Source organism: Triticum aestivum, chromosome 2B (genome assembly GCF_018294505.1).
Source record: "Triticum aestivum cultivar Chinese Spring chromosome 2B, IWGSC CS RefSeq v2.1, whole genome shotgun sequence".
NCBI lineage: Eukaryota > Viridiplantae > Streptophyta > Magnoliopsida > Poales > Poaceae > Triticum > Triticum aestivum.
This window is the reverse complement of record NC_057798.1, coordinates 193,093,909-193,165,997: the sequence shown is the minus strand read 5'-3', so window position 1 is coordinate 193,165,997 and position 72,089 is coordinate 193,093,909. Positions and strand designations below refer to the sequence as shown.

The 72,089-nt window shown below is 44.9% G+C and overlaps 2 protein-coding genes across 2 annotated transcripts; one reads left to right on the top strand and one right to left on the bottom strand.

Moving 5' to 3' along the window:
* Positions 1 to 41,074: 41,074 nt before the first annotated feature.
* On the top strand, positions 41,075 to 46,513 carry LOC123041042 (tRNA nucleotidyltransferase cca2). Its single transcript, XM_044463742.1, has 15 exons — positions 41,075 to 41,469; positions 41,826 to 41,959; positions 42,267 to 42,393; positions 42,492 to 42,544; positions 42,663 to 42,712; positions 42,811 to 42,909; positions 43,287 to 43,396; positions 43,514 to 43,641; positions 43,825 to 43,915; positions 44,690 to 44,764; positions 45,145 to 45,204; positions 45,303 to 45,447; positions 45,683 to 45,847; positions 45,999 to 46,099; positions 46,192 to 46,513. The coding sequence occupies exons 1-15, from the start codon at positions 41,332 to 41,334 to the stop codon at positions 46,291 to 46,293; spliced, it is 1,578 nt and encodes a 525-aa protein (XP_044319677.1). The 5' UTR covers positions 41,075 to 41,331; the 3' UTR covers positions 46,294 to 46,513.
* Positions 46,514 to 47,175: 662 nt separating this feature from the next.
* LOC123039162 (protein PELPK1-like) lies at positions 47,176 to 71,586 on the bottom strand. Its single transcript, XM_044462435.1, has 3 exons — positions 70,978 to 71,586; positions 47,948 to 48,089; positions 47,176 to 47,279 (listed from the first exon to the last, which is right to left on the bottom strand). The coding sequence occupies exons 1-3, from the start codon at positions 71,569 to 71,571 to the stop codon at positions 47,176 to 47,178; spliced, it is 840 nt and encodes a 279-aa protein (XP_044318370.1). The 5' UTR covers positions 71,572 to 71,586.
* Positions 71,587 to 72,089: the final 503 nt, after the last annotated feature.

The following is a 72,089-nucleotide window of genomic DNA, read 5'->3' as shown; positions in this document are numbered from 1 at the left end:
TGCACCAACGGCGCCTACGGTGAGCCCGGCGAGCCTGAGGCGTAGGATCCGGGTGACGGCAATCTTCAGCCTATCGTCTTCTGGGGCCATGTTGCTCCAATCGTTGCCGCGCGCTACTGGGGCTTGGCGCTGGGCGGTAAATGGCTGCAGGTTCTCCTCGACAATCCAACACCAGTCTGCTCTCCATTCTTCCCACTTGCTACGGAGCTCTCCCTCCAGATAAGCTTCCTTCTTGCCAGTTCTCAAGATCCAGGCGATTCCGCCGGATAAAGGCTCCCCTCTCTCAACTCGGGGCATAAAGAAGTGGCGAAAAAGAGCTACATTTGGATAGACTCCAACAAAGTTTTCGCAGAGATGTGCGAAAACTGCCATGGTCAGAACGGCGTTGGGGGTGAAGTCAAGGAGGCGGAACCCGTAGGTGTTCATAATGTCACAGAAAAACTCAGAGAAAGGCGGGCAGAGCCCGCAGTAGAAGAACAACGCGAAGAAGGGATATCCATTCGGAGCCAGTTCCGAAGCGGTAGTTGAGAGTACCTTCGTGCGCGGATGCGCTCGCGTCTCCGTCGACCAGAAGAGGTAGTAATACTCCCTCAGCTCCTTCGCGGCGAGCTGAGGGGGGAAGATTGCCCGCTCCTTTCGCAGAGCCGCAAGCCGCTGCGCCTCGGCCGACTTCACAACCTTCCCGGCTTTCGGAGCCATGGCGGAGGTGGTGAGAGAGATCGACGGCGTTGGTGGTGCCGGTGGCGATGGGGGGCGGGGCGCCGCTCTCTTTAAGCTTTGGGAAGAAGGGAGGAGCGGCGAAGGTTTTTTGAGATTGGAATAGCAACCGGCGAGATGGGCGAACTGCCCCTGTTTCCCCTGCTTATAAAGAGGGAGGGGGCAGACGTTCCGTCTTTCCAAATAAAGAAACCACCCACGATCTCTCCCACGATGCCGCATTCGACGCGTGCCGTTCGAGGAGGGCGCGGTGGATACAGAGTGAGATACGGCGTAACCCAGGCCGCGCGTGCCCGTGCCCTGTTTTGGGCCTGGCCCAACAGCGCTCGGCACCGTGTGTGGCCCAGGCCCGGGGGCTCCTGTCGGTGTACTAGAGTAGGGGTACCCTAGTATCCCGAACTTGTGCAGGGGCAGTTGCAGCACCCCGCGGCAAGGCTTGCCGGGTGACCGCCAAGGTCCTCCATGGTTCCTTTGGAGCCATTCAAGAACAAAGTATTCAAGCTAAGGAGACAAGGCCCCGGCAAGAGGAGCTTGCCGGGAAGGCCAACCAAGGCATCTCAAGGAACTTGCCGTGATGCGCCACACGTCCCAGCGAGGCCCGCTGAGCGACAAGCTTCCGGACGCGACAAGACAACGACCGCGGCAAGGCGCTTGCCGCGGCAAACTACCACTCTGTACTCGCGCTCCAGCACATCCACCAACGTGTCGCCCTGGGACCTTTCCAGGCACGCATGGCAAGAGGCTGTGCGGCCAGCAGTGCGCGGTGGCAAGCGACGCTGACAAGATTGCCATCATGGCAAGCGGTGGCGTCCCTGACAGTCCCTTTCTGCACTATTTGGGCGACGTAGACGGGCATTTAATGCCTTTGTCCCCTGCCGTCAGGGTTAGGTATGATACACTGTACAGGTAGTTGTACCAACCGCAATTCCTTTTCCATTTTTACCCTTGTCTACGTTGCCACCTGTCGGAGACCCCTTTAGCATATAAAAGGAGGCCCATGCGCAACGTAGAGGGGGGTTCGAAGGCAGAAAAACACTCACGCTCGGTCTCGTTAGCAGCTGGTGTGTACTGTAGCACTCAGCGCTCCCGAGCAAGAACTCAATACACTCAGACATGCAGCAGTAGGAGTGTTATCTCTCCGGAGAGCTCCGAAGCTGGGTAAACGGCTCGTGTGCTTTGCCTCGATCTGCTCTTCGTGCGATCTCCGCCCCCCCGCCGAACCGAAAGGGGCTCGGTCCGCCGGTCCCATAGGTGTTCGTGGATCAGTTTCCCCGACACCGTCTAGGCGACACGGGAAGTGAGGGAGGCTCGGCGCTCGGCGCGGGCCCGACGAGCGTCAGACATGGATGCGATGGTCGGAGAAGAACAGGCGACGGAAGACGAATTCCGGTGCACCCCTACCTGGTGCGCCAAATGTCAGATTTAGGGTTCCGGCAGACCCCTGAGGTTCGAACACTGGGGTGTGCGCGGAGATTTCGCCCTCTACCTACCTGTTCCTCGCCACCTTGCTGAGATCTAAACTACCAAAGGAACAACACAAGAGACACAGAGTTTATACTGGTTCGGGCCACCATTGTGGTGTAATACCCTACTCCAGTGTGTGGTGTAGTGGATTGCCTCTTGGGCTGATGATGAACAATACAAGGAAGAACAGCCTCCCGAGGGTCTGTTCTTGACTAGTGCGATGAACTGCTAGGAGGAGTTCAGTCACTCTCTCTACTGGCTTCTTGGCTAGGATTCAGATGCCTCTATCTCTGCGTGTCTTCCAGATGCTGGATACCTCTACCCTGGGGGTGGCTAGTCCTATTTATAGGCAAAGGCCCTGGGCCTCTTCCCAAATATTGAGCGGAAGGGCGCCAACAATTGGCCATTTTGAAGGGGAACATCTGGTACACTTATCCTGACTAAAGTTGGTCCTCGCCTGTCAAAGGCTCTGGTGGTGACGCCTGCTTGGGCTCCACAATGACTTCCTTCCTGTCGTTGGGCTGGTCTTGATCTTGTTGCACCGAAACGGATGCCTTTGCTTGATACTCTCGCCTGCGCTTGCCCCCTTTGCACCAAAGAGGAAAAGAGGACACTGCGCGGGCTGGCGCCCGACTGGCGCCCTTGGTCGTCATGGCTTGCGTCATGGGCACCTCGCGAGGTACCCCGCCTTGATCTCTCTGCCTCCTCGCGAGCTAGCCTGATGAGGCCGCGCCTGAGGAAGCCCCTTGTCGTCCGCCCCGCGAGGCTTGGCCCCTCATGAGGGTCTTGAGCTTGTGTTGATGAAGATGGGCCGTGTTGGGCCCCCTTTGAGCCACGCCGCGGGCCACAGGCAGGCAAGTCTGGGGACCCCCGTTCCCAGAACGCCGACAATGCCCAATCCCAAAATAAAAAAATTACTTTATGTTGTCAAATAATAAATTCATTGGAAAGTGTTGGTATGGAAGGCACCTGTGGATACAGCTAGCCATGGATTGTGAAAGAATGGTGGAAAAAAGGAATACACTTTATTTCAGCCTATGATGTATCTAGCATCGAAAGTATTGGGAACTACTCAGTCGTTTTCGTTGACGGGTAAAGTATGCCTCCCCAAAAAATTTATCTCTCAGTTTAAGCTTTGAGTTGTGTCACCTCTACAAATCTCTGCTTCCTCTGTGAAGGGCCTATCTATTTACTTTTATGCAATTTTTATTATTTTGAGTCTGCATCTTCTCTTATAAAGCACCAACTAGGGAGCACTATGATCATACTTAAGCATTGGATGTAGCTAATATTTGAGTGTGTTTCGTGAATGGACCAATGACTGAGCATGATGGGCTAGGGATAACTTTCTTTAGTGTTGATATTTTGAAAGACATGGTTGCTTGTTGAAATGCTTGAGTATTGAAGTCTTCATGTCAACTATAGACTATTTCTTTGAACCATCTAAAAGTCTAAATGTCCATGCTAAAAAAGAAAGGAATATGTGATGAACATGTTAGGCAGCATTCCACATCAAAAATTCTGTTTTAATCATTTACCTATTCGAGGACGAGCAGGAATTAAGCTTGGGGATGCTGATACGTCTCCAACGTATCTACAATTTTTTTAGTGTTCCATGCTGTTATATTATCATTCTTGGATGTTTTACAATCATTTATAGCAACTTTATATCATTTTTTGGGACTAACCTATTGACATAGTGCCCAGTGCCAGTTGCTGTTTTTTTGCTTCGCAGAATGATACGTCTCGAACGATTCTACTTTTCCAAACACTTTTTCCCTTGTTTTGGACTCTAACTTGCATGATTTGAATGAAACTAACCTGGACTGATGATGTATTCAGCAGAACTGCCATGGTGTTATTTTTGTGCAGAAACAAAAGTTCTCGGAATGACCTGAAAATCCACGGAGATTATTTTTGGAAAATATAAAAAATACTGGTGAAAGAATCAAGGCCAGGGGGCCCACACCCTGTCCCACTGCCCCGTGGGCCCCCTGGATGTCCACCGACCTCAACTCCAACTCCATATATTCTCTTTCACAGAGAAAAAAATTAGAGAGAAAGTTTCATCGCGTTTTATGATACGGAGCCGCCGCCAAGCCCTAATCTCTCTCGGGAGGGCTGATCTGGAGTCCATTTGGGGCTCCGGAGAGGGGGATTCATCGCCGTTGTCATCATCAACCATCCTCCATCACCAATTTCATGATGCTCACCGCCGTGCGTGAGTAATTCCATCGTAGGCTTGCAGGACGGTGATGGGTTGGATGAGATTTACCATGCAATCAAGTTAGTTTTGTTAGGGTTTGATCCCTAGTATCCACTATGTTCTGAGATTGATGTTGCTATGACTTTGCTATGCTTAATGCTTGTCACTAGGGCCCGAGTGTGCCATGATTTCAGATCTGAGCCTATTATGTTTTCATGAATATATGTGAGTTCTTGATCCTATCTTGCAAGTCTATAGTCACCTATTATGTGTTATGATCCGACAACCCCGAAGTGACAATAATCGGGATACTTCTCGGTGATGACCGTAGTTTGAGGAGTTCATGTATTCACTAAGTGCTAATGCTTTGGTCTGGTACTCTATTAAAAGGAGGCCTTAATATCCCTTAGTTTCCATTAGGACCCCGCTGCCACGGGAGGGTAGGACAAAAGATGTCATGCAAGTTCTTTTACATAAGCACGTATGACTATATTTGGAATACATGCCTACATTACATTGATGAACTGGAGCTAGTTCTGTGTCACCCTATGTTATAACTATTACATGAGGAATCGCATCCGACATAATTATCCATCACCGATCCAATGCCTATGAGCTTTTCACATATTGTGCTTTGCTTATTTACTTTACCGTTGTTACTGTTACAATTACTACAAAACTGCTACTATTACTTCTCCCACTGTTACCATTACTATCATACTACTTTGCTATTAAATACTTTGCTGTAGATACTAAGTTATCCAGGTGTGGTTGAATTGATAACTCAACTGCCAATACTTGAGAATATTCTTTGGCTCCCCTTGTGTCGAATCAATAAATTTGGGTTGAATACTCTACCCTCGAAAACTGTTGCGATCCCCTATCCTTGTGGGTTAGCAAGAGTATTTTCTGGCGCCGTTGCCGGGGAGCATAGCTCTATTCTTTGAGTCACTTGGGATTTATATCTGCTGATCACTATGAGGAACTTGAAAGACGAAAGAACTAAGATTTTTCCCTCAACTACGAGGGGAGGTAAGGAACTGCCATCTAGCTCTGCACTAGATTCTCTTTCCATTTTGAGTAAGCTTGCGACACCTAAACCTGCTGCTGCTATGAATTCTGATATGTCGCATGTTATTGATGATGCCACTTCTGCTATGCATGATACTTATGATCAAACTACTTCTATGCTTGATACTACTGTGCCATTAGGTGAATATCTTGATGACAACTTGCTAGGGTTAGAGAGAATGAAATTGCTGAAGATGATATTATTGAAGATAGTGATGTTGAAGGTTCTCCCCCTAAGTATGAATTGCCTGTTGTTCCTGAGGGTTATGTTATGGATGAAGAAGCTGCTTGAGCTATTCTTGCTTGCAATGATAGATCTGATCTTAAGAAGTTATTAGCTAAATGGAAGCAGCAATCCCTGAATGCTAGAATGAAATATGACCCTGCTTTTGCTACTTAACCTATCTTTGTTACTGGTAAGGATTATGAATTCTCTGTCGATCTTGAGATAATTACTTTGGTTGAATCTGATCCTTTTTGTGGCTATGAATCTGACGCTGTTGTGGCACATCTTACTAAGTTAAATGATATAGCCACCCTGTTCACCAATGATGAGAAGTCTTGCTACTATTATATCCTTAAGATATTTCCATTCTCATTAAAGGGTGATGGTAAAACTTGGTTTAATTCTCTTGATCCTGGTTGTGTGCGTAGTCCCCAGGACATGATTTATTACTTCTCTGCTAAATATTTCCCTACTCATAAGAAACAAGCTGCCTTAAGGGAAATATATAATTTTGTGCAAATTGAAGAAGAGAGTCTCCCACAAGCTTGGGGGAGGCTTCTCCGATTACTTAATGCTTTGCCTGATCATCCTCTTAAGAAAAATGAAATACTTGATATCTTTTATAATGGACTAACCGATGCTTCCAAGGACCACTTGGATAGTTGTGCTGGTTGTGTTTTCAGGGAAAGAACAGTCGACCAAGCTGAATTATTATTGAATAATATGTTGACTAATGAAAATAATTGGACTCTTCCTGAGCCAATTCCTGAGCCAATTGAGCCAACTCCTGAGCCTATTCCTAAACCAACCCCGAAGAAGAGGGGTGTTCTATTTCTCAGTCCTGAAGATATGCAAGAGGCAAAGAAATCAATGAAAGAGAAAGGTATTAAAGCTGAAGATGTTAAGAATTTACCTCCTGTTAAAGAAATACATGGTCTTAATCTACCACCTATTGAAGAAACATATGGTAGTAAAGGTAAATTCTCTCTATAGATATGATAAAGTTGAAATCCCGTCTACTAAGTTTGCTAGTCAATGTTTGGATGAATTTGATGATTTTATGGCTAGACAAGGAAGTTTTAATGCTTATGTTGGTAGAGAATTAAAGAGTAATGCTTACATGATTGGACGCTTGAGTGATTATATGGCTAGAGTTAAAGGTGAACTTAAACTCATTAGCAAATATGCTTCTATGGTTAGCACTCAAGCGGAGCAAGTACTTAAAGCTCAAAGTGATTTGCTTGATGAATTAAATAATAAACATGATTTTGCCGTTAGATTGGCTACTAGAACTGGTAGAATGACTCAGGAACCTTTGTATCCTGAAGGCCACCCTAAGAGAATTGAGCAAGATTCTTAGAGAAATAATTTAGATGCACTTAGTCCTTCTAAAAATAAGAAAAATACTAATGATAGGACTTTGCATGCTTCTAGTGAACCTGTTGTAGACACACCTGAGAATCCCAACGATAATTCTATTTCTGATGCTGAAACACAATCAGGCGATGAACATGAACCTAGAGATAATGTTGATGATAATGTTCATGTTGATTCTCAACCTAGCAATGATAATGATGTAGAGATTGAACCTGTTGTTGATCTTGATAACCCACAATCAAATAATCAACGTTATGATAAGAGAGACTTTGTTGCTAGGAAGCACGGTAAAGAAAGAGAACCATGGGTTCAGAAACCCATGCCTTTTCCTCCTAAGCCATCTAAGAAAAAGGATGATGAGGATTTTGAGCGCTTTGCTGAAATGATTAGACCTAACTTTTTACGTATGCGTTTAGCTGATATGCTTAAAGTAAATCCTTACGCTAAATACATGAAGGATATCATTACAAATAAAAGAAAAATACCGAAAGCTGAAATTTCCACCATGCTTGCTAATTATACTTTGAAGGGCGGAATACCAAAGAAACTAGGAGATTCAGGAGTACCAACTATACCATGCTCCATTAAAAGAAACTATGCTAAAACTGCTTTATGTGATCTTGGAGCCGGTGTTAGTGGTGTGCCTCTCTCTTTATATCATAGACTTGAATTGAATAAGTTGACACCTACTGAAATATCTTTGCAAATGGCTGATAAATCAACTGCTATACCTGTCGGTATTTGTGAGGATGTGCCTGTTGTGGTTGCAAATGTCACTATCTTAACGGACTTTGTTATTCTTGATATTCCCGAGGACGATAGTATGTCGATTATCCTTGGTAGACCCTTTTTGAATACTGCAGGGGCTGTTATTGATTGCAACAAAGGCAATGTCACTTTTCATGTTAATAGTAATGAGCATACGGTACACTTTTCGAGGAAACAACATCAAGTTCATAACATCAATTCTATTGGAAAAATTCCAACTATCATTATTGGAGGTTTTGAATTTCCTCTTCCTACTGTCACGAAAAATATGATATTCTTATTATAGGGGATGTTCATATCCCCGTTGAGGTAACCTATTTTATTTGAAATTTCTCCGGTTCCATGTTATTCGGAATGAGTTTGTTAACAACACTTGATCAACCTTGTTAGCGGATTCCTTTTGATGATCATGAGATGGATGAAACAAGAAGGCACAACCTTCTATACCCTCTTTTTACTTTCTGTTATTTAGAATAAATAAAGCAAAAATAGTATTATCTGTCTATTTTCTGAATTATCCATGCAATAAAAAATATCCTGATAAAAGTTCTCCAAATGCCCTACAAATTTAGTATGATTTTTATGGAATATTTGAAGATTTTAGGCACTGAGAACACAGCAGGGGGGGCAAGCACCTAGCCACGAGGGTCCGGGTCGCGCCCACTCTTACTGGGCGTGCCCCCTGCCTCGTGGACCCATGATGGCCCCCCTCCACTTATTCCTGCACCCACACACTCCATCTTCCTCCCAAAAAATCCCCATCCAGCTCAAGCATGAGTTCTAGCTCATTTTGCTGCGATTTTTGATCTCCTTGCTCAAAGCTCCATTCACAAAACTGCTTTAGGAGATTGTTCCTTGGTATGTGACTCCTCCAATGGTCCAATTAGTTTTTGTTCTAGTGCTTTATTCATTGCAAATTTTTGCTGCCTAGGTGATCCTGTTCTTGAGCTTGCATGTCAAATTTATATGGTCCCAAGTAATTCTAATGCATGATATAGGCTCTAGGCACTTGTGGGAGTAGTTGCTATCAATCTTGTTTAGCTTGATTCACTTTTATTTTGAGTTACTAAAAATTTCAGAAATTTTTCAGAGGAAGAAATATGTTTAGGAAAATGTACCAAGGTGGTTCTTCAACAAAGAAAGGACCCAGGCGCGCTATGCGTGAGCAAGACGACGAACCACCAAGGGAAGCTGATGTGCGGCCTTGTGAATGGCCATCAGAAGAGTTTATGGTCAATGTAGGCATAAAGGCTGAATTTGATGCATATGTGTGTAATGCCGATCTTGAGGACTTCATGCAAGATAAGTGTCCTCAGTACTACTATTTAACTGATTCATTCGTGAGAAGGTTTAAATTTTCATCTTCGCGTAATTCTCAAAGTGTCGTGTTTGATATTTATGATCAATCATATACCATCGACCTAGAAGATTTTACTACTACTTGCAAACTCCCGCAGTGGGGTAGTGTTAATGAACCCCGTAAATCTGAATACAAAGACTTTCTTGCTAGTATTATTGTGGGAGAATCTAGAGATATAGCACAAGCTACCATAGGGAGCATTCATTTTCTGCTATACATTATTTTGCTCTTCTCATTGGTAGATGCATTAATGGCAAGGATGAAGCATGTCACATGTGTGTTCCTGATCTTTGTGTTCTCAAGAATGTTGTGTTAGGTAATAAAGATTACAACTTGGGGGCAATTGTTGCATGTAGGTTGCATAATAATGGTTTATCTGGAGATTTGCTTGGAGGGATTTATGCTGCCCGTGTTGCTAATTATCTTGGTATACCTCCACGTGAGGGTGATAGGGAGTTGCCTCCCGCTTATTTCGATTATAATGCTATGGTCAGTCATCATTTTCTTGTGAGGAATGAACAATTCCTCCAGTATCGACTAATCTTTGACAGACGTCGCTCTGTCCATGTTACTCACCCTGCTCCTGCCCTTTTTGATTATCAGGCAAAAAGAAGATATGTTGTAACTAGGGAGGAGGCAACCGAACACGAGAGGAGAGCGGAGGCAGCTCGCCACCATGCCGCAACTCAGGAGGCAATGGCTGCTGCATCTCAGTACGACCCCGGTTACAACTTCGGATATCAGCCATGCTATCCATGGCAATAGACCAACTTAGGCCAAAAGCCTAAGCTTGGGGGAGTATTTATTTCTCACCGACATTACATTCATGTTCACACACTCATTCTAGTTGTCGGTGCTCATACTTTTTCATTGTACTATCCATGCTAGTTTAATTTCTTTTCTAGATTTATTTGTGTGTGTTTGATAAACCTTAAGAAAAACCAAAAAAAATAGTTAGTTTACTTTCCATGCTTGTAGTAGTAATTAAAATGAAAACCCAAAAAGATTTCTCGTTCTTCTTTTACTTGTTGGGAGCTTTCCCATGTAAATAGTTTTATTTTCTTTCCTTTGGGGGTCGAGAGGAGAAGACCATAATGCAAATGCTTAGTGGCTCTAATATGCATGATTGTTTATTTAACCAAGAGCCCATATTACCTTGTCTTATCCCTTGAATTGAATGATTATTATACACACCGTTCGGTCGTGCAAGTGAAAGGCAATAATGATGATATATGATGGACTGATCGAGATGAGAGAAGCTGGTATGAACTCAACCTCCCTTGTTTTTGTAAATATGAGGAGTTCATTGTTCCTGATTCAGCCTATTATGAATAAACATGTTTGCAATGACAATTAGAGATTATAGTTTCTTATGCCATGCTTAATTAGCTAGGAGCTTATAATGGTTTACCTTGCGTGCCAACATGCTATTAAAATGGTTGTGATGTGGTATGATAGGGTGGTATCCTCCTTTGAATGATTCGAGTGACTTGACTTGGCGCATGTTCACGCATGTAGTTGAAACAAAATCAACATAGCCTTCATGATATTTACGTTCATGGTGGATTATATCCTACTCATGCTTGCACTCGGTGTTGATTAATTTTAATGCATGTTCATGACTGTTGTCGCTCTCTCAGTTGGTCGCTTCCCAGTCTTTTGCTAGCCTTCACCTGTACTAAGCGGGAATACTGCTTGTGCATCCAAACTCCATAAACCCCAAAGTTATTCCATATGAGTCCACCATACCTTCCTATATGCGGTATTTACCTGTCGTTCCAAGTAAATTTGTATGTGCCAAACTCCAAACCTTCAAATCAAATTTCGTTTTGTATGCTCGAGCAGCTCATGTTTCAACTAGGGTTGTCTTTATCTTCCATGCTAGGTGGGTTATTCTCAAGAGGAGTGGATGTTGGAAATATGCCCTAGAGGCAATAATAAAAGTATTATTATATTTCTATGTTCATGATAATTGTCTTTTATTCATGCTATAACTGTATTATCCGGAAATCGTAATACACGTGTGAATACATAGACCACAATATGTCCCTAGTGAGCCTCTAGTTGACTAGCTCGTTGTGATCAACAGATAGTCATGGTTTCCTGGCTATGGACATTGGATGTCGTTGATAACGGGATCACATCATTAGGAGAATGATGTGATGGACAAGACCCAATCCTAAGCATAGCACAAACATCGTGTAGTTCGTTTGCTAGAGCTTTGCCAATGTCAAGTATCTCTTCCTTTGACCATGAGAGCGTGTAACTCCTGGATACCGTAGGAGTGCTTTGGGTGTATCAAACGTCACAACGTAACTGGGTGACTATAAAGGTGCACTACAGGTATCTCCGAAAGTATCTATTGTTTTATGCGGATCGAGACTGGGATTTGTCACTCCGTATGACGGAGAGGTATCTCTGGGCCCACTCGGTAATGCATCATCATAATGAGCTCAAGGTGACCAATGTGTTGGCCACGAGATCATGCATTACGGTACGAGTAAAGTGACTTGTCGGTAACGAGACTGAACAAGGTATTGGGATACCGACGATCGAGTCTCAGGCAAGTAACGTACCGATTGACAAAGGGAATTGTATACAGGGTTTGATTGAATCCTCAACATCGTGGTTCAACCGATGAAATCATCGAGGAGCATGTGGGAGCCAACATGGGTATCCAGACCCCGCTGTTGGTTATTGCCCGAGAGTGGTCTCTGTCATGTCTGCATGTCTCCTGAGCCCGTAGGGTCTACACACTTAAGGTTCGGTGATGCTAGGGTTGTTAGGAAGACTAGTATGTGACTACCGAATGTTGTTCGGAGTCCCGGATGAGATCCCGGACGTCACGAGGAGTTCCGGAATGGTCCGGATGTAAAGTTTTATATATGGGAAGTTGTTAAACGGGCACCGGAAAGTTTCGGGGTCATACCGGTATTGTACCGGGACCACCGGAAGGGTTCCGGGGGTCCACCGGGAGGGGCCACCCCTCCCGGGGGGCCACTTGGGCTGCATGGGGATAGCAGCCAGCCCCTAGTGGGCTTGGCGCCCCCCCCCCTTGGGCCCATGCGCCTAGGGTTGGGGGGAAACCCTAAAGGGGGCGCACCCCCCTTGCTTGGGGGGCAAGCCCCCCACCCCTTGGACGCCGCCCCCCCTAGGGTTTTCCCTAGAGGGCCGGCCCCCCTTGCCCCTTCCCTATGTATAGAGGGGTGAGGGGAGGGCTGCCGGACACCACAACTCAAGGCGCAGCCCCTCCCCTCCCCAACACCTCTCCTCCTCCGTACGTGCTCGGCGAAGCTCTGTCGGAATACTGCTGCACCAACTGCACCACGCCGTCGTGCTGCCCTTGGAGCTGCCTTCCTCAACCTCTCCTTCCTCCTTGCTGGATCAAGACGGAGGAGACGTCTCCCATCCCGTACGTGTGTTGAACACGGAGGTGCTGTCCGTTCAGCACTAGGACATCGGTGATCCGAATCACGTTCGAGTACGACTCCATCATCACCATCTCCTTGGCAAGCTTCCGCTCGTGATCTACAAGTGGTATGTAGATGCAAACTCTCTCCCTTGACTCGTTGCTTAGATGAACTCATAGATGGATCTTGGTGAAACCGTAGGAAAAATTTTAATTTTCTGCAACGTTCCCCAACAGTGGCATCATGAGCTAGGTCTATGCGTAGTTCTCTTTGCACGAGTAGAACACAATTTTGTTGTGGGCGTGGATCTTGTCAACTTACTTGCCACTACTAGTCTTTTCTTGCTTCAACGGCATTGTGGGATGAAGCGGCCCGGACCAACCTTACACGTACGCTTACGTGAGACCGGTTCCACCGATTGACATGCACTAGTTGCATAAGGTGGCTGGCGGGTGTCTGTCTCTCCCACTTTAGTTGGAGCGGATTCGATGAAAAGGGCCCTTATGAAGGGTAAATAGAAGTTGACAAAATCACGTTGTGGTCATTCATAGGTAAGAAAACGTTCTTGCTAGAACCCAATTGCAGCCACGTAAAAGATGCAACAACAATTAGAGGACGTCTAACTTGTTTTTGCAGCGATTGATCATGTGATGTGATATGGCCAGAAGTTGTGATGAATGATGAATTGTGATGTATGAGATCATGTTCTTTGTAATAGGATTCACGACTTGCATGTCGATGAGTATGACAACCGGCAGGAGCCATAGGAGTTGTTTTTATTTTTTGTATGACCTGCGTGTCATTGAAGAACGCCATGTAACCTACTTTACTTTATTGCTAAACGCGTTAGTCATAGAAGTAGAAGTAGTCGTTGGCGTGACAACTTCATGAAGACACGATGATGGAGATCATGATGATGGAGATCCTGGTGTCAAGCCGGTGACAAGATGATCATGGAGCCCCGAAGATGGAGATCAATGGAGCTATATGATATTGGCCATATCATGTCACAACTATATAATTGCATGTGATGTTTATTATGTTCATGCATCTTGTTTACTTAGGACGACGGTAGTAAATAAGATGATCCCTTACAACAATTTCAAGAAGTGTTCCCCCCTAACTGTGCACTGTTGCTACAGTTCGTCGCTTCTAAGCACCACGTGATGATCGGGTGTGATGGATTCTTACGTTCACATACAACGGGTGTAAGACAGTTTTACACAGCGAAAACACTTAGGGTTAACTTGACGAGCCTAGCATGTGCAGACATGGCCTCGGAACACAGAGACCGAAAGGTCGAACACGAGTCGTATGGAAGATACGATCAACATGAGAATGTTCACCGACGATGACTAGTCCGTCTCACGTGATGATCGGACACGGCCTAGTCGACTCGGATCGTGTAACACTTAGATGACTAGAGGGATGGCTAATCTAAGTGGGAGTTCATAATTTGATTAGAACTTAATTATCATGAACTTAGTCTAAAACCTTTGCAAATATGTCTTGTAGATCAAATGGCCAACGCTCATGTCAACATGAACTTCAACGCGTTCCTAGAGAAAACCAAGCTGAAAGATGATGGCAGCAACTATACGGACTGGGTCCGGAATCTGAGGATCATCCTCATAGCTGCCAGGAAACAATATGTCCTAGAAGGACCGCTAGGTGACGCTCCCGTCCCAGAGAACCAAGACATTATGAATGCTTGGCAAACTCGCGCTGATGATTACTCCCTCGTTCAGTGCGGCATGCTTTACAGCTTAGAACCGGGGCTCCAAAAGCATTTTGAGCATCACGGAGCATATGAGATGTTCGAAGAACTGAAACTAGTTTTCCAAGCTCATGCCCGGGTCGAGAGATATGATGTCTCCGACAAGTTCTACAGTTGTAAAATGGAGGAAAACAGTTCTGTCAGTGAGCACATCCTGAAGATGTCTGGGTTGCACAACCGTATGACCCAGCTGAACATTAACCTCCCAGATGAGGCGGTCATTGACAGAATCCTACAGTCGCTCCCACCAAGCTACAAGAGCTTTGTGATGAACTACAACATGCAGGGGATGGAAAAGACCATTCCTGAAGTGTTTTCTATGCTGAAGTCAGCAGAGGCTGAAATCAAGAAAGAACATCAAGTGTTGATGGTCAATAAGACCACTAAGTTCAAGAAGGGCAAGGGTAAGAAGAACTTCAAGAAGGACGACAAGGAGGTTGCCGCGCCTGGTAAGCCAGTTACCGGGAAGAAGTCAAAGAATGGACCCAAGCCTGAGACTGAGTGCTTTTATTGCAAGGGGAAGGGTCACTGGAAGCGGAACTGCCCCAAATACTTAGCAGATAAGAAGGCCGGCAACACCAAAGGTATATTTGATATACATGTAATTGATGTGTACCTTACCAGTACTCGTAGTAACTCCTGGGTATTTGATACCGGTGCCGTTGCTCATATTTGTAACTCACAGCAGGAGCTGCGGAATAAACGGAGACTGGCGAAGGACGAGGTGACGATGCGCGTCAGGAATGGTTCCAGAGTCGATGTGATCGCCGTCGGCACGCTGCCTCTACATTTACCTACGGGATTAGTTTTGAACCTTAATAATTGTTATTTAGTGCCAAGTTTGAGCATGAACATTGTATCTGGATCTCGTTTAATACGAGATGGCTACTCATTTAAGTCTGAGAATAATGGTTGTTCGATTTATATGAGAGATATGTTTTATGGTCATGCTCCGATGGTCAATGGTTTATTCTTAATGAATCTCGAGCGTAATATTACACATGTTCATAGTGTAGATGCCAAAAGATGTAAAGTTGATAACGATAGTCCCACATACTTGTGGCACTGCCGCCTTGGTCACATTGGTGTCAAGCGCATGAAGAAGCTCCATGCTGATGGACTTTTGGAGTCTCTTGATTATGAATCATTTGACACATGCGAACCATGCCTCATGGGCAAGATGACCAAGACTCCGTTCTCCGGAACAATGGAGCGAGCAACCAACTTGTTGGAAATCATACATACCGATGTGTGCGGTCCAATGAGCGTTGAGGCTCGCGGAGGATATCGTTATGTTCTCACTCTCACTGATGACTTAAGTAGATATGGGTATGTCTACTTAATGAAACACAAGTCTGAGACCTTTGAAAAGTTCAAGGAATTTTAGAATGAGGTGGAGAATCAACGTGACCGAAAGATAAAGTTCCTACGATCAGATCGTGGAGGAGAATATTTAAGTCACGAATTTGGCACACACTTAAGGAAATGTGGAATCGTTTCACAACTCACGCCGCCTGGAACACCTCAGCGAAACGGTGTGTCCGAATGTCGTAATCATACTCTATTGGATATGGTGCGGTCTATGATGTCTCTTACCGATTTACCGCTATCATTTTGGGGATACGCTCTAGAGACAGCTACATTCACTTTAAATAGGGCACCGTCTAAATCCGTTGAGACGACACCGTATGAATTATGGTTTGGGAAGAAACCTAAGTTGTCATTTCTAAAAGTTTGGGGATGTGATGCTTATGTCAAGAAACTTCAACCTGAAAAGCTCGAACCCAAGTCAGAAAAATGCGTCTTCATAGGATACCCTAAGGAAACTGTAGGGTATACCTTCTACTTAAGATCCGAGGGCAAGATCTTTGTTGCCAAGAACGGATGCTTTCTGGAAAAAGAGTTTCTCTCGAAAGAAGTAAGTGGGAGGAAAGTAGAACTCGATGAAGTACTACCTCTCGAACGGGAAAGTGGTGCAGCTCAGGAAAATGTTCCTGTGATGCCCACACCAACTGAAGAGGAAACCAATGATGATGATCAAGGTACTTCGGATCAAGTTGCTACTGAACTTCGTAGGTCCACAAGGACACGTTCTGCACCAGAGTGGTACGGCAACCCTGTCCTGGAAATCATGTTGTTAGACAACGGTGAACCTTCGAGCTATGAAGAAGCGATGGCGGGCCCAGATTCCAACAAATGGCTAGAAGCCAAGAAATCCGAGATAGAATCCATGTATGAAAACAAAGTATGGACTTTGACTGACTTGCCCGATGATCGGCGAGCGATAGAAAACAAATGGATCTTTAAGAAGAAGACGGACGCGAATGGTAATGTCACCATCTATAAAGCTCGACTTGTCGCTAAGGGTTATCGACAAGTTCAAGGGATTGACTACGACGAGACATTCTCTCCCGTAGCGAAGCTTAAGTCCGTCTGAATCATGTTAGCAATTGCCGCATTCTATGATTATGAGATATGGCAGATGGACGTCAAAACAGCATTCCTTAACGGGCATCTTAAGGAAGAGCTGTATATGATGCAGCCGGAAGGTTTTGTCGATCCTAAGAACGCTAACAAAGTATGCAAGCTCCAGCGATCCATTTATGGACTGGTGCAAGCATCTCGGAGTTGGAATATTCGCTTTGATGAGATGATCAAAGCGTTTGGGTTTATGCAGACTTATGGAGAAGCCTGCGTTTACAAGAAAGTGAGTGGGAGCTCTGTAGCATTTCTCATATTATATGTAGATGACATACTCTTGATGGGAAATAATATAGAATTTCTGGACATCATTAAGGCCTACTTGAACAAATGTTTTTCAATGAAGGACCTTGGAGAAGCTGCTTATATATTAGGCATCAAGATCTATAGAGATAGATCGAGACGCCTCATAGGTCTTTCACAAAGCACATACCTTGATAAGATTTTGAAAAAGTTCAAAATGGATGAGTCCAAGAAAGGGTTCTTGCCTATGTTACAAGGTGTGAGATTGAGCTCAGCTCAGTCACCGACCACGGCAAAAGATAAAGAAGAGATGAGTGTCATCCCCTATGCTTCAGCCATAGGATCTATTATGTATGCCATGATGTGTACCTTACCTGATGTAAACCTTGCCGTAAGTTTGGTAGCAAGATACCAGAGTAATCCCGGCAAGGAACACTGGACAGCGGTCAAGAATATCCTGAAGTACCTAAAAAGGACAAAGGACATGTTTCTCATTTATGGAGGTGACGAAGAGCTCGTCGTAAAGGGTTACGTCGATGCTAGTTTCGACACAGATCTGGATGACTCTAAGTCACAAACCGGATACGTGTATATGTTGAATGGTGGAGCAGTAAGCTGGTGCAGCTGCAAGCAGAGCATCGTGGCGGGATCTACATGTGAAGCAGAGTACATGGCAGCCTCGGAGGCAGCGCATGAAGCGATTTGGGTGAAGGAGTTCATCACCGACCTAGGAGTCATACCCAATGCGTCGGGGCCAATCAAACTCTTCTGTGACAACACTGGAGCCATTGCCCTTGCTAAGGAGCCCAGGTTTCACAAGAAGACCAGGCACATCAAGCGTCGTTTCAACTCCAATCGTGAACATGTTCAAGATGGAGACATAGAAATTTGCAAAGTACATACGGATCTGAATGTCGCTGATCCATTGACTAAACCTCTCTCGCGAGCAAAACATGATCAACACCAGAACTCTATGGGTGTTCGATTCATCACAATGTAACTAGATTAGTGACTCTAGTGCAAGTGGGAGACTATTGGAAATATGCCCTAGAGGCAATAATAAAAGTATTATTATATTTCTATGTTCATGATAATTGTCTTTTATTCATGCTATAACTATATTATCCGGAAATCGTAATACACGTGTGAATACATAGACCACAATATGTCCCTAGTGAGCCTCTAGTTGACTAGCTCGTTGTGATCAACAGATAGTCATGGTTTCCTGGCTATGGACATTGGATGTCGTTGATAACGGGATCACATCATTAGGAGAATGATGTGATGGACAAGACCCAATCCTAAGCATAGCACAAAGATAGTGTAGTTCGTTTGCTAGAGCTTTGCCAATGTCAAGTATCTCTTCCTTTGACCATGAGAGCGTGTAACTCCTGGATACCGTAGGAGTGCTTTGGGTGTATCAAACGTCACAACGTAACTGGGTGACTATAAAGGTGCACTATAGGTATCTCCGAAAGTATCTATTGTTTTATGCGGATCGAGACTGGGATTTGTCACTCCGTATGACGGAGAGGTATCTCTGGGCCCACTCTGTAATGCATCATCATAATGAGCTCAAGGTGACCAATGTGTTGGCCACGGGATCATGCATTACGGTACGAGTGAAGTGACTTGCCGGTAACGAGACTGAACAAGGTATTGGGATACCGACGATCGAGTCTCGGGCAAGTAACGTACCGATTGACAAAGGGAATTGTATACAGGGTTTGATCGAATCCTCGACATCATGGTTCAACCGATGAAATCATCGAGGAGCATGTGGGAGCCAACATGGGTATCCAGACCCCGCTGTTGGTTATTGCCCGAGAGTGGTCTCGGTCATGTCTGCATGTCTCCCGAGCCCGTAGGGTCTACACACTTAAGGTTCGGTGACGCTAGGGTTGTTAGGAAGACTAGTATGTGACTACCGAATGTTGTTTGGAGTCCCGGATGAGATCCCGGACGTCACGAGGAGTTCCGGAATGGTCCGGATGTAAAGTTTTATATATGGGAAGTTGTTAAACGGGCACCGGAAAGTTTCGGGGTCATACCGGTATTGTACCGGGACCACCGGAAGGGTTCCGGGGGTCTACCGGGAGGGGCCACTCCTCCCGGGGGGCCACTTGGGCTGCATGGGGATAGCAGCCAGCCCCTAGTGGGCTTGGCGCCCCCCCCCTTGGGCCCATGCGCCTAGGGTTGGGGGGGAAACCCTAAAGGGGGCGCACCCCCCTTGCTTGGGGGGCAAGCCCCCCCACCCCTTGGCCGCCGCCCCCCCTACGGTTTTCCATAGAGGGCCGGCCCCCCTTGCCCCTTCCCTATATATAAAGGGGTGAGGGGAGGGCTGCTGGACACCACAACTCAAGGCGCAGCCCCTCCCCTCCCCAACACCTCTCCTCCTCCGTACGTGCTCAGCGAAGCTCTGTCGGAATACTGCTGCACCAACTGCACCACGCCGTCGTGCTGCCCTTGGAGCTGCCTTCCTCAACCTCTCCTTCCTCCTTGCTGGATCAAGACGGAGGAGACGTCTCCCGTCCCGTACGTGTGTTGAATGCGGAGGTGCTGTCCGTTCAGCACTAGGACATCGGTGATCCGAATCACGTTCGAGTACGACTCCATCATCACCATCTCCTTGGCAAGCTTCCGCTCGTGATCTACAAGTGGTATGTAGATGCAAACTCTCTCCCTTGACTCGTTGCTTAGATGAACTCATAGATGGATCTTGGTGAAACCGTAGGAAAATTTTTAATTTTCTGCAACGTTCCCCAACAGTGGACTCCACTCCTCATTCACGAGAAAATGGCTGGTAACCGGGATGCCCAGTCCCATGATAAAAAAGATCAAAGCAAATCAAAATAATTAAACAAAACTCCCCCAGGGTTGTTGCTAGTTGGAGGCACTCGTTGTTTCGAGCAAGCCATGGATTGATGCTTGTTGGTGGTGGGGGAGTATAAACTTTACCATTCTGTTTGGGAACCGCCTATAATGTATGTAGCATGGAAGATATCGAGATCTCATAGTTGTTGCGTTGACAGTGAAAGTATATCGCTCAAAATGTTATTCCTCTCTATTTTAAAATCGAGCTCTCGCACCTCTACAAATCCCTGCTTCCCTCTGCGAAGGGCTTGTCTATTTACTTTTATGTTGAGACATCACCCTCTTATTAAAAAGCACCCGCTGGAGAGCACACTGTCATTTGCATGTATTACTATTAGTTTATATTGGGTATGACTTGACTGGATCTCTTTTACCATGAATACAATGTTTAGTCAGTCCTTGATCTTTAAAGGTGCTCTGCATTTATGTTTTGCGGTCTCAGAAATGGCCAGCGAGATACCATCTTGTCATATCATATTGTGATTGTTTTGAGAAAGTGTTGGCATCCAAGTTTTATTATTATTGCTCGCTAGTTGATTATGTCATTGATATGAGTAAACATGAGACCTAAGTGTTATTGTGAATATGGTTAGTTCATAATCTTTGCTGAAAACTTGAATGCTGGCTTTACATATTTACAACAACAAGAGCAAACAGAGTTTGTAAAAGTTTTTCTTTATCACTTTCAGTTTATCAATTGAATTGCTTGAGGACAAGCAAAGGTTTAAGCTTGGGGGAGTTGATACGTCTCCAACGTATCTACTTTTCCAAACATGTTTGCCCTTGTTTTGGACTCTAACTTGCATTATATGAATGAAACTAACCCGGACTGACGCTGTTTTCAGCAGGACTGCCATGGTGTTATTTTTGTGCAGAAACAAAAGTTCTTGGAATGACCTGAAAATCCACGGAGATTATTTTTGGAAAATATAAAAAATACTGGTGAAACAATCAAGGCCAGGGGGCCCACACCCTGTCCACGAGGGTGGGGCGCCCCCTCCCTCTGGGCGCGCCCCCCTGCCTCGTGGGCCCCCTGGATGTCCACCGACCTCAACTCCAACTCCATATATTCTCTTTTGCAGAGAAAAAATCAGAGAGAAAGTTTCATCGCGTTTTACGATACGGAGCTGCTGCCAAGCCCTAATCTCTCTTGGGAGGGCTGATCTGGAGTCCATTTGGGGCTCCGGAGAGGGGGATTCGTCGCTGTCGTCATCATCAACCATCCTCCATCACCAATTTCATGATGCTCACCGTCGTGCGTGAGTAATTCCATCGTAAGGCTTGCTGGACGGTGATGGGTTGGATGAGATTTACCATGTAATCAAGTTAGTTTTGTTAGGGTTTGATCCCTAGTATCCACTATGTTCTGAGATTGATGTTGCTATGACTTTGTTATGCTTAATGCTTGTCACTAGGGCCCGAGTGTGCCATGATTTCAGATCTGAGCCTATTATGTTTTCATGAATATATGTGAGTTCTTGATCCTATCTTGCAAGTCTATAGTCACCTATTATGTGTTATGATCCGACAACCCTGAAGTGACAATAATCGGGATACTTCTCGGTGATGACCGTAGTTTGAGGAGTTCATGTATTCACTAAGTGCTAATGCTTTGGTCTGGTACTCTATTAAAAGGAGACCTTAATATCCATTAGTTTCCATTAGGACCCCTCTGCCATGGGAGGGTAGGAAAAAAGATGGCATGCAAGTTCTTTTCCATAAGCACGTATGACTATATTCGGAATACATGCCTACATTACATTGATGAACTGTTGCTAGTTCTGTGTCAGCCTATGTTATAACTATTACATGAGGAATCGCATCCAACATAATTATCCATCATCGATCCAATGCCTACAAGCTTTTCACATATTGTGCTTTGCTTATTTACTTTACTGTTGTTACTGTTACAATTACTACAAAACTGCTGCTATTACTTTTGCCACTGTTACCATTACTATCATACTACTTTGCTACTAAATACTTTGCTGCAGATACTAAGTTATCCAGGTGTGGTTGAATTGACAACTCAATTGCTAATACTTGAGAATATTCTTTGGCTCCCCTTGTGTCGAATCAATAAATTTGGGTTGAATACTCTACCCTCGAAAACTGTTGCGATCCCCTATACTTGTGGGTTATCACAGAATATCCCTATCAAATGGAGTCCAAACGTAGCAAAACTTTTTGGAATTTTTTTGGACCAGAAGACAACTTGGGAGCCAAGGAAGAACCTAGGGGAAGGCCTGTGGGGCCCACAAGACATCAGGGCGCACTAGAGGCCCCTAGTGCGCCTTGATGGGTTGTGAGGCCCACGGTGGTCTCCTCCACCGCCTCTCAGCTCTATAAATACTGATACGTCTCCAACGTATCTATAATTTTTTATTGTTCCATGCTATTATATTACCCGTTTTGGATGTTTATGGGCTTTACTTTACACATTTATATCATTTTTGGGACTAACCTACTAACCGGAGGCCCAGCCCGTATTGCTATTTTTTGCCTATTTCAGTGTTTCGAAGAAAAGGAATATCAAACGGAGTCCAAACGGAATGAAACCTTCGGGAGCGTGATTTTTGGAACGAACGTGATCTAGAGGGCTTGGAGTGCAAGTCAAGAAGCAATCGAGGCGGCCACGAGGGTGGAGGGCGCGCCCCACCCTATTAGGCACGCCCCCTATCTCGTGGGCCCCTCAGGCGTCCATCGACCTACTTCTTCCTCCTATATATACCCACGTACCCCGAGAACATCAGAGGCGGCCATGAAAATCTATTTCCACCACCGTAACCTTCTGTATCTGCGAGATCCCATCTTGGAGCCTTCGTCGGCGCTCCACCGGAGGGGGAATCGACCACGGAGGGCTTCTACATCAACACCATAGCCCCTCTGATGAGTTGTGAGTAGTTTACCATAGACCTTCGGGTCCATAGTTATTAGCTAGATGACTTCTTCTCCCTTTTTTGGATCTCAATACCATGTTCTCCTCGGTCTTCTTGGAGATCTATCTGATGTAACTCTTTTTGCGGTGTGTTTGTCGAGATCCGATGAATTGTGGGTTTATGATCAAGTTTATCTGTGATAAATATTTGAATCTCCTCTGAATTCTTTTGTGTATGATTAAGTTATCTTTGCAAGTCTCTTCGAATTATCAGTTTGCTTTGGCCCGCTAGATTGATCTCTCTTGCAATGGGAGAAGTGCTTAGCTTTGGGTTCAATCTTTCTTGCAAGGCACGTATTGTATTGTTGCCATCGAGGATAAAAAGATGGGGTTTATATCATATTGCATGAGTTTATCCCTCTACATCATGTCATCTTTCTTAATGCGTTACTTTGTTCTTTATGAACTTAATACTCTAGATGCATGCTGGATAGCGGTCGATGTGTGGAGTAATAGTAGTAGATGCCGGTAGGAGTCGGTCTACTTGTCACGGACGTGATGCCTATATACATGATCATGCCTAGATAATCTCATAATTATTCGCTTTTCTATCAATTGCTCGACAGTAATTTGTTCACCCACCGTAATGCTTATGCTATGTTGAGAGAACCCACTAGTGAAACCTATGGCCCCCGGCTCTATCTTTTATCATATAAGCTTTCAATCTACTTTTATTTGCATCTTTACTTTTCCAATCCATATCATAAAATACCAAAAATATATTTATGTTATCACACTATCTCTATCAGATCTCACTTTCGCAAGTGGCCATGAAGGGATTGACAACCCCTTTATTGCATTGGTTGCGAGTTCTTTGTTTGTTTGTGTAGGTGCATGGGACTTTTGAGGAGCCTCCTACTGGATTGATACCTTGGTTCTCAAAAACGGAGGGAAATACTTACGCTACTATTGCTGCATCACCCTATCCTCTTCAAGGAAAACCAACGCAAGCTCAAGACATAGCAAATACCCAAATATTCCAAAAACCCTAGGGGAGTCGAAACACAATTCTAGCCGCTGCAAGTTCCAGAACCAGGAGATCCTATCTAGAGCCCTATTCTGGCACCTTGCCGGAGGGGAACACGATCACGGAGGGGTTCATCATCCTCATTGGTGCTCCTCCGATGATGCGTGAGTAGTTCACCATAGACCTACAGGTTCGTAGGTAGTAGCTAGATGGCTTCTTCTCCCTTTTTGATTCTCAATACAATGATCTCTTGGAGATCTATTTTATGTAATGACTTTTTGTGGTGTGTTTATTGGGATCCGATAAAGTTCGAGTTTATGATCAGATTTTTATCCACGAATATTATTTGAGTCTTCTTTGATCTCTTATATGCATGATTATTTATAGCCTCGTATTTCTTCTCTGAATCTTTGGTTTAGTTAGGCCAACTAGATTGATTTTTCTTACAATGGGAAGAGGTTGATGGGTTCAATCTTGTGGTGTCCTCACCTAGTGACAGAAGGGGTAGCGAGGCACACATGTATCGTTGCTATTAAGGATAAAAGGATGGGATCTATTCCTACATGAATAAATCTTGTCTACCTCAGTCATCGTTCTTATTGCATTACTCTGTTTCTCCATGAACTTAATACACTAGATGCATGCTGGATAGCGGTCGATGTGTGGAGTAATAGTAGTAGATACGTGATGCCTATATTCATGATCATTGCCTTGGATATCATCATAATTATTTGTTCTTCTATCAATTGCCCAACCGTAATTTGTTTACCCACCATGTGCTGTTTTCTCGAGAGAAACCAGTAGTGAAATCTACGCCCCCGGGTCTATCTTTTATCATATTTGCTTTCCGATCTATATTTTGCCGTATTTGTTTTCAGATCTATTATTCCAAAAACCTAAAAATACATTGCTGCAGTTTTTCTTTACTTATTTTATTTTGTGTTTTATTCGGATCTATTTATCCAAACTCATACAAATTTATCTATCTTTTTACCGAGGAGGGATTGACAACCCCTCTTACGCGTCAGGTTGCAAGTATTTGTTCTTTGTGTGCAGGTATCGTTTACATAGTGTTGCTTGGTTCTCCTACTGGATTGATACCTTGGTTTCACAACTGAGGGAAATACTGACCGTAGCTGTGCTGCATCATCCCTTCCTCTTTGGGGAAATATCGATGCAATCTCTAGCCACGTCATAAACCCAAGGCTAGACCCAAACCTGAGACTGAGGGTAATGGTCACTTGAAGCGGAACTGCCCCAAGTACTTGACAAATAAGAAGGCTGGCAATGTCAACAAAGGTATACTTGATATACATGTTATTGATGTGTACCTTACTAGTGCTTGTAATAGTGCCTGGTTATTTGATACTGGTTCGGTTGCTAATATTTGTAAGTAGGGAGCTACGGAATAAACGAAGACTGGCTAAGGATGAGGTGACGATGCGTGTCGGAAATGGTTCCAAGGTTGATGTGATCACCGTCAGCACGCTACCTCTACATCTACTTTCAGGATTAGTTTTAAACCTAAATAATTGTTATTTGGTGCATGCGTTGAGCATGAACATTGTATCTCGATCTTGTTTATTGCGAAACAATTATTCATGTAAGTCAGCGAATAATGGTTGTTCTATTTATATGAGTAATATCTTTTATGGTCATGCACCCCTTATGAATGGTTTATTCCTGTTGAATCTCGATCGTAGTGATACACATATTCATAATATTGATGCCAAAAGATGCAAAGTTAATAATGATAGTACCACATATTTGCGGCACTGCCGCTTAGGTCATATTGGTGTAAAGCGCATGAAGAAACTCCATGCTGATGGACTTTTAGAATCTCTTGATTATGAATCATTTGAGACATGTGAACCTTGTCTCATGGGCAAGATGACTAAAACTCCATTCTTTGGAACAATGAAGCGAGCTACTGACTTATTGGAAATAATACATAACGATGTATGCGGTCCGACGAGTGTTAAAGAACACGATGGATATCATTATTTTCTTACCTTCACAGATGATTTGAGTAGATATGGGTATATTTACTTAATGAAACACAAGTCTGAAACATTTGATAAGTTCAACAAATTTCAGAGTGAAGTGGAGAATCATCATAACAAGAAAACAAAGTTTCTACAATCTGATTGTGGAGGTGAATATTTGAGTGACGAGTTTGGTATGCATTTAAGACAATGTGGAATTGTTTCACAACTCACGCCACCTGGAACACCACAAGGTAATGGTGTACCCGAACATCGTAATCGTACTCTATGGATATATGGTGCGTTCTATGATATCTCTTACCGATTTGCCACTATCATTTTGGGGTTACGAATTAGAGACAACCACATTCACTTTAAATGGGCACCGTCTAAATCCGTTGAGATGGCATCGTATGAGTTGTGGTTTGACAGGAAACGTAAGTTGTCGTTTCTTAAAGTTTGGGGATGCGGCACTTATGTTAAGAGGCATTAGCCTGATAAGCTTGAACACAAAGCGAAGAAGTTCGTTTTCATAGGATACCCTAAAGAGACCATTGGGTATACCTTCTACCACAGATCTGAGGGAAAGATCTTTGTTGCCAAGAAGGAGTTTCTCTCAAAAGAAGTGAGTGGGAGGAAAGTATAACTTGATGAGGTAATTGTACCTTCTCTCAAATTGGAAGGTAGTACATCAAAGAAAGCAGTTCCCATGATGCCTACACCAACCAAAGAGGAAGCTAATGTTGATGATCATGAAACTTCGGATCAAGTTACTACTGAACTTCATAAGTCAACCAGGGTAAGTTCTGCACCAGAGTGGTACGGTAATCCAGTCCTGGAAATCATGTTGTTAGAAAACGACGAACCTACGAACTATGAAGAAGCTATGATGAGCCTGGATTTTGATAAATGGCTTCATGCCATGAAATCCGTGATAGGATCCATGTACGAGAACAAAGTATGGACTTTGGTGGACTTGCTCGATGATCGGCAAACCATTGAGAATAAATGGATCTTTAAGAAGAAGATAGACGCTGATGGTAATGTCACCATCTATAAAGCTCGACTTGTCGCAAAGGGTTTCCGAAAAGTTCAAGGGGTTAACTATGATGAGACTTTCTCACCTGTGGCGATGCTTAAGTCTGTCAGAATTATGTTAGCTATTGCCATATTTTATGATTATGAGATATGGCAAATGGACGTCAAAACGCCATTCCTTAACGAGTTTCTTAAGGAAGAGTTGTATATGATGCAACCAGAAGGTTTTGTCGATCCTAAGGATGCTAACAAAGTATGCAAGCTCCAGTGATCCATCTATGGACTGGTGCAAGCATCTCCAAGTTGGAATATTCGCTTTGATGAGGTGATCAAAGCTTTTGGTTTTATACAAACTTAGAGAGAAGCTTGTATTTACAAGAAAGTGAGTGGGAGTGCTGTAGCATTTCTAATATTATATGTGGATGACATATTGTTCATTGGAAATGATATAGAATTTCTGTAAAGCATAAAAGGATATTTTCACAAGAGTTTTTCAATGAAAGACCTCGGTGAAGATGCTTATGTATTGGTCATCAAAATCTATAGAGATAGATCAAGACGTTTAATAGGACTTTCACAAAGCACATACCTTGACAAAGTTTTGAAGAAGTTCAAAATGGATCAGTCAAAGAAAGGGTTCTTGCATGTATTGCAAGGTGTAAAGTTAAGTAAGACTCAAAGCTCGACCAAGGCAGAAGAAAGAGAAAGGATGAAAGTCATTCCCTGTGCCTCAGCCATAGGCTCTATAATGTATGCCATGTTGTGTACCATACTTGATGTGTGCCTTGCCACAAGTCTGGCAGGGAGGTACCAAAGTGATCTAGGAGTAGATCACTGGATAGCGGTCAAGAACATCCTGAAGCATCGAAAAAGGACTAAGGACATGTTTCTTGTTTATGGAGGTGACGAAGAGTTCGTCGTAAAGGGTTACGTCGCTGCTAGCTTCGACACAGGTCTGGATACCTCTAAGTCTCAAACCGGATACATATTTCTATTGAATGATGGAGCGGTCAGTTGGTGCAGTTCTAAGAAGAGCGTTGTGGCAGTATCTACACGTGAAGCAGAGTATATAGCTGCTTCGAAAGTAGCGCAAGAAGGATTCTGGATGAAGGAGTTCATATCCGATCTGGGTGTAATACCTAGTGCATCGGGATCCAATGACTGTCCTTTGTGACAACACTGGAGCTATTGCCATTGCCAAGGAGCCCAGGTTTCACAAGAGAACCAAGCACATCAAGCACCACTTCAACTCCATTCGTAATTATGTTAAGGATGGAGACATAGAACTTTGCAAGGTACATACATATCTGAATGTGGCAGACCCTTGGCTAAACCTCTTCCATGGCAAAACATTATCAGCACCAAGACTCCATGGGTGTTAGATTCATAACTATGTAAACTAGATTATTGACTCTAGTGCAAGTGGTAGACTATTGAAAATATTCCCTAGATGCAATAATAAATTGGTTATTTTCATATTTCCTTGTTCATTATAAAGGTTTATTATTCATGCTAGAATTGTATTGACAGGAAACTTAAATACATGTGTGAATACATAAACAAATACTATGTCCCTAGTGAGTCTCAACTAGACGAACTCGTTGATCAAAGATGATTATGGTTTCCTAACCATAGACATGAGTTGTCATTTGATAACGGGATCACATCATTAGGAGAATGATGTGATGGACAAGACCCAGTCGTAAGCTTAACATTCGATCGTATCACTTGAGTCTATTGCTATATCATTCTTCATGTCAAGTATATATTCCTAAGACCATGAGATCATGCAACTCCTGGATACTATGAGTGCATGAGTGTCAAGTAGTATATATTCCTAAGACCTTGTGTGCTATCAAATGTCACTTTGTAACTGGGTGATCATAAATATGCTCTACAAGTATCTTCGAAGGTGTCTATTGGGTTGGCATGGATTGAGACTGGGATTCCTTTCAGGGTTCCGGAAGAAGTTCTATTTTTTCGGTATTGTACCGGGAAGCTACTAGAAGGTTCTGAAAACTTCTGGAGGAGTCCGGCGGTCCATTGAGGGTTCCACCATGTCCCAAGGGTTAGCATGGACTGAGGGAAGGCACCCTGGCCTTATTGGGCCATGCGCACAAGTCCCTCAAGGCCCATGTGGCTGAGAAAGGTGGAAAGTCCACCTGTGTATGGAAAGGAGGGAATTGGACTAGGAGTCCAACTCCTCCCCCTTGGTGCGCCAGCCCTAGGGCTTGGAGGGATGGCCACCACGCCCCTCCACCTATATATAGAGGGGAAGGGGCGCCCCCAAGAGGACACACAAGCCCTTGGCCTCCTCTCTCCCTCTCCCGTTACTATGTAACTTCTCCGTCTTTGTTGTCTTAGTAGCGCTCGGCATAGCCCTGCTGGAATCATTCCACCACCATCACCGTCACGCTGTTGTGCTACCGGTGATCCCATCTACTTCTCCTCCCTCGCTTGCTGGATGAAGGAGGAGGAGACGTCATCGAATCATACGTGTGCTGAACGTGGAGGTGCCGTCTGTTCGGTACTTCATCGGTTTGGATCGCGATTGGATCGTGGCAAGTATGACTACATCAACCGCGTGATATACCCTTCCATCTCATTGCTATACTTCTCCTAGATAGATCTTGGGTGTTCATAGGATTTTTTTTATTTTCCTGCTTCATTCTCCATTATGCACGCGACGGTCTTCAAGGGTACGTAGACACACTCTCCCCTCTCGTTGTTATACTTCTCCTAGATAGATCTTGGGTGTTCATAGGGTTTTTGTGATTTTCATGCTTCATTCTCCATTATGCACACGAGAGGAGTGTCAAGTAGTATACCATCCTCAAAGGGGTCAAGTAAGCATGTGTAAAGGTGATGATTCACCTCTATGTATGTGAACTAGATGTCACACGTGTCACTTGCAGAACGGACTCTTGACACAGTGATGTCCGTAGGATACTCCGCATCACAGATACTACTTCGGAGATTGTGCAGTTTACAAGCGGCCTACGGCCAGGCTTCCGCGAAACGTGCTCAAACTTTTACCACGCCCTACAAGGGCCATATGACGACACCGTGCCAGGTCCCGAGGATTTTCGACACCGTATGATTTTCCATGGATTTTAACGGCTAGACCAGCATGCCACCGAGGTACATTGCCCCCTAGTGGTTGGGTCTACCCCTCCTTTGGTTGCACTAGGCCTACACATACCGCAAAGATGTTATATATGAGTTTACAAACCACTTCAGGACATCAATTCGGGTGGTTGCCGTGTAGATCTGCAGTTTCCTGCATTGAAACCCTATCGATGCAATAAATGTCTCAAATATTGCACGCGGGCCTGAAAAATGCCATGTCCTGGCACGTGTCATGCAATGGCCCCCTTTGAGAGAACGAGAAGTTTCGACATCAACGGAGCAACGGGAAGCACACTTCCTCCACAAACTTGACACATTCTCTCTCGATAGCTAGATACGAACTCTGATATGGTGCAGTTTACAAGCGGTCTCCGGTCAGGCTTCTGCGAAATGCACTCAAACTTTCACCACACCCTACAAGGGCCATATGATAACACCGTGCTAGGTCCTGAGGATTTCCGGAATCACATGATTTTTTGTGGATTTTTACGGCTAGGCACACAATCAGTAAATGTAGGAGGAGAAGAATTCGTGTATATGCCATGGATACACGTGCCTATATAGCTGGGCAACTAGAAAATATGAACTACAAACGGATGTATATAGACATACTTTAAACTGTTTCTGTCATTTATATGTCTACTACTTTGTTTTCTGACGTTTGATGGAATTACATGTTTGTATATTTTGGATTGGTGTACAAATAAAACTCCCTCTATAAAGAAATGTAAAAGCATTTAGTTCATTTAAGTAGTGATCTAAACGCTCATATATTTCTTTACGGAGGGAGTAAAATATTTCTAGTCCGGATTTATATGGTTGAGAGTTTAGTCTTTCATCTTCTCTCTCTTTTTTAGCGGGTGCAGTCTTTTATCTTCTCAATTAAACTTGCAAGTGTCACACGTTTAAAAAAAGTTAATGTCTAATTAAATTGAGCCGTATTTTTTACAACAATATTATGACAGCTTGACTTATGATAGACTACTCGTATCAATAAGAAATTCTTCCTTGTCGAGTAGCTTAGAGTCCCCAATTCGGCCAGGTTCTCCATTAGCTCCATGCCGCAATCATACTCCGGTTGGCCCTGTCCTAGTTCATGTGCGACCTCGATGCGCAAATTGCCAGTAACCACACGCCATTGGTGGAGGAAGGCTCCCTAACCAGCGGTGGAGATCCTCCTCCCACTGTTGAGGCCTGTCCATCCCGCGGTGAAGATCGCCGACAAGTTCGCGCAGTGGGCGGAGGAGACTCCTCGTGTACAGTCCAAGAGGAGGAGATGCTTATAGGTACACGGTGTCGCCGAGCCACTTGGCCACCGGGAGGAGGTCGCTCGTGAGCACGGACTGGTTGGCCATGAGGTCGTCTTCGCTAGCGACTCCTCAGTGTTGGGGAACATAGTAATTTCAAAATTATCCTACGCACACGCAAGGTCATGGTGATGGCATAGCAACGAGAGGGGAGAGTGTTCGTCCACGTACCCTCGTAGACCGTAAGCGGAAGCGTTATGACAACGCGGTTGATGTAGTCGTACGTCTTCACGATCCGACCGATCCAAGCACCGAACGTACGGCACCTCCGAGTTCAGCACACGTTCAGCTCGATGACGATCCCCGGGCTCCGATCCAGCAAAGCTTCGGGGAAGAGTTCCGTCAGCACGACGGCGTGGTGACGATGATGATGTTCTACCGGCGCAGGGCTTCGCCTAAACTCCGCGACGATATGACCGAGGTGGAATATGGTGGAGGGGGGCACCGCACACGGCTAAGGAACGATCCGTAGATCAACTTGTGTGTTCTGGGGTGCCCCCCTGCCCCCGTATATAAAGGAGGGAGGGGGAGGTGCGGCCGGCCCCCTTGGGGTGCGCCTGGAGGAGTCCTACTCCCACCGGGAGTAGGACTCCCCCCTCTTGCCTTGGTGGAGAAGGAAAGGGGGAGGGGAAAGAGGAAAGGCCCCCCCCCCTTCCTTGTCCTATTTGGACTAGGGGGGAGGGGGCGCACGGCCTGCCCTGGCCGGCCCTCCTCTTTTCCCTCATGGCCCACTAAGGCCCATTAACCCCCGGGAGGGTTCCGGTAACCCCCCGGTGTTCCGGTAAAATCTCGATTTCACCCGGAACCTTTCCGATGTCCAAACATAGGCTTCCAATATATCAATCTTTATGTCTCGACCATTTCAAGACTCGTCGTCATGTCCGTGATCACATCCGAGACTCCGAACAAACTTCGGTACATCAAAACTTATAAACTCATAATAAAACTGTCATCGTAATGTTAAGCGTGCGGACCCTACGGGTTCGAGAACTATGTAGACATCACCTAGAACCATTCTCGGTCAATAACCAATAGCGGAACCTGGATGCCCATATTGGTTCCTACATATTCTACGAAGATCTTTATCGGTCAAACCGCATAACAACATACGTTGTTCCCCTTGTCATCGGTATGTTACTTGCCCGAGATTTGATCGTCGGTATCCAATACCTAGTTCAATCTCGTTACCGGAAAGTCTCTTTACTCGTTCTGTAACACATCATCTTATAACTAACTCATTAGTTACAATGCTTGCAAGGCTTAGGTGATGAGTATTACCGAGAGGGCCTAGAGATACCTCTCCGACAATCGGAGTGACAAAACCTAATCTCGAATTATGCCAACCCAACATGTACCTTCGGAAACACCTGTAGAGCACCTTTATAATCACCCAGTTACGTTGTGACGTTTGGTAGCACACAAAGTGTTCTTCCGGTAAACGTGAGTTGCACAATCTCATAGTTGCAGGAACTTTGTATAAGTCATGAAGAAAGCAATAGCAACATACTAAACGATCAAGTGCTAGGCTAACGGAATGGGTCATGTCAATCACATCATTCTTCTAATGATGTGATCCCATTAATCAAATGACAACACATGTCTATGGTTAGGAAACATAACCATCTTTGATTAATGAGCTAGTCAAGTAGAGGCATACTAGTGACTATATATTTGTCTATGTATTCACACATGTATCATGTTTCCGGTTAATACAATTCTAGCATGAATAATAAACATTTATCATGATATGAGGAAATAAATAATAACTTTATTATTGCCTCTAGGGCATATTTCCTTCAGTCTCCCACTTGCACTAGAGTCAATAATCTAGATTACATAGTAATGATTCTAACACCCATGGAGTCTTGGTGTTGATCATGTTTTGCTCGTGAGAGAGGCTTAGTCAACGGGTCTGCAACATTCAGATCCGTATGTATTTTGCAAATCTCTATGTCTCCCACTTGGACTTGGTCCCGAATGGAATTGAAGCGTCTCTTGATGTGCTTGGTCCTCTTGTGAAATCTGGATTCCTTTGCCAAGGCAATTGCACCAGTATTGTCACAGAAGATCTTCATTGGTCCCGATGCACTAGGTATGACACCTAGATCGGAAATGAACTCCTTCATCCAGACTCCTTCATTTGCTGCTTCCGAAGCAGCTATGTACTCCGCTTCACATGTAGATCCTGCTACGACGCTTTGTTTAGAACTGCACCAACTTACAGCTCCACCGTTTAAAAAAACACGTATCCGGTTTGCGATTTAGAATCGTCCGGATCAGTGTCAAAGCTTGCATCAACGTAACCGTTTACGACTAGCTCTTTGTCACCTCCATATACGAGAAACATATCCTTAGTCCATTTCAGGTATTTCAGGATGTTCTTGACCGCTGTCCAGTGATCCACTCCTGGATTACTTTGGTACCTTCCTGCCAAGCTTATTGCTAAGCATACGTCAGGTCTGGTACACAGCATTGCATACATGATAGAACCTATGGCTGAAGCATAGGGAACATTTTTCATTTTCTCTCTATCTTCTGCTGTGGTTGAGCATTGAGTTTGACTCAACTTCACACCTTGTAGCACAGGCAAGAATCCTTTCTTTGCCTGATCCATTTTGAACTTTTTCAAAATTTTGTCAAGGTATGTGCTTTGTGAAAGTCCTATTAAGCGTCTTGATCTATCTCTATAGATCTTGATGCCCAATATGTAAGCAGCTTCACCGAGGTCTTTCATTGAAAAACTTTTATTCAAGTATCCTTTTATGCTATCCAGAAATTCTATATCATTTCCAATTAATAATATGTCATCTACATATAAAATTAGAAATGCTATAGAGCTCCCACTCACTTTCTTGTAAATACAGGCTTCTCCAAAAGTCTGTATAAAACATATGCTTTGATCACACTATCAAAGCGTTTATTCCAACTCCGAGATGCTTGCACCAGTCCATAAATGGAACACTGGAGCTTGCACACTTTGTCAGCACCTTTTGGATCAACAAAACCTTCCGGTTGCATCATATACAACTCTTATTCTAGAAATCCATTCAAGAATTCAGTCTTGACATCCATTTGCCAAATTTCATAATCATGAAATGCAGCAATAGCTAACATGATTTGGACGGACTTAAGCATCGCTACGGGTGAGAAAGTCTCATCGTAGTCAACCCCTTGAACTTGTCGAAAACCTTTTGCAACAAGTCAAGCTTTATAGACAGTTATATTACCATCAGCGTCAGTCTTCTTCTTAAAGATCCATTTATTCTCAATGGCTTGCCGATCATCGGGCAAGTCAACCAAAGTCCATACTTTGTTTTCATACATGGATCCCATCTCAGATTTCATGGCTTCTAGCCATTTTGCGGAATCTGGGCTCATCATCGCTTCCTCATAGTTCATAGGTTCATCATGGTCAAGTAACATGACTTCCAGAATAGGATTACCGTACCACTCTGGTGCGGATCATACTCTGGTAGACCTACGAGGTTCAGTAGAAACTTGATCTGAAGTTTCATGATCATTATCATTAGCTTCCTCACTAATTGGTGTAGTTGTCACAAGAACCAGTTCTCGTGATGAACTACTTTCCAATAAGGGAGTAGATACAGTTATCTCATCAAGTTCTACTTTCCTCCCACTCACTTCTTTCGAGAGAAACTCCTTCTCTAGAAAGGATCCATTCTTAGCAACGAATGTCTTGCCTTTGGATCTGTGATAGAAGGTGTACCCAATAGTCTCTTTTGGGTATCCTATGAAGACACATTTCTCCGATTTAGGTTCGAGCTTATCTGGTTGAAGTTTCTTCACATAAGCATCGCAGCCCCAAACTTTAAGAAACGACAACTTTGGTTTCTTGCCAAACCATAGTTCATAAGGCGTCATCTCAACGGATTTTGATGGTGCCCTATTTAACGTGAATGCGGCCGTCTCTAAAGCATAACCCCAAAATGATAGTGGTAAATCAGTAAGAGACATCATAGATCGCACCATATCTAGTAAAGTACGATTACGACGTTCGGACACACCAATTCGTTGTGGTGTTCCAGGTGGCGTGAGTTGCGAAACTATTCCACATTGTTTCAAGTGTAGGCCAAACTCATAACTCAAATATTCTCCTCCACGATCAGATCGTAGAAATTTTATTTTCTTGTTACGATGATTTTCCACTTCACTCTGAAATTCTTTGAACTTTTCAAATGTTTCAGACTTGTGTTTCATCAAGTAGATATACCCATATCTGCTCATATCATCTGTGAAGGTGAGAAAATAACGATACCCGCCGCGAGCCTCAACATTCATTGGTCCACAAACATCAATATGTATGATTTCCAACAAATCAGTTGCTCGCTCCATAGTTCCGGAGAACGGCGTTTTAGTCATCTTGCCCATAAGGCACGGTTCGCAAGTACCAAGTGATTCCAAAAGTCCATCAGTATGGAGTTTCTTCATGCGCTTTACACCGATATGACCCAAACGGCAGTGCCACAAATAAGTTGCACTATCATTATTAACTCTACATCTTTTGGTTTCAACACTATGAATATGTGTATCACTACTATCGAGATTTAATAAAAATAGACCACTCTTCAAGGGTGCATGACCATAAAAGATATTACTCATATAAATAGAACAACCATTATTCTCTGATTTAAATGAATAACCGTCTCGCATCAAACAAGATCCAGATATAATGTTCATGCTCAACGCTGGCACCAAATAACAATTATTCAGGTCTAAAACTAATCCCAAAGGTAGATGTAGAGGTAGCGTTCCGACCGCGATCACATCGACTTTGGAACCGTTTCCCACGCGCATCGTCACCTCGTCCTTGGCCAGTGCTTGCTTATTCCGTAGTCCCTGTTTCGAGTTGCAAATATTAGCAACAAAACCAGTATCAAATACCCAGGTGCTACTACGAGCTCTAGTTAGGTACACATCAATAACATGTATATCACATATACCTTTGTTCACTTTGCCATCCTTCTTATCCGCCAAATACTTGGGGCAGTTCCGCTTCCAGTGACCAGTCTGCTTGCAGTAGAAGCACTCAGTTTCAGGCTTAGGTCCAGACTTGGGTTTCTTCTCTTGAGCAGCAACTTGCTTGTTGTTCTTCTTCAAGTTCCCCTTCTTCTTCCCTTTGCCCTTTTTCTTGAAACTAGTGGTCTTGTTGACCATCAACACTTGATGCTCCTTCTTGATTTCTACCTCCGCGGCTTTTAGCATTGCGAAGAGCTCGGGAATAGTCTTGTTCATCCCTTGCATATTATAGTTCATCACAAAGCTCTTGTAGCTTGGTGGTAGTGATTGGAGAATTCTGTCAATGACGCTATCATCCGGAAGATTAACTCCCAGTTGAATTAAGTGATTATTATACCCAGACATTTTGAGTATATGCTCACTAACAGAACTATTCTCCTCCATCTTGCAGTTGTAGAACTTATTGGAGACTTCATATCTCTCAATCCGGGCATTTGCTTGAAATATTAACTTCAACTCCTGGAACATCTCATATGCTCCATGACGTTCAAAACGTCGTTGAAGACCCGGTTCTAAGTCGTAAAGCATGGCACACTGAACTATAGAGTAGTCATCAGCTTTGCTCTGCCAGACGTTCTTAACGTCGTCAGTTGCATCAGCAGCAGGCCTGGCACCCAGCGGTGCTTCCAGGATGTAACTTTTCTGTGCAGCAATGAGGATAATCCTCAGGTTACGGACCCAGTCCGTGTAATTGCTACCATCATCTTTCAACTTTGCTTTCTCAAGGAACGCATTAAAATTCAACGGAACAACAGCACGAGCCATCTATCTACAAACAAACATAGACAAGCAAAATACTATCAGGTACTAAGTTCATGATAAATTTAGGTTCAATTAATCATATTACTTAAGAACTCCCACTTAGACAGACATCTCTCTAGTCATCTAAGTGATCACGTGATCCAAATCAACAAAACCATAACCGGTCATCACGTGAGATGGAGTAGTTTTCAATGGTGAACATCATTATGTTAATCATATCTACTATATGATTCATGCTCGACCTTTCGGTCTCCGTGTTCCGAGGCCATATCTGCATATGCTAGGCTCGTCAAGTTTAACCTGAGTATTCCGCGTGTGCAAAACTGTCTTGCACCCGTTGTAGATGGACGTAGAGCTTATCACACCCGATCATCACGTGGTGTCTGGGCACGATGAACTTTGGCAACGGTGCATACTCAGGGAGAACACTTCTTGATAATTTTAGTGAGAGATCATCTTAAAATGCTACCGTCAATCAAAGCAAGATAAGATGCATAAAGGATAAACATCACATGCAATCAATATAAGTGATATGATATGGCCATCATCATCTTGTGCTTGTGATCTCCATCTCCGAAGCACCGTCATGATCACCATCGTCACCGGCGCGAAACCTTGATCTTCATCGTAGCATCGTTGTCGTCTCGCCAACTATTGCTTCTACGACTATCGCTACCGCTTAGTGATAAAGTAAAGCAATTACAGGGCGTTTGCATTTCATACAATAAAGCGACAACCATATGGCTCCTGCCAGTTGGCGATAACTTCGGTTACAAAACATGATCATCTCATACAATAAAATATAGCATCACGTCTTGACCATATCACATCACAACATGCCCTGCAAAAACAAGTTAGACGTCCTCTACTTTGTTGTTGCAAGTTTTACGTGGCTGGTACGGGCTTAGCAAGAACCGTTCTTACCTACACATCAAAAACCACAACGATAGTTTGTCAAGTTGGTGATGTTTTAACCTTCGCAAGGACCGGGCGTAGCCACACTCGATTCAGCTAAAGTGAGAGAGACAGACACCCGCCGGTCACCTTTAAGCAACGAGTGCTCGTAGCGGTGAAACCAGTCTCGCGTAAGCGTACGCGTAATGTCGGTCCGGGCCGCTTCATCTCACAATACCGCCGAACCAAAGTATGACATGCTGGTAAGCAGTATGACTTATATCGCCCACAACTCACTTGTGTTCTACTCGTGCATATGACATCTACGCATAAAACCAGGCTCGGATGCCACTGTTGGGGAACGTAGTAATTTCAAAATTTTCCTACGCACACGCAAGATCATAGTGATGACATAGCAATGAGAGGGGAGAGTGTTCGTCCACGTACCCTCGTATACCGTAAGCGGAAGCGTTATGAAAACGCGGTTGATGTAGTCGTACGTCTTCACGATCCGACCGATCCAAGCACCGAACGTACGGCACCTCCGAGTTCAGCACACGTTCAGCTCGATGACGATCCCCGGGCTCCGATCCAACAAAGCTTCGGGGAAGAGTTCCGTCAGCACGACGGCGTGGTGACGATGATGATGTTCTACCGGCGCAGGGCTTCGCCTAAACTCCGTGACGATATGACCGAGGTGGAATATGGTGGAGGGGGGCACCGCACACGGCTAAGGAACGATCCGTAGATCAACTTGTGTGTTCTGGGGTGCCCCCTTGCCCCCGTATATAAAGGAGGGAGGGGGAGGTGCGGCCGGCCCCCTTGGGGTGCGCCTGGAGGAGTCCTACTCCCACCGGGAGTAGGACTCCCCCCTCTTGCCTTGGTGGAGAAGGAAAGGGGGGAGGGGAAAGAGGAAAGGGGGGCGCCCCCCCCCCCCTTCCTTGTCCTATTCGGACTAGGTGGGGAAGGGGCGCGCAGCCTGCCCTGGCCGGCCCTCCTCTTTTCCCTCATGGCCCACTAAGGACCATTAACCCCCGGGAGGGTTCCGGTAACCCCCCGGTGTTCCGGTAAAATCCCGATTTCACCCGGAACCTTTCCGATGTCCAAACATAGGCTTCCAATATATCAATCTTTATGTCTCGACCATTTCGAGACTCCTCGTCATGTCCGTGATCACATCCGGGACTCCGAACAAACTTCGGTACATCAAAACTTATAAACTCATAATAAAACTGTCATCGTAACGTTAAGCGTGCGGACCCTATGGGTTCGAGAACTATGTAGACATCACCTAGAACCATTCTCGGTCAATAACCAATAGCGGAACCTGGATGCCCATATTGGTTCCTACATATTCTGCGAAGATCTTTATCGGTCAAACCGCATAACAACATACGTTGTTTCCTTTGTCATCGGTATGTTACTTGCCCGAGATTTGATCGTCGGTATCTAATACCCAGTTCAATCTCGTTACCGGCAAGTCTCTTTACTCGTTCTGTAACACATCATCTTATAACTAACTCATTAGTTACAATGCTTGCAAGGCTTAGGTGATGAGTATTACCGAGAGGGCCTAGAGATACCTCTCCGACAATCGGAGTGACAAAACCTAATCTCGAATTATGCCAAGCCAACATGTACCTTCGGAAACACCTGTAGAGTACCTTTATAATCACCCAGTTACGTTGTGACGTTTGGTAGCACACAAAGTGTTCTTCCGGTAAACGTGAGTTGCACAATCTCATAGTTGCAGGAACTTTGTATAAGTCATGAAGAAAGCAATAGCAACATACTAAATGATCAAGTGCTAGGCTAACGGAATGTGTCATGTCAATCACATCATTCTTCTAATGATGTGATCCCATTAATCAAATGACAACACATGTCTATAGTTAGGAAACATAACCATCTTTGATTAATGAGCTAGTCAAGTAGAGGCATACTAGTGACTATATGTTTGTCTATGTATTCACACATGTATCATGTTTCCGGTTAATACAATTCTAGCATGAATAATAAACATTTATCATGATATGAGGAAATAAATAATAACTTTATTATTGCCTTTAGGGCATATTTCCTTCACTCAGCAGCAGCAACCTCGTGTGTGTGTGTGTGTGTGTGTGTGATTGGCGTCCAGTCCGACATACTTATTTTTTTAGAGAGAAGTCCATATTACAATCCTCAATTCTCAAAAGTATAAGAAACAACCCCGAACTTCAAAACCGTATACTTTGTAATCTCAAACTTTCAAAACAGGTCAGAAACCAACATGTCTCTGGTCAAATCAGTTTCATCCCTGTTTTGACTGGTATTGACCAAAATTGAACATTTTTAGAATTCATAGTCCTTTTTAAATCTGCTAACATTTTTGAAAGTCTATGAACCTTTTTTGTATCACTGATTTTTTAAATTTATTATCTTTTTTTCTTCAAATTCACACTTTTTAAATATTTTTTTAGAACAATTGTAAAATTCAAGAATTTATTTTAAATTAGCGAACAATTTTCAAATCCCCGAATTTATTTTCAATTTTGAGAGTTTTCTCAAATACTAAGGCAAAAATTTAAATTCACAAACATTTTTTGAATTCGTAAAAATGTTTTCAAATTCGTGATTTTTCATATTCACAAACATTTTTCAAACTCTTGTATATTTCTCAAGTCCGCGAATATTTCTTAAAATTTTAAAATGCATGCATATTTTCAAAAATTCTTAAACGTTTTTAGAATTTACTAATAATTTTTAAATTTCACGAAATATTTTTGAATTTTTAAACTTCTTAAAAATTAATACTTTTTTCCAAATCCAGATTTGTTTTCAAATTTGTGACGTTTCAGGTATTATTTAACTTTTCTTTCAAACTCACGAACACTATTTCAATACCGTACAACAATTTTTTAATGCAAGAACTCTTTTGAATTCACAAACAATTTTTTTACTTTTTTGGAGCACTTTTGTGTTTTTCGATGCAGTGAAGAAAAACGGAAGGGAAAAAGCGACAAATTGTACCTACGCCTACAAACGTGGTGATCGGAGTTAATGGGTCGGCCCACCCTACGCCAACGACGGACGGGAGCGATCGATCCATATGCCGCTGTTCTCCGGCGGCCGCCACTCCGGAGAACACGACGCTCGCGCCGACGAACCGCACGGTGCTGCCACACGGCGCGGGAGGGTCTAATCCTAACAACCGGGAGGCCAACCCCTGCAGGTCTCTTCGCCTGCTCCTCCCACCTCGCGGCGGCCTCCTCCTTTTGCTCCCCCCTCTCCGCCTTCGGAGAACTGTCTCCAGCCGCCATGGCGGTGGGGGCGCAGCAGCCGAGCATAGTGCTCACAGAGCTGGAGCAGCGGATTTTCGGGCGCCTTCTCGATGTTGTCCACCACCGAGGCCTCGGCACCCAGCTCCGCGTCGCCGGCGGATGGGTCAGAGACAAGGTGAGCACTGCCTTTTTCCGTGTTTAGAAAAATATAGGAAAAATCGTTGGATGATGCGCAGATGTAGGTCCTTTATATTCTCTACTACTAGGGTTTATGTACTGGGGTTTAAGGAGGCATTTTTAGTTGTCAAAATAAAGGAGGAGTTGTTTAATGATCAAGTAGTGAATTCCATGAAAATCGCATCTTATTTTGGCTTGTACTCCCTCCGTAAACTAATATAAGAGCGTTTAGAATACTAAAATAGTGATCTAAACGCTCTTATATTAATTTACAGAGGGGGTAGTTTATGAAACGATTGTTGTGCACTGGGCAGTCTTGTGACTTAAACTCATGCTTTGGCATATTCGTTGCAGCTATTGGGGAAAGACTCTACCGACATCGACATCGCGCTTGATGATAACATGACCGGCGTAAAATTTTGTGGGGAAATAACTAAGTACTACAAGGTGATCGGTCAGGAGCTGGAAGAACCTTGTATTATCCCATGGTATGCAATCTTATTATAGCTGATATCATTTGCCACTTCTTTCAGATTTATAGCCTTAACACTTATGTGCATTTCAATTTTGTTTGAGTTGAGTTTAAACAGAGGCAAGGAGAGTCACTATTTTATCCAAGCCGGGTGCTCCGTATATCTTCATAAGTGTACCATAGGATAGATCACCTTTTGGTCAAAGCAGAGTGTTTTATACACGTTCCTAACTCCTAAGCATACTATACTTTGTCGCATTAACATATGCAGTAATTTAAATGCCTTTTATCATGAACTTGTGACATTTTATAGTTTCCTGCAGCAATCCTGGCCAATCTAAGCACTTGGAAACCGCAAGGATATGTCTATCTGACATCTCTAAAATCTCGATTGATTTTGTCAACTTGAGGACCGAAAAATATGCTGAAAACAGTCGTATTCCCACTGTGGTACGCACATGCACTTAGAATTGCTTTGCATACTCATTTTGCTGACCTTGTGCACCAATTTACTAGTTTACTGGTATGTCATATTTGTTGACGTGCAGGAGGATGGTACGCCTGAAGAAGATGCATTCCGCAGGGACCTGACAATTAATAGGTAATACAGTCTTCATTTTCAAATGATTTGGGTATTTAGATTTATGTTTTCATTGCTACAATGTTTATTTTTAATGTAGTATCCTAGTTTGTCCTATTTGAATCTTGTATTTTGGCAGTTTATTCTATAATATCAACACGAAATCGGTGGAAGATTTAACTCGAAGAGGTGAGTTTAGCCGTTATTACACGTTTGTAAACTCATGTGACCAGTTTAAAGTACGTGCTTCTATGTAACCATAATTGATCGATCCTATCTCTATGAAGGTCTTGAAGATCTGAACGCAGGCCTTATTGTTACTCCTTTACCAGCCAAAGTTACATTCCTCGATGATCCCCTGAGGGTTCTTCGAGCAATCCGATTTGGTATATTCAAACATCACTACCTGATCTCCAATAACTCTTGCTATAGTTTTATCCTTTAATTTTATGATGCTACTCCCTCTGTCCCATAATATAAGAACGTTTTTGACACTACACTAATGTAAAAAGCGTTCTTATATTATGGGATGGAGGGAGTACTATCTAAACTATTAAGATTACAAAGTTGTATAAATTGATTTGCTAATATTACACACTATATGACATGAAAAGAAGTAAAAATGTTCCTCATGTTTGTAAGTCAAAATCTTATATGTGTGTTCATAAGTAGTCAACTCATAGCCTTTCTAGTTAATTAAAAAGCTGAACAGTGACTTGGAACATTAATTTTCGTTGTATGTACCAATATTTATCTCTGACAGCTGCTAGATTCAGCTTTACATTAGCTGAAAATTTAAGGGAAGCCGCTTCTGATGAAAAAGTGAAGTTGAATCTTGGTAGCAAGATTAGCAGAGAACGTATTGGTCAGGAGGTTTGATTTCTACACTTCTTATTGCCAAGCCATGTTTCGTTGTCACTGTTTTTTTTTATCTTTTGATATCATGCAAAACCCTAGGTCACCATTTTTATCTAAGTGTACATTCTGCAGGTTGAGCACATGATGTCAGACAAATATCCGGTTGATGCAATGTGCCATATCCGTGATTTGGGATTATTTTACGTTGTTTTTGCATTTCCTGAGAAAACAGTTCCTCCAGTTCTCAACAAACATGATTGGTATGTCCATGTTTTAATATGTAATTATTCCATGTTTTCAATATATGCAACAATGTCTGGCAAAATTACACTTTGAACTTCTGTATTCATAGAGTTTTACACCACCAGTGTTCACTGGTGTGTTTATTTCCATTGGCATATTTACTTCAACTCAGTCTCATCTTGTATCTTGTGTTGACGCAGGCTATGTGTTTCACATATTGAAGCAGCATGGAATCTTGCACAATCAATTGGCTGCTCTGTTTTCAGAGGTGGTTCTGGTTCAATGTCGCAGGTCTGAGATTTTCAGCATGTCTTGTTAAGGATACACCGTGAAATATCGTACTCTGACATGATTTATACATGTTTTTTTTCTTTGTTCTATCTTCCATGCTTGGCTTAAAGATGGTTTTAAAATGCTTATAGTCAAGAGTGTAACTTTTTGAGCAGAGTCGAAAGTGTAACCAACATTACCCTTATTCTTATCTGTAAACTGTGTGGGATTCATTTTTACAAACAAAAACAGGGCACATGCATTTTCTTTTTTGCACCTGATTGAAATCATGGTTGGTCCTACCAAGTAAAGCTTCTCCATTTTTCCAATATCTGTTTATCACTTTCATAAAAAATGAATCTGTCTATCAATTCAGTAAATCTTATAGATGACTACACACAGTATTATCACTCCGAACCTGGTTGAGAAGGTTGCGAACAGATTTTTGAGTTTCTTCGTTATAGGTTCCAAAAGGACATTATATCATCTATTAAACTCTTTCTCAGATCTTTGTAATTTGGTCATAGAATTTTGCTGATGGACTTGTAATATTCCATGTAAATCCTCCACTATATATAATAATACAGCAGTAGGAGCCTCTCTAGTGTTTTCTTGTCAAAAAAAATTTGATACTAAGATCCTCATCACAGTTTCATCTTAATTATAGAAAAACTGATGATTCCTATGGTATACAACTTTACTATACATGCTTTTTGTTATGACTGACATTCTTTTACCTGCAAATAATTTCCTTTTATTTTCATAACACTAATTAAGTTTTGTGATGCTGTTTAGGATGAACAGAGAAGGCTTTGCATGTATAGTGCACTATTTACTCCAGTTCGAAATATGGTGTACACGAAGAAAAAGGTAACATCTAACTCATGAATCCTCCAAACTTCAATGAAAACGGTAACTATTTAAGGAGGCAAGCTCGAACTTTGCTTGCAAGTAGAATGACTGGAGAGAGCAGTCTTGGTTCATCGAAATCATATTATATATCTTAGTACAAATATTAGATGCTACTATTGCATCATCTTCACCCTTTTTGATTCAAAAATTATATCTGCTAAAGCAGGAAAAAAAATCTTTTGTTATGTACTTAAATTCTGTTGAATTGTTCTCTAGAAAAGACTTGGGTCAGTTCTTCTGTAAGTAAGCTGACGAAGCTGGATATTAGGTGCTTTAATTGAGCTAATTTGGTCGGTTTTGAAGCAAGTACATTACCAAGTTTGTGGCATCATCTGCAGGAGGTTGTTCGCTATATTATTGGAAACTCTCTAAAGTTGAATGGTTCTGATGCTGAAGCGGTACAGTTTCCTGAGCAGCCTCCAACAGCATTTGTTTCTGCATATCGTACGCCTTGGGATTATAACTTTTCATGATCTTTTTATTTCTGTTCTTAAAGATTGTCCGAATACATGCTGCAAGTGACAAGTTTGCCGATTTAATTATTTTCCTCGAGTCAAACGGAAATCTGGAAACTGTCAAAGAGAACCCGAACGACAAATATCTTGAGATACCAACAGACATGGTAGCACGTGTTTTGGCAGGTCAGTGTTGAACATGCTTGTTTTCAAATCTTGAACATTCTTTATAGTGTTGGGTTCTCTATAACCCCATGTCTGTGATGTCAATTCTTGATTTGATCGTTCGATATATTTGGTTAAACTTATTAGAATATTGGAATAGTTGCTGTTGATGATTCAGTTGGATCTATTCATTCATGACATTCTTACTCCTTTTTCGTTCCTAGACCAAAAATTTGTGACAGTGTAAGCATTTCAGGACTTACACTCCTTGGAATAAAGGACCTTTGGCGTCTGGCGCTGTTGATATCCACTCTGTCATATCCAGAAGTCCTCAGTGCTAATGGTTCCTTAAGCCAGCAGGATAAGCTAAATAGAAGGAAAGAGATATATATCAGAGTTGAGCGTTTAATAACCGACCTCGGTAAAGAACTTACCTGATGATGCAGAATTATTTTCAGTTTCCTACCTGATGATGCCGAATTGTTTTCGGTAAAGTACTGACTGACAGTCAGTACTCGTCTGAAATTCTGACTTGCTGTCCTGATTTATACCTTAATCATTTGGTTCTTCAGATCTTGAAGGTGTATGGAAGATAGGTATAAAACTGCTGCTCGATGGGAACGACATTATGGGAGTTTTGGACATCGGAGAAGGTCCCTTGGTTAAAGAATGGGTACACACTGATCCTTCCATTCCCTTTGTAAGTGATCACATTGTTCTAGTTGTAAGACATTCTTAATGCAATATTTTTTCATTTTCTTTCAGAAAGAAAGGCTAGTGAAGTGGCAGCTTGCGCATCCCAAAGGTACCGCGGAGGAGTGCCATGAGTGGATGAAGCAGTCCAAACTTCAGAAAAAAGAAATGTAGGATGCAACACCTGAGAAACGTTCACATTGTGAGCATAGACAGTCCGGGATTTAGATAGGCCACAAACTCCACTGGATGGTACGTGTTATTAGTCTTGGTGCTTAACAGGCCTTGATCTTGACTGTCTTGTCAGCTAGCCGGTAGTTGATTGCTGAGCAAATTTTACCAAACATGATGTTTATACTCAGTCTATATTTAAAGTGGATTTCGAGGCTGTTTTGTTAGGTGTTCTAAACTTCAGGGGAACAATTAACCGGCTTTGAAGTTTAGGGGTGATATTGTCGATTTATGGTGGGCATGTGCTCTTCTTTCTCTATAAGTTCAGAAAGAAGGCTAACACTAAGGGCACGTTTGTGTATATACTTGCACAAATATCATGTTCCATGGTTAGATGAGAGGATTCTTAGCTGTGATTTAAAAACAATTGTTTGTCAGTTGTTGTTTGAGAGAACAAAAGCATACAAAGAAGTCGGATTCAGACACGAAACCTCCGCTGGACGGTCATTTGACAGCAGCACCAAAATGCAACTGCTCCTGGGGTCAATTGCTGATCTGATCTTGATCCATCGGCAGCTCAGCTGCTCTGTGTAGTAGGTTCCAGGGCCGTCCAAGGGCCTGTGCGGGCTGTGCGACCGCACAGGGCCCCCAAATTCCAGGGCCCCCCGATTTTGGGCCAGTTTTTCGTATATTTTTCGTGTTGGGCCCTTTTATCACAACTAGCACAGACTTACGCCTGCCCAGCTAGTCCCTGTTTCTCTCAAACTGGGCCAGCCCCTCAATCTCCCAAAATAAGCCTTTCCTTAGTCCCGATCGACACAGCCCGCCGATCGAGATCTATCGATCTAGCCCCGCGCGGTCTGCTCGGAAGAGAAAAAAGGGCCCTCACGGAGGTGAACCGACGAAGTGCGGCGGCGGCGGCGGCGGCGGCGCACGGAGACGGAGCGTCGTTGTCACTTTGTTTCCTCCCGGAGAAACAACCGGCTGCCCTGCCGGCATGAAGAATTCATTCCACAGTTTTCTTTGTCACCGGTGTCCGAGACCTAGGTGATGGCATCCCCGATCTGTCCACAAGGTGTGCTCAAACTGATTCCCAATTTAATTTAGTGTTCTGTCCTGTTGAACGATTTTTTTTTTGAAACTACCTGTTGAACGATTATACTAGTGAGTATATTGTGTGCATACGCTTCAGTTTATCAATCCATTTGTTTTAGAGAAGATATATAGTACTAGGCTAGTTGACCAAGTTGTCACACACGGCAAAGAGGAAGCGTACCGATGTGCAATGTCCAGCTAATGTACTGTGCAAGGAGTACTAGGCTAGTTCACCAAGTTGTCACACACCAAAATTTCCAAGCTAGTTGCTCGTTTAAAATTCAGGGTACAGTTTTTTTTATCTTGGTATAAGCCTATAATTTATGGAGTGTTTGAATTCATTCTTTTTCTTTTTATAAAACATATATTTTAGATTTTTTAAGGCCTTATTTTGCATTTGGCACCGGGCCCCCGAATTCCTGGAGACGGCCCTGGTAGGTTCCGGTCGTCTTCGCTATCCTTCTACTGCGCTAGACGATCGGCTGCGTGTGGTTCGCCGAGGCTACCTCATCGTTCCGGCCGGCTCATCTTCTGATGGACTGGAAGCAGGTCGTCCACCTACCTGACACCCGGGCTGGTGGTGGACGAATCGCGCGTCCACGCGGTCGCGTAGGAGCGTCGACGGTCCCGTGCGTGATGCAGGTCACCGGCCGCGCGACGCCATCAGGAGACGATGCACCGAAGACTTCCATATCAAGGACAAGCTGCTGAGATAAACAGTCATCTGTGACGAAGTACGTTTGACTTCTTACGTAGTTCCGAGAGTTAAGTTGAAGGTGACCATTCCATGTCGTACGGGCTTCCTTTTCATCTTGGCGTGACCCTTCCTCAAGCAACTCAAGCTAGCTAGCTAACTCTTCAAGTACTAGCTAGTAATAATATACTACTCCCTCTGTTCTTAAATATAAGTCTTTGTAGAGATTTCACTAGATGGACTACATACGAAGTAAAAGAAATGAATCTACATTTAAAATGCATCTTTCAAAAAAAAACATTTAAAATGCATCTATGTACATCCGTATGTGGTTTATAATGAAATCTCTACAAAGACTTATATTTAAAAACAGAGGGAGTACTTGGATACCCCAGACCGTGAATGCATGGCTTTTTTATTTTAGGAAAAAAAGTTATGTTCACCAAAGCTACGGAACAATGTGTTTAGACTCGACAACAAGAACAACAAAAACCAAAGCTACGTAACATAACATTCTCATTTTGTCATATATTAATATTCCGGGGTTGCTTTTAATTACTCCCCGTACGACAATAAGGATTCCCTGAAATAAATAAATAAATTTCAATCTATGTAACATATACAACATTGGAAATAGTCAAAGGTGGTCACTAGCTTCATTAGCACATCGTATTGTTTAGACATCAATAGAACAATTTTTGTTCATCAGTTTGGTGAAAATATATTTTTATACTCTGTCCATTCCAAAAAAAAGATTTGAAGTTTAAAGTGTGACCAAGTTTAGAGACAAATATATTAACATCTACAAAACAAAACTAATTGCATTATATTCGTCACAAAATGTATTCCCATTCTATATGTTGTATTTGATATTAATCTTGATAACATATTTTTCAGTATACTTGGTCAAACTTGAATACTTTGGATTTACAAATCTAGAACTTTGAATATTTTGGAATAGAGGGAGTAAGTATCCGTAACGGGGATTTTGTTTTGTTTTTTAAATTATGTTGGCATAACCACATAGTGGTATACAAATCCTATTTGTTCTTTCAATGAAATTAAAACTTGCATTACGCCCAATATTTCTCGCCTCAACTAATATTGCCTGGAGCGTGAATATTGAGGAAAAAATAAAATAAATAGCCATTTGATTTTGCATGGCTAAAGAGATGTGACCCTTCAAGACGTTATATCTTATTATGCTTTTTTTTAGTAATACTCCCTCCGTTCCTAGATATTTGTCTTTTTAGAGATTTCAAATGGACTACCACATACGGATGTATATAGACATATTTTAGAGTGTAGATTCACTCATTTTACTTCGTATGTAATCACTTGTTAAAATCTCTAGAAAGACAAATATTTAGAAACGGAGGGAGTATCTTATTATGCTTCCGATCAGACCCGGGCTTTCAGGTCTTCTGTACTATTAATACAAAATGACAAAAGAAATAAATTATCCGCCCAAAAAGGAAATTTCTCCGAAGCGCATAATGTAGCCAAAACATAAGAACTCTTTAGTGATGCATATATGTAAATCCAAACACAAATGCGATCCAATATAAAAACTCCAAACACAAAAACATAGTTATTCAGGTACATATATCATATACATCTGCATGTACGTAAAGGGATGTAGGGAACAAATTGAGAAGCTGCACCATGCATCATGCAACACCACTCAAACATAACGCTGCCGTCCGGAACTCGACAGTATGCTCTAAACGACATGTACCACGCACACACGCACGCACATGTATGATAAAACATAAAAACAATCACACACACATAGTATATAGTTTAATAATACTTGGATACGGCACTACGCAGATGCAGCTAGTCCGATCATGGCTTGGCCTCTGGCTCCGGAAAATGAAATGGAGTGTGGTTTTGTGTAGCCCAGGCTACATGATACCCCTTATCTTTGCCATTCATTTTTGCATCGTGATCTGTGCAGACACTTTTGTCTTTTTGTTTCTCTCAAACGACACAACATATAAACTTCAAATTTTGCAGAACAACAATACATTCTAACTACAATCTGGGAAAAAACTTTCAGATTTTTTCATGCATTTTAAATGCTTAAAATAATATTTTTAATCAAACAAAATCTCATTTTCTATATTTATATCAGACCAAAAAATCTGAAAGTTTTTTCACACATTGATGTTCTAATGTTTGTTCGATCTGCAAAGTTTGAAGTTCATATATTGTTTCATTTTAGAGAAACAAAAAAGAGAAATTTGCTTGTTGTAAGTTAGTTGGAGAGCACGGATCTCAAAGCAAGGGTGGAGGGTTGAGGATAAGAGGTTCCACGTAGCCTGAGCTACAAAGAAACTTTGTGAAATGGAACTCTGGCTTCGGGGGCAGCTCGACTTTGGGGAACCACTACTAGAAAAAGGGCTATAGATAGGACTGATTCTAATGGCGCACCAGGCAAGTAGTGCGCCACTACTATATACTAATGGCGCACCGGTTGCTCGTGCTCACAGTGCGCCACTACTATTGATTTTTTCCCATTTTTCCATACAAACTAATGGCGCATGGACGGCAAAGTGCGCCATTACTAGTTGAAACTAGTAATGGCGCACGACCAATACAGTGCGCCATTAGTATATTTTTTTTTACTTTTTTGCAAACCTACTAATGGCGCACTATGCCAAAGTGCGCCATTACTAGTTGTAAGTTAGTATACATATGCGCCATTAGTATACATATGTTTTTTTTACTTTTCTGCAAAAAGTACTAATGGCGCACCACCTGCCGGTGCGCCATTAGTAACTAATGGCGCATTGTGTGGTGGTGCACCATTAGTAACCTGGGACGAACAAGATATTTTGGACAGCCCACCTACCCACTCACTTTCCCCACTTCATTCTCTCCACCTCCTTCTCCAAGCTTGTCTCGGCTGCCTCCTCCTCCTCACCTCATTTCCACCATAGATTCATTAAAATTAAGTGGTGAAATCACCTTTTCTTGATAGGTAAGTAAGGGGAAAGCTATCTTCATGATGTAGATCTACTTTTTTTCTCCCTACCTCGCTCCAACAACGTGCACATGCACTTTTTGTGGCCTAGCTAGATCTATGTATGTTTGTGGTGTTGCTTGTGTTTGTGGTGTTGCATATATGTTTGTGTTTGCCAATATTTTGCTGGAATGTTGATTCATTTCCGTTTCGGCGAGAACTTTGGCACTATGCATTCTTTTTGGTCCTATTTTTAGGGAAGGTCATGCCAAATTTTTTCTTGGTTCTAAAATATCGTTTTGCTCTACCCCGCAGGCGACCATGGTCCGCACAATGACCGAAGGCATCGTGAATAGGTTTTTGAGCTCCGCAAAGGCCGAGATGCTTCAAAAGAACGAGACGGAGATAAGATGTCCGTGTCGAAGACGCAAGCTGAAGAGCCTTATTGCGGACCCGGATTCCGGGCAGGTGCGGGACCACCTGCTCTTGCGTGGTTTCATGGATGGCTATCGGTGGCAAGGTGATGAAGATGACTATGAAGTCCTCCATGGGGCCCGGGCAAGAAATGAGGAAGGGCAACAAGACAACCACCGCGGCGAGGGCGGGCGAGAAGACGAAGAATCTCCAGGACATGATCACGACGGTGATGATGTACACAATCATCATGTAGAATATGTCGTACATGATGATGAGGAAGATCAAGACGAAGGGCATGATCATGAAGATGAAGATGCCGGAGCAGATGACGGTGGAGGCTGGGTGCAGGACCCTCATATTCAAGAGCTGCTTCGCAAGCAGACGGATAATGCAAGAGCTGCCGCCCGAGAGAAAGCCAAGCTGGATCAACTGGAGATAGACGCGGTTACTTCATTGTATGAAGGATGCAGGCCCGAGGATACCCGCCTGAAAGTAACGCTCATGGCTCTGGAAATGAAGGTAAAACACAAATGACCGACGCATGCTTCGGCGAGAATATGTCATTCTGGCACGAACGTCTTCCCAAGGGGAACAAGTGCCCGACCAGTTTCGAGGAGGCGAAGAAAATCGTGTGTCCTTTGGATTTACCGCACGTGAAATACCATGTGTGCATGAACAATTGCATCATTTATCGGGACGAGCACACGGAGTCTACCATATGTCCGGTGTGCGGCGTCACTCAATACAAGAAGAGGAAGAAAGCTCCTCGAAAATCGGTGTGGTACTTTCCGATCACTCCTCGTCTGCAGCGGTATTTTGCGGACCCTAAGGTAGCAAAGCTCCTGCGTTGGCACGCGGATAGAGAGGAGAAGAAGCGGGAAGATGATGGAAATTATCCGGAGATAAATAAAAAAGACAAGATGCTGAGTCACCCTAAGGATGCGAGCCAGTGGCAAGCGTTGAACTTCGAATACCCAGAATTTGGGAAGGATCCAAGGAACATCGTGCTGGGCGCGAGCACCGATGGAGTCAATCCGTTTGGCAGCCAGAGAAGCACACATAGCACCTGGCCTGTGTTTGTGTGGATGTACAACCTTCCCCCTGGTTGTGCATGAAGAGAAAGTATATTCACATGAGTATGCTAATTGAAGGGCCGAAACAACCAGGGAACGACATCAATCTGTATCTGGGGCTGCTGAAGGAGGAGCTAGACACGCTGTGGAAAACGCCAGCCAATACGTGGGATGCCGCAGAGAAAGAATATTTCCCTATGAGAGCCGCACTGCTCACGACGGTGCACGACTATCTTGGTTACGGATATCTCACGGGGCAGGTAGTCCACGGATTTTCTGGATGCGTAAGGTGCATGGATGACACAACATATCGCCAGCTAGATAGAGATCCCGGGTCTTCGAACACCGTGTTCATGGGACATCAAAGGTGGCTTCGCGACGATGACCCGTGGAGGAAACGCCAGGATCTGTTCGATAGTGAAACCGAACCCCGAAAACGCCCGTGTACGAGGAGCGGCGAGGAAATAGACGAGCTGTTGAAAAATTGGAAAGACTGCCCACTGCCGGGAAAGAAGCAAAAGGCGCCAGAGCCGGGAAAGAAGCGAAAGGCGCCAGAGCTGATGCTGAAGGTATGGAAAACGAGGTTTGTTTTCTGGGACTTGCCGTACTGGAAGATCCACCGTGTGCCTCACAGCCTTGATGTCATGCATATCACGAAGAACGTGTACGAGAGTCTGCTTGGTACCCTGCTCAACATGCCAGAGAGGACCAAAGATGGGCCGAAAGCAAGGGCAGACTTGAAATCAATGGGCATCAGGCATGAGCTTCACGCTAATGATGATGATGATGATGATGATGAGGCAAAGCAGGACACAGAAAGTCATCGCAAAGGCAAAAATGCCAAGAAGACCGGAAATGACTACCCTCCCGCGTGCTTCACTCTAAGTCAGGAGGAGATCGAGCAGTTTTCACCTGCCTCCTAGGAGTAAAACTTCCTTACGGTTACGCGGGGAAGATAAGCAGATACCTAGACCCAACGAAGCAGAAGTTCAGCGGGATGAAGTCTCACGACTGTCACGTGCTGATGACGCAGATACTTCCAGTTGCAATCCGTGGGATCATGGACGCGCACGTCCGTGAAACGCTATTTGGCCTATGCAACTTTTTCAACGTCATCTCTCGGAAGTCGATTGGCGTGAGGCAACTCAGAAGGCTACAGGAAGAGATCATGGTGATACTATGCGAGCTTGAGATGTATTTCCCGCCCGCATTCTTCGACGTTATGGTGCATCTGCTGGTCCATATCGTGGAGGATATCATCCAACTCGGGCCGACGTTCCTGCACAGCATGATGCCATTCGAAAGGATGAATGGTGTCATCAAAGGATACGTTCGGAACATGTCACGTCCAGAGGGAAGTATAGCCAGGGGCTTTCTGACCGAAGAGTGCATCTCCTACTGCACGAATTATCTAGGCATCGAGAACCCCGTTGGCCTGCCCGTCAACAGGCACCTCGGCAGGCTCGCTGGATGGGGTCACCGTGAGGGTCGCTGTGAAATGCATGTCAACTTCGAGGGTCGACTCGCTGACTCTGAAAGAGCAAACCTAGTCGCGCTACAACACATAGACGTGGTCGATCCTTGGGTGGTAGAGCACAAAACCTTTATTGAGAAGACGTACAATGACCGAGGCCAACAGAGGACGGACGGAGATATACTCAAAGAGCACAACTCATATTTCACGCGTTGGTTCAAGCAGAAGCTTCTGTCGTGCCCTTTACATGAGGATTCTTCCGCGGAAGAACAACTCATGTTCGCCTTGTCACAGGGCACCGAGCACAACCTGATGACCTATGAGGCGTACGATATCAACGGCTACACATTCTACACCGAGGACAAGGACATGAAGAGCGATGGTTATCAGAACTTCGGGGTAACGATGGAATCCTACACCGATAAGGACAAGGACAGATACTATGGAAGGATCGAGGAGATCTGGGAGCTGAGCTACGCTGGAGAGAAGGTCCGATGTTCCGTGTCAGATGGGCCAAGAGCGTCCTAAAAGAAGACCGATATTTCACCACCATGGTTATACCCGAAGCCAAATCCAAGACCGCGGGCGCAAACGTCACCGCGAAAAATGAGACATGGGTACTGGCTTCCCAAGTGGACCAATGCTTCTTCATTACCGACCCGCCAAAGCCCACTCGTGTTGTCGTGAGGAGAGGCAAAAGGAAGATCATCGGAATGGATGGAGTAGCCAATGAGCAAGACTTTGACAAGTACGGCGACCCGAAGATCGAACATGACGACGACGATGAAGTAGCAGCACACACCACAAGAAGAAGCAGGACCACCCACCTAAAGGACGTCCGTTCCACAGAAGAACTCCATTTGCGAAAAATAAGGGCAAGAAGATTGTGAGCAGATAGCTAGCTAAGATCGATTGTATTTAAATCATAGTCTTCATTTCTCGATTGTATTTTATGGGCACTTTTTGATATCATAAATATTTTTAAATTTCATGGACACTTTTTGAAATCATGAGGACACTTAAATTTCATGGGCACTTTTTAAATTATTACTGTTTTTATAAAAAAATATTACTGTTATGATTTAAACAAGTTTGAACATATTTAAACACAAATAAATATAAAAAACAGCATTTAAAATGCATAAAAAAATATTGGGGAGCCTGGGAATCGAACCCAGGACCTCCTGGTGTGTGTGCTACGTGCTGACCAATTGGGCTAGTGGGTGGGTTCTGTTGTAGATAGGGCTAGGTTGTAGATAGGGCTAGTGGGCTAGATTAAAACAAAATTCTAATGGCGCACCGTGGGGTGGTGCACCATTAGAATAGTCGTACTTCTGGCGCACGAGGGGGTGGTGCGCCATTAGAAAGCTTCCCCCCACACTAAATCCCCAATCTCTCTAATCTCTCCCCTGCCTCATCGATCTCACCCGCTGCCCCCCGTGTTCGCCGTCCCCCTCGCCGCCCCCTCGCCTCCTTCGCCGTCCCCGAACCCAGCGCCGCCTCCCTCGCCTCCTCCCTCGCCGTCCCCGAGCCGAGCGCCGCCTCCCTCGACGTCCTCCCGCCCAAGCGCCCCCTCCCCCCGCGGCCCCGCCTGCGCCCTCGACGTGCTCGCCGTCCAACACCGCGTGGCCTGCCCAGGAGGACCGCCGCCGTCTTCCTCTTCGACTACGAGGACCCGGACGAGTTCGGACGCCCAGGAGGACCGCCACCGCTCGACGCCCTCGACCGTGCGGCCTGCCCAGGAGGAGCGCCACCGCTCGACGCCGAATTCACGCCGCCTCGACTAGCTCCGGCTGCCCTGAGTCGCCCTCGACCTCCCAAGTGAGCACCCGAGCCGCTTCCCCCTCTTCCCCCTCTTTATTTCCTTCTGATGTGTTCTAGGGTTGGGGGTTGGAGAAATTTGGACAAGGAAAGAGGGTTGGGGAATTAAGTAGCTAGGGTTTTCCAAATGTTCAAATCTCTGAGCTTGCATTTAGATGCATTTTAGAGGATACTTGGTCCATATTCATTTGCAGTGAACATACATTTTCACTGTTCTTATAATATTTGCTTGATGTCAGATTATGCTATGAGGATATTAGTCTAAGCCCAGTCTTGGATGCATTGTTTTATCCTACGGTGGTTAAACCGTTTCTGAAAATTATCTAGTTTGACATGTACTTGTCCAGCTATCATAATCTATTCTTTGACCATGGCAGTAGCTGGCATTTTGTTATGATAATTTCAGTATATATCTTACTATCCTTTGCTGATCTTGTTGTATTTTCAATGCACAAGCAACTCTCCGACGAAGTCTCCTCCAGGTAATATATGTCTCATGCTTTCTAAAGAGTACTAGTATACTGACTAAACTATCCACTTGCTATGCTTAGCTGCTCTCTTGTCTGAATCATGACACTTTGCCAGCTGAAACTTGCCTATCACACTGTCGCTGTATTGCTCAACTAAAAACACAAATATTTGTAGTTTTTGTCTGTCATAATGCAACTAAGCATACTAGTCTCAACTAAGCATACTAGTTTTTTGTAGTGAGACAGTAAGATAGTGAGACAGTAAGAAGGAAACTTCCCAGATTATGTAGAAAGAAAATACTTGGTTTGACAGCAAGTACCATGACATGAATCAAAAAACATATACGGTGGGAAAAATAAAATGGCAGAAACCTGGGAGGTTCTGGTTTGCTATATCTCCACCAATTTGGGTTGGTGAATGTGGATGATTTTTTTGTCCTGTGAACTCATTGTACTGCTACAAGAATTTGGTATCATCATGGTGTAATTTTGTTAACATTCTGGTTTTGTTAGATAGTGGCTACACTAATCTAAAGTGATACAATTTTCCTTCCCATTTGGTATCATCATGTTCAGTGTATACAGTTATAACATCATGTGGGTTTTTTAAGTCTGTTTACAGCTCATGTGGGTTTTAACATCATGTGGGTTGGTGAATGTGGATGATTTTTTATCCTGTGAACTTGAACGTTGCAATGTTGTTTTCTTCAGAGGCTACTGTCAAAAACTTGAGCTACTATCTTGCAAAGATGATGATCATCTTGCTAGTTTGCTGGGTTTTGTCTCCGACCATCGTGTCGTGATGAATTTGCAGGTACCCCGAGAGGCCCTTGAGTTTGCCGGAATGCTGATTAACTTCCGTTCCGGCAAATTCGGGTACTCCATATGTCCTATTTTCAGCAAAGGTCATGCTGAAATTTTAGCATGACTTTGCTAAAAATAGGACATATGGGGTACTTGCGACTAATGCATGGACCGGGGTATCTTAGTACTTAGTTAAGTAGGATCAAATGCCCCGCCATTCTTGCTGCATTAAACCATAGGTGGCAATAGAGCCAAGTGATTAGTGCCAAGTGATTAGGCCCAACCTAGGGTGCCTCGGCTTAGGCTTTTAGGGTGCCTCAGCGTCGACAAACCCTAAATGATGAAAGCTTAGGATTTTAGGTTGCCTCGGTGTCGACAAACCCTAAATGATGAGACCATGATCTTGTTCCTTGACAATAACCAACTTTTTGACCAAACTTTTTTCCTATTTAGAGCGAAACATGGCCCACAACGATGAGGCCGGTGGTTCGGGCGGCAAGCAATTCTGGGAGCTGTCCCAGGAGATGGAGGAACAACCTCACCGCTATGAGGACGCCGTGGAAGACACCGATCCTGATTACACAACCCCTAGTGGCGTCCGGGATGACACCACTGATGGTGCCGCCGAGGATGCCACCACTGATGATGGCGGCGCACACACAGATGGCAGCCAACCGAAGAAGCAAAGGAAGGACCGGCGCCCGAATGCGCTCCGCACCCTCAAGGACGAATTCACTCAAGTGGACTCCGACGCGAATCCAACGGAGCCCAAACATATAGTCAAGGGGTACGCGGTTCAGCTCGGGTGCATTCTCCGGAGCACCGTCTCGATCAACACCGAGAACCTTAGGCATAAGGACCGAGGGAATTTGCGCAACCTCCTCTTCACGAAGCTGCACGAACGATACAAGTTCCCCGCCGAATTTGAAAACACACGCCTCTTAGGGAATAAAGTGAACAGTGCCACCCTCACGAGGATGAGCACGGCCCTGTATACTTGGAGAAGCGCGGCGAAGAGAATGATTGATAAAGGTGATAGTTATGAGAAGATCAAGGCGAAATATCCTTTGATGAGCGAAGATGACTACAAGGAGTTCAAGATAAAGTGCGAGAGTAGTGCAACCACCGAATCAAGTCAGTGGGGGAAATAAATGCGGGAGTTGAACTTAGGGGAACACAAACTCTGTCCCGGCGGTTATAGAATGGCGGAGCCTATATGGGACAAGGAGGACGCGGAGCGTGCAGCAAGGCCTACCGCCCCGTTTCGAGAAATACAACGGTAACAAGCAGACCAGGAACTATGTCACGGCTCGGTACAAGGAGGACCCGATAACAAAGGAGCTTACCACGGATCCGAAGACCAGGGCGCTTGAGCTTGTTCTGGTAAGGAATACACCCCCGCGTAATTAGCTCCATATGGTTGCACTCTAACTAATCCCCAATATTTCTAAATGGTTCACGTTCCTTTCGCAGGAAACTGAAAGCAGTAGAGCGGGGTCGTCTCAGAGCTCCCCTTTCGACAGCCCTTTAAATAGGGCATTGAACATAATGAAAAGCAAGGATAAGCTCACTAAGCCGACGTCAACTGGTCGTGTGGCCGGCAAAGGCTTGTCCACAAAATGGGGGTCATACTATACCGCTGGTGTGTAGAAGGAGAAAAAGGCCAGCTCAGAAAGCCAGACGCGCAAGGTTAAAGCACTCAAGGCACAAGTGGTGCGGATTCCGGAGCTTGTCCAAGAGCAAGTGGAACAACAACTGGGAACGAAGCTCAACGCCATGGTGCCTACATTGATTCATGGGCTGACGACGTGGATTGCGGGTGGCCAACAAGGGCCTCCCCCAGTTCCCAGCTTCACGTCCAGCAACTCGCACAACGCGCAGGCAGCGCCATTGGTGTCTCCGGCGGCGGCGCCATTGGTGTCTCCGGCGGAGGCGGTATTTGTTGGGGAACGTAGCAGAATACAAAAAATTTCCTACTCGTTTCACCAAGATCATCTAGGAGTTCATCTAGCAACGAGTGATTAGATGCATCTACATACCTTTGTAGATCGCGAGCGGAAGCGTTCAAAAGAACGGTGATGATGTAGCTGTACTCGACGTGATCCAAATCACCGATGACCAGCGCCGAACGGACGGCACCTCCGCGTTCAACACACGTACGGAACAGCCACGTCTCCTCCTTCTTGATCCAGCAAGGGAGGGAGGAGAGGTTGAGGGAGATGGCACCAGCAGCAGCACGACGGCGTGGTGTTGATGGAGCTGCAGTACTCCGGCAGAGCTTCGCTAAGCACTATGGAGGTGGAGGAGGTGTTGGGGAGGGAGAAGGAGGCAACCAAAGGCCAAGGCGTTCAAGTATGAAGTCCCTCCTCTCCCCCACTATATATAGGGGTGCCAAGGGGGGTGGCCGGCCCTAGGAGATCCAATCTCCTAGGGGGTGCGGCGGCCAAGGGGGGTTTCCCTCCCCCCCAAGGCACCTAGGAGGGGCCTTCCCCTCCTAGGACTCTTTCCCCCTTAAACCCTAGGCGCATGGGCCTATGTGGGGCTGGTGCCCTTGGCCCATTAGGCCAAGGCGCACCCCCTACAGCCCATGTGGCCCCCCCGGGACAGGTGGACCCACCCGGTGGACCCACCCGGTGGACCCCCGGGACCCTTCCGGTGGTCCCGGTACAATACCGATAACCCCGAAACTTGTCCCGATGCCCGAAACAGGACTTCCCATATATAAATCTTTACCTCCGGACCATTCCGGAACTCCTCGTGACGTCCGAGATCTCATCCGGGACTCCGAACAACATTCGGGTTACTGCATATACATATCCCTACAACCCTAGCGTAACCGAACCTTAAGTGTGTAGACCCTACGGGTTCGGGAGACAAGCAGACATGACCGAGACGACTCTCCGGTCAATAACCAACAGCGGGATCTGGATACCCATGTTGGCTCCCACATGCTCCACGATGATCTCATCGGATGAACCACGATGTCGAGGATTCTATCAACCCCGTACGCTATTCCCTTTGTCTATCGATATGTTACTTGCCCGAGATTCGATCGTCGGTATCCCAATACCTCGTTCAATCTCGTTACCGGCAAGTCACTTTACTCGTACCGTAATGCATGATCCCGTGACCAGACACTTGGTCACTCTGAGCTCATTATGATGATGCATTACCGAGTGGGCCCAGTGATACCTCTCCGTCATACGGAGTGACAAATCCCAGTCTTGATCCATGTCACCCAACAGACACTTTCGGAGATACCCGTAGTCTACCTTTATAGTCACCCAGTTACGTTGTGACGTTTGGCATACCCAAAGCACTCCTACGGTATCCGGGAGTTACACGATCTCATGGTCTAAGGAAAAGATACTTGACATTGGAAAACTCTAGCAAACGAACTATACGATCTTGTGCTATGTTTAGGATTGGGTCTTGTCCATCACATCATTCTCCTAATGATGTGATCTCGTTATCAATGACATCCAGTGTCCATAGTCAGGAAACCATGACTATCTGTTGATCAACGAGCTAGTCAACTAGAGGCTCACTAGGGACATGTTGATGTCTGTTATTCACACATGTATTACGATTTCCGGATAACACAATTATAGCATGAATAAAGACAATTATCATGAACAAGGAAATATAATAATAATGCTTTTATTATTGCCTCTAGGGCATATTTCCAACAGTCTCCCACTTGCACTAGAGTCAATAATCTAGTTACATTGTGATGAATCGAACACCCATGGAATTCTGGTGTTGATCATGTTTTGCTCTAGGGAGAGGTTTAGTCAACGGATCTGCTACATTCAGGTCCGTATGTACTTTACAAATCTCTATGTCTCCATCTTGAACATTTTCACGAATGGAGTTGAAGCGACGCTTGATGTGCCTTGTCTTCTTGTGAAACCTGGGCTCCTTGGCAAGTGCAATAGCTCCAGTGTTGTCACAGAAGAGCTTGATCGGCCCCGACGCATTGGGTATGACTCCTAGGTCGGTGATGAACTCCTTCACCCATATTGCTTCATGTGCTGCCTCCGAGGCTGCCATGTACTCCGCTTCACATGTAGATCCCGCCACGACGCTTTGCTTGCAACTGCACCAGCTTACTGCCCCACCATTCAAAATATACACGTATCCGGTTTGTGACTTAGAGTCATCCAGATCTGTGTCGAAGCTAGCGTCGACGTAACCCTTTACGACGAGCTCTTCGTCACCTCCATAAACGAGAAACATTTCCTTAGTCCTTTTCAGGTACTTCAGGATATTCTTGACCGCTGTCCAGTGTTCCTTGCCGGGATTACTTTGGTACCTTCCTACCAAACTGACGGCAAGGTTAACATCAGGTCTGGTACACAGCATGGCATACATAATAGAACCTATGGCTGAGGCATAGGGGATGACGCTCATCTCTTCTATATCTTCTGCCGTGGTCGGACATTGAGCTGAGCTCAATTTCACACCTTGTAACACAGGCAAGAACCCTTTCTTGGATTGATCCATATTGAACTTCTTCAATATCTTATCAAGGTATGTGCTTTGTGAAAGACCTATGAGGCGTCTCGATCTATCTCTATAGATTTTGATGCCTAATATATAAGCAGCTTCTCCAAGGTCCTTCATTGAAAAACTTTTATTCAAGTAGGCCTTGATGCTGTCCAAGAGTTCTATATCATTTCCCATCAAAAGTATGTCATCTACATATAATATGAGAAATGCTACAGAGCTCCCACTCACTTTCTTGTAAACGCAGGCTTCTCCATAAGTCTGTGTAAACCCAAACGCTTTGATCATCTCATCAAAGCGAATGTTCCAACTCCGAGATGCTTGCACCAGCCCATAAATCGAGCGTTGGAGCTTGCACACTTTGTCAGCATTCTTAGGATCGACAAAACCTTCCGGCTGCATCATATACAATTCTTCCTTAAGGAAACCATTAAGGAATGCCGTTTTGACGTCCATTTGCCATATTTCGTAATCATAGAATGCGGCAATTGCTAACATGATTCGGACGGACTTCAGCTTCGCTACCGGTGAGAAAGTCTCATCGTAGTCAACCCCTTGAACTTGTCGATAACCCTTAGCGACAAGCCGAGCTTTATAGATGGTCACATTACCATCCGCGTCTGTCTTCTTCTTAAAGATCCATTTATTTTCTATGGCTCGCCGCTCAACGGGCAAGTCAGTCAAAGTCCATACTTTGTTTTCATACATGGATCCTATCTCGGATTTCATGGCTTCTAGCCATTTGTCGGAATCCGGGCCCGCCATCGCTTCTTCATAGTTCGAAGGTTCACCGTTGTCTAACAGCATGATTTCCAAGACAGGGTTGCCGTACCACTCTGGTGCGGAACGTGTCCTTGTGGACCTTCGAATTTCAGTAGGAGCTTGATCAGAAGTATCTTGATCATTATCATTAACTTCCTCTCTAGTCGGTGCTGGCACCTCAGGAACATTTTCTTGAGTTGCGCCATTTTCCGGTTCAAGAGGCAATACTTCATCAAGCTCTACTTTCCTCCCACTTACTTCTTTCGAGAGAAACTCTTTCTCCAGAAAGGACCCATTCTTGGCAACAAAGATCTTGCCTTCGGATCTGAGGTAGAAGGTGTACCCAATAGTTTCTTTTGGGTACCCTATGAAGACGCATTTTTCCGATTTGGGTTCGAGCTTTTCAGGTTGAAGTTTCTTGACATAAGCATCGCATCCCCAAACTTTTAGAAACGACAGCTTAGGTTTCTTCCCAAACCATAATTCATACGGTGTCGTCTCAACGGATTTCGACGGAGCCCTATTTAAAGTGAATGCGGCAGTCTCTAAAGCATAGCCCCAAAAAGAAAGCGGTAAATCGGTAAGAGACATCATAGATCGCACCATATCTAACAGAGTGCGATTACGACGTTCGGACACACCATTACGCTGAGGTGTTCCAGGCGGCGTGAGTTGTGAAACTATTCCACATTTTCTTAAGTGTGCCCCAAACTCGTGACTCAAGTATTCTCCTCCACGATCTGATCGCAGAAACTTGATTTTCCTGTCACGTTGATTTTCAACCTCACTCTGAAATTCCTTGAACTTTTCAAAGGTTTCAGACTTGTGTTTCATTAAGTAGATATACCCATACCTACTTAAATCATCAGTGAGGGTGAGAACATAACGATAGCCACCGCGAGCCTCAACACTCATTGGACCGCACACATCGGTATGTATGATTTCCAATAAGTCGGTTGCTCGCTCCATTGTTCCTGAGAACGGAGTCTTGGTCATTTTACCCATAAGGCATGGTTCGCACGTGTCAAATGATTCATAATCAAGAGACTCTAAAAGTCCATCAGCATGGAGCTTCTTCATGCGTTTAACACCTATGTGACCAAGGCGGCAGTGCCACAAGTATGTGGGACTATCATTATCAACCTTACTTCTTTTGGTACTCACATTATGAACATGTGTAGCATCACGTTCGAGATTCATAAAGAATAAACCATTCACCATAGGAGCATGACCATAAAACATATCTCTCATAAAAATGGAACAACCATTATTCTCAGATTTAAAAGAGTAGCCATCTCGAATTAAACGAGATCCCGATACAATGTTCATGCTCAAAGCTGGCACTAAATAACAATTATTAAGGTTTAAAACTAATCCCGAAGGGAGATGCAGAGGTAGCGTGCCGACGGCGATCACATTGACCTTGGAACCATTCCCGACGCGCATCGTCACCTCGTCCTTTGCCAGTTTCCGCTTATTCCGCAGCCCCTGCTTTGAGTTACAAATGTGAGCAACTGCACCGGTATCAAATACCCAGGAGCCACTACGGGCACTAGTAAGGTACACATCAATTACATGTATATCACATATACCTTTTGTTTTGCCGGCCTTCTTATCCGCTAAGTACTTAGGGCAGTTCCGCTTCCAGTGACCGCTTCCCTTGCAATAAAAGCACTCAGTCTCGGGCTTGGGTCCATTCTTTGGCTTCTTCCCGGCAGCTTGCTTGCCGGGCGCGGCAACCTCCTTGCCGTCCTTCTTGAAGTTCTTTTTACCCTTGCCTTTCTTGAACTTAGTGGTTTTATTGACCATCAACACTTGATGTTCCTTCCTGACTTCTACCTCTGCTGATTTCAGCATAGCAAATACTTCAGGAATGGTCTTTTCCATCCCCTGCATATTGAAGTTCATCACAAAGCTCTTGTAGCTTGGTGGAAGCGACTGGAGGATTCTGTCAATGACCGCATCATCCGGGAGATTAACTCCCAGCTGAGTCAAGCGGTTATGCAACCCAGACATAGTGAGTATGTGCTCACTGACAGAACTGTTTTCCTCCATCTTACAGCTGAAGAATTTGTCGGAGACTTCATATCTCTCGACCCGGGCATGAGCTTGGAAAACCATTTTCAGCTCTTCGAACATCTCATATGCTCCATGTCTCTCAAAACGCTTTTGGAGCCCCGGCTCTAGGCTGTAAAGCATGCCGCACTGAACGAGGGAGTAGTCATCGAAACGTGCCTGCCAAGCGTTCATAACGTCTTGTTCTGCAGGGAGAACGGGTGCGTCACCAAGCGGTGCTTGTAGGACATAATCTTTCTTGGCAGCTATGAGGATGATCCTCAGGTTCCGGACCCAGTCCGTATAGTTGCTGCCATCGTCTTTCAGCTTAGTTTTCTCTAGGAACGCGTTGAAGTTGAGGACTACGTTGGCCATTTGATCTACAAGACATATTGCAAAGATTTTAGACTAAGTTCATGATAATTAAGTTCAACTAATCAAATTATTAGTGAACTCCCACTTAGATTAGACATCCCTCTAGTCATCTAAGTATTACATGATCCGAGTTAAACTAGACCGTGTCCGATCATCACGTGAGACGGACTAGTCAACATCGGTGAACATCTTCATGTTGATCGTATCTTCTATACGACTCATGCTCGACCTTTCGGTCTTCTGTGTTCCGAGGCCATGTCTGTACATGCTAGGCTCGTCAAGTCAACCTAAGTGTTTGCATGTGTAAATCTGTCTTACACCCGTTGTATGTGAACGTCTGAATAAAACACCCGATCATCACGTGGTGTTTTGAAACAGCGAACTGTCGCAACGGTGCACAGTTAGGGGGAACACTTCTTGAATTTATTGTGAGGGATCATCTTATTTACTACCGTCGTTCTAAGTAAACAAGATGCAAAACATGATAAACATCACATGCAATCAAATAATAAACGTGACATGATATGGCCAATATCACATAGCTCCTTTGATCTCCATCTTGGGGCTCCATGATCATCTTGTCACCGGCTTGACACCATGATCTCCATCATCATGATCTCCATCATCGTGTCTCCATGAAGTTGCTCGCCAACTATTACTTCTACTACTATGGCTAACGCGTTTAGCAATAAAGTAAAGTAATTTACATGGCGTTTCTTGATGACACGCAGGTCATATAAAAGAATAAAGACAACTCCTATGGCTCCTGCCGGTTGTCATACTCATCGACATGCAAGTCGTGATTCCTATTACAATAGCATGAACATCTCATACATCACATATAGATCATTCATCATTCATCACAACTTTGGCCATATCATATCACAAACCACTTGCTGCAAAAACAAGTTAGACGTCCTCTAATTGTTGTTGCAAGTTTTACGTGGCTGAATTAGGGTTCTAGCAAGAACGTTTTCTTACCTACGTTAAAGCCACAACGTGATTTGTCAACTTCTATTTACCCTTCATAAGGACCCTGTTCATCGATTCCGCTCCAACTAAAGTAGGAGAGACAGACACCCGCCAGCCACCTTATGCAACTAGTGCATGTTAGTCGGTGGAACCGGTCTCACGTAAGCGTACGTGTAAGGTTGGTCCGGGCCGCTTCATCCCACAATACCGCTGAAGCAAGAAAGGACTAGTAACGGCAAGAAAGTTGACAAATCTACGCCCACAACAAATTGTGTTCTACTCGCGCAAGAAGAACTACGCATAGACCTAGCTCATGATGCCACTGTTGGGGAACGTTGCAGAAAACAAAAATTTTCCTACTCGTTTCACCAAGATCATCTAGGAGTTCATCTAGCAACGAGTGATTAGATGCATCTACATACCTTTGTAGATCGCGAGCGGAAGCGTTCAAAAGAACGGTGATGATGTAGTCGTACTCGACGTGATCCAAATCACCGATGACCAGCGCCGAACGGACGACACCTCCGCGTTCAACACACGTACGGAACAGCCACGTCTCCTCCTTCTTGATCCAGCAAGGGAGGGAGGAGAGGTTGAGGGAGATGGCACCAGCAGCAGCACGACGGCGTGGTGTTGATGGAGCTGCAGTACTCCGGCAGAGCTTCGCTAAGCACTATGAAGGTGGAGGAGGTGTTGGGGAGGGAGAAGGAGGCAACCAAAGGCCAAGGCATTCAGGTATGAAGTCCCTCCTCTCCCCCACTATATATAGGGGTGCCAAGGGGGGGTGGCCGGCCCTAGGAGATCCAATCTCCTAGGGGGTGCGGCGGCCAAGGGGGGTTTCCCTCCCCCCCAAGGCACCTAGGAGGTGCCTTCCCCTCCTAGGACTCTTTCCCCTTAAACCCTAGGCGCATGGGCCTATGTGGGGCTGGTGCCCTTGGCCCATTAGGCCAAGGCGCACCCCCTACAGCCCATGTGCCCCCCCCGGGACAGGTGGACCCACCTGGTGGACCCCCGGGACCCTTCCGGTGGTCCCGGTACAATACCGATAACCCCGAAACTTGTCCCGATGCCCGAAACAGGACTTCCCATATATAAATCTTTACCTCCGGACCATTCCGGAACTCCTCGTGACGTCCGGGATCTCATCCGGGACTCCGAACAACATTCGGGTTACTGCATATACATATCCCTACAACCCTAGCGTAACCGAACCTTAAGTGTGTAGACCCTACGGGTTCGGGAGACAAGCAGACATGACCGAGACGACTCTCCGGTCAATAACCAACAGCGGGATCTGGATACCCATGTTGGCTCCCACATGCTCCACGATGATCTCATCGGATGAACCACGATGTCGAGGATTCTATCAACCCCGTACGCTATTCCCTTTGTCTATCGATATGTTACTTGCCCGAGATTCGATCGTCGGTATCCCAATACCTCGTTCAATCTCGTTACCGGCAAGTCACTTTACTCGTACCGTAATGCATGATCCCGTGACCAGACACTTGGTCACTCTGAGCTCATTATGATGATGCATTACCGAGTGGGCCCAGTGATACCTCTCCGTCATACGGAGTGACTAATCCCAGTCTTGATCCATGTCACCCAACAGACACTTTCGGAGATACCCGTAGTCTACCTTTATAGTCACCCAGTTACGTTGTGACGTTTGGCATACCCAAAGCACTCCTACGGTATCCGGGAGTTACACGATCTCATGGTCTAAGGAAAAGATACTTGACAATGGAAAACTCTAGCAAACGAACTATACGATCTTGTGCTATGTTTAGGATAGGGTCTTGTCCATCACATCATTCTGCTAATGATGTGATCTCGTTATCAATGACATCCAGTGTCCATAGTCAGGAAACCATGACTATCTGTTGATCAACGAGCTAGTCAACTAGAGGCTCACTAGGGACATGTTGATGTCTGTTATTCACACATGTATTACGATTTCCGGATAACACAATTATAGCATGAATAAAGACAATTATCATGAACAAGGAAATATAATAATAATGCTTTTATTATTGCCTCTAGGGCATATTTCCAACAGTATTCATGTCTCCGGCACCGGCATGGGCATTGGAGCTTAATGCACCCGGGTGTATGCCAGCCGACACCTCGCCAGCAAGCTCCCCCTCTGTCAGTTGCATGCCCGCCGTTGGTGGTGCCTCGACATTAGCCGAGCTTGACGGCATCACGGTAACTAAGCCTCTCGGCCGATGACTTCATCTCCTTGCCTTTGACTGGGCATCCCTGACGCCATGTACATGTTTTCGCAGGGCACCGCCGACGTTCCTTGCACTCTTCTGCACTTCGTGGGCGCCGAGTTGGTCGATGTCGCCAAGGGCAGAATCATTCAACCGGGCAACCGCATGTTCCACGGTAATCCGATGCCACCCACAGTGTATAGGGTTGAAGTGGTTTGGGTGCTGCCAGGCTGCGAAGAGCTGTTACCTCCGGTTCGACCCGCTGGGGCCGACGAAGAAGATGAGATGACCCTCAGCGCCTGCGTAAACTGGCCGCTGCTTTGGCCGAAGAGCCAGATTCGTTTGGGGGCGGGGGACACCACCCCACAGACAAGACCGCCAGTCGTGCCGGCGCCAAGCCATGGCAAGAACGCCGCAACGCTACCGGACCTGCCGGACATCCCTATGGCACAGGATCCGGACAGCCCTATGGCACAGGATCCGGACGATGACGACAACGACGATGGTACATTTACCAAAGTTGATAAGTACTTTGCCAAACATGGGTACGCTGACGAGTTCTGCGGGCCTCTTTCTTAAGAACCCAACCAAGACGATCGCAATCTATCTGGTACGGCGGAGAAATCCAATTGCAATAGGCGTCGTCTGCCATTTAGTTCTCAGGAGACGCCTCCAGCTCCCGCCTTCACCAAGCCTTAGATAGCTGAGGTGTGAAATATTATCAGCCCCAACATGCTCAAGAAAGCGGTCTGTGAGCAGAACTTGGTCCCATTACAGGAGATCAAGAAGAAGGGACAGAAACGAAAGACTAACAAGGGCGCCGGTGCGAGCCAGCCGGCACCGAGTTCGATCTGTGCTCAGGACGGGCCACCTTCACCTAAGGATATCTCGAGGAGGGTGCATGTGGCGGGTAGGGCGATGCTACCGCCAAATATGCTGAATGCTGCAACCGGTGCTATGCGGAGTCTGCATGACAGTGTTCTTTCTTTGGAGAAGCGGCGTCTAAGAGAGAATGATGTGGCGTACCCGGTTTTCATGGCCAAGGTGCCAGAGGGCAAGGGCTTTGCGGATGGCGACATCGGGGGTACGATCGTTCTGCGGTTTGATGACATCTTTGCTATGTTTAACCTTCATCCGCTGCACTACACCTTCGTTCGGCTGTTTTCGCTGAGTATGGAGATGCGGATCATTAGAGACAAGACCCTGGACATCGTGATAGTCGACCCCTTCTACATGTGTGCCAAGCACTTGAACAACGCTGGGGACCGCCAAGTTGCGAGTTCACACCTCGAAGGCGTCATTCTGGCAAACCCAGATAAGGATAACTTCCTTGTGGCTTACTTTCCCGAGTAAGTCATCCCTTAACCGCCCCGTAACATATGATTTCTTAGATTTTGATCGTTCTTTTTTTCTAACATTTCGTGTTCTGTGCAGTGACACACATTGCACACTCATCCTCTTAAGCCCGAAATATTCAATGGCCACGTATTTCGACCCAAACCGTAACTCCAAGATAGACTACACAAATGTCAAGAAAGTTCTTGATGATGTTCTCCCCGGCTACGCCAAATCTGGAGGCACCTTCACCAGGGCAGTTCGTAAGTACGGCAAGCACATGTTCTCACACAATACGAAGTTCTGCTGTGTCAAGCAGCCGCCTGGCGGTCAGAAGGATGCCTAATACGCCCTCCATCACATGCGGGCGATCGTAAGGGACCATCATCAACTTCTGCTACCAGATAATCTCAAAGATTGGGCCGCGAGCTTGTCGGCAGTCCAGGACGCGGACCTCAGACAAAAATTCTTTCGCATCCAGTCGGAGTTTGCGGACATCATCCATCAAGATGTCCTTCATACCTCGGGGCAGTTCTTCATCAGATATCAACCGTCCAACAGTGAGATAGATGAAACGCTACAAATGCAGGGTGACAACGACCGCGATTTCATGACCATCACGACAGACGGCGGCTTCATCCACGGTCCTGTCCGATGAGTCGAGTCGAAAGTAGTGATCTGTAGTTCTGAAACATTGATTAGCTCATGTTGTAATTAAACTTTAATGAATTCGTATGTCTCTTTGGTTTGGACAGTCGTTCAACTTAGATGTAATCGATGCTATTTATTAGTAGGACCATGAATCATGCTATTAATGTCTTGCTTTTCTTTTTCGATCCTTTTGTTGCATACTTACATATTGCTTATGTATTATCTGTTGTTTGGCTTGTGCATAGAGATGCCATCGTATGTCGTGTACAAGGGTAAGGTTCTCGGAGTCTACGACGACTGGGTGGAGTGTCGGAGACAGGTTCACCGTTTCAGCGGTAACAGTTACAAAGGGTACACCACTAGGGCGGAGGCCCGAATCTAGATATGCCCGCTATCTAGCGGGAGAGAGGAGGGAGCATTGGAGGAACCGAATGAGGACCAGTTTGATCGCGATGATGCTCATCGTGATGACCACAACTCTCTTTTATGTGATGGTAGTTTAGATGATCGATATCGACTTGTAATGTGAAGACAAATTCGATACTCGCGGTCTTGAGACTTGTAATATTTTATCTTTGTTCGGTCTTTTGAATTCAGAGACTAATATGATGAATTGTATTCGGAGACTAATCTTCTATTGTATTCGATGAATCTGATGTTGCTGTGTGCTGCTGTCTATATTCTGTCCAATAATATATTTTGTAACTTGTGCAAAAATCAGAAAAGCAAAAAAAAACAAATATTCATACTAATGGCGCATCAAGGCAGAGTGCGCTATTAGTATGCCAAAGGATACTAATGGCGCATCGTGGCAGAGTGCGCCATTAGTGTGACAAAGCACATGGTTACATATGGCCCCCCGGGAGGCATACTAATGACGTATGGTGTTACATACTAATGGCGCACTGGCAGGTGCGCCATTAGTAAAAAAATTCTAATGGCGTGCTAGTAATGGCGCACCGGTAGTGCGCCATTAGTAGGCAAAACCGGTGCCCTTTTCCTAGTAGTGAACGGCGGCATTTCATGCTTCGGGGCCTCTGGCACTGCAGCGTGCGGTAACTCAGGCTTCTTTGGCACTTCCGGTACCTCAGGGTGCGGCACATGGGGCTCCTTTGGTACCTCTGGCACGGCATGGTGTGGCATTTCAGGCTTCGGCAACTCTGGCATGGCAGGGTGCGGCAACTCGTGCTCCTTTGGCACCTCCGGTACGACGGGGTGTGGCACTTCCGGCTCCTTTGCCACCTCAGGCACAACCAGATGTGGTAGTTCAGGCTTCGGGGGCTCGGGCATAGCTGGGTGCGGTGGCAGCTCGTGCTTTGGCACTTCAGGCTCCTTTGGTGTCTCCGGCACCATGGGGTGTGGCACTTCGGGCACGAGAGGGTGCGGTGGCTCAGGCTTCGGCAGCTCGGGCACGGCAGGGTGCGGCGGGAGTTCGGGCTTCGGCAGCTCCGGGACGATCGGATGTGGTGGATACTCCTTTTTGGGCACGGCCTCCTCTAGGTGCCGTGCTGCGCTGCTAATGGAGCTGCATGAGAGCAGCAGCGCCATGAGGAAGACAAGGGAGGACATGGTGTTCTTGCGCAGCATGGTGTTCTTGTCTATGTGTATGGATCAGAGAGAGGCAAGTTCTTGCTGTGTGATGGGATGGCTGGGAGATAGAAGAAGGATGGTATTTATAGCCAAAAAAACTACACCTAAATGTGGCGGGAATACACGCATGCATGTTTGAGGTATAAAAGCAAATAAAAATAGATCTCGAAGGCAAATATGATAAAGAAGAGACCCGTGAAGGGCGAATAAGCCACGGCTGACGAGCCGGGCGTGTCGAGTGCGGGTATGGGCGCGCACTGGGCTCGCTGGGCGCGTCGGGTCCGGGCAGTAGGGCGTGCGTGTGTGCGTGCGTTGGGTGCACGGGCGTGTCCGTGCACCACGGTAGCGTGTAGGGGCCGTTGGCGAGCCACGCGGGGCGATCGGGGTGCGTTGGGCTGATGCTCACCGCGAGACGCGGGCGTGCGCTGGTATGTAGCGTGCGCGGTCAGAGCATGCAGAGCGCGGAGATGATCGCGGGAAAGTGGAGGCGTGGGTGCGTGCCCAGGGCGCCGGCT

Bases quoted from the DNA above. Each gene is read 5' to 3' on its own strand.
- LOC123041042 (XM_044463742.1), top strand. From the start codon at position 41,332: ATGGCGGTGGGGGCGCAGCAGCCGAGCATAGTGCTCACAGAGCTGGAG. The intron at 43,397-43,513 runs GTTTGATTTCTA...TACATTCTGCAG, and splicing joins GAGAACGTATTGGTCAGGAG to GTTGAGCACATGATGTCAGA. The intron at 44,765-45,144 runs GTAACATCTAAC...CATCATCTGCAG, and splicing joins TGGTGTACACGAAGAAAAAG to GAGGTTGTTCGCTATATTAT.
- LOC123039162 (XM_044462435.1), bottom strand. From the start codon at position 71,571: ATGCTGCGCAAGAACACCATGTCCTCCCTTGTCTTCCTCATGGCGCTG. The intron at 48,090-70,977 runs GCACCGGTTTTG...TTATCTCAGCAG, and splicing joins CGTTCACTACTAGGAAAAGG to CTTGTCCTTGATATGGAAGT. The intron at 47,280-47,947 runs GTAGGTGGACGA...TCATGCCGGCAG, and splicing joins ACCACCAGCCCGGGTGTCAG to GGCAGCCGGTTGTTTCTCCG.